Below are 65,690 nucleotides of genomic sequence, written 5' to 3' on the forward strand. Positions count from 1 at the left end.
CAGGCAGTGTAGGGGGTCGTGCTGTGGGTGGTGTTTCAGTGTTCAGGGCAGTGGAGTTCGGGCAGTGTAGGGGGTCTTGCTGGGGGTGGTGTTTCAGGGTTTAGGGCAGTGCAGTGGTGTTCAGGGCAGTGTAGGGGGTCATGCTGGGGTGGTGTTTTAGGGTTTAGGGCAGTGGTGTTCGGGCAGTGTAGGGGCTCTTGATGGGGGTGGTATTTCAGGGTTTAGGGCAGTGGTGCAGTGCTGTTCGGGCAGTGTAGGGGGTCTTGCAGCGGGTGGTGTTTCAGGGTTTAGGGCAGTGGTATTCGGGCAGTGTAGGGGGTGTGCTGGGGGTGGTGTTTTAGGGTTTAGGGTGGTGCAGTGGTGTTCGGGCAGTGTAGGGGTCGTGCTGGGGTGGTGTTTTAGGGTTTAGGGCAGTGCAGTGGTGTTAGGGCAGTGTAGGGGGTCGTGCTGGGATGGTGTTTTAGGGTTTAGGGTAATGCAGTGGTGTTTGGGCAGTGTAGGTGGTCGTGCTGGGGTGGTGGTTTAGGGCAATGCAGTGGTGTTCGGGCAGTGTAGGGGTTGTGCTGGGGGTGGTGTTTTAGGGTTTAGGGCAGTGGTGTTCGGGCAGTGTAGGAGGTCATGATGGGGTTGGTGTTTCAGGGTTTAGGGCAGTGCAGTGGTGATTAGGCAGTGTAGGGGGTCGAGCTGGGGGTGGTGTTATACGGTTTAGGGCAGTGTAGTGTTGTTCGGGCAATGTAGGGAGTCGTGCTGGGGGTGGTGTTTCAGGATTTAGGGCAGAGCAGTGGTGTTCGGGTAGTGTAGGGGTTGTGCTGGGGGTAGAGTTTCAGGGTTTAGGGCAGTGCAGTGGTGTTCGGGCAGTGTAGGGGGACATGCTGGGGGTGGTGTTTCAGGGTTTAGGGCAGTGCAGTGGTGTTCGGGCAGTGTAGGGGGACGTGCGGGGGGTGGTGTTTCAGAGTTTAGGGCAGTGCAGTGGTGTTCGGGAAGTGTAGGGGGTCATGCAGGGGGTGGTGTTTCAGGGTTTAGGGCAGTGCAGTGTTGTTCGGGCAGTGCAGGGGGTCTTGCTGGGGTGGTGTTTCAGGGTTTAGGGCAGTGTTGTTCAGGCATTGTAGGCGGTTTTGCTGGGGGTGGCGTTTCAGGGTTTAGGGCAGTGCAGTGGTGTTCGGGCAGTGTAGTAGGTTGTGCAGGGGGTGGTGTTTCTGGGTTTAGGGCAGTGTAGTGGGTTCGGGCAGTGTAGGGGGATGTTTTGGGGTGGTGTTTTATGGTTTAGGGTAGAGCAGTGGTGTTCAGGCAGTGTAGGGGGTCGTGCTGTGGGTGGTGTTTTAGTGTTCAGGGCAGTGGAGTTCGGGCAGTGTAGGGGGTCTTGCTGGGGGTGGTGTTTCAGGGTTTAGGGCAGTGCAGTGGTGTTCAGGGCAGTGTAGGGGGTCATGCTGGGGTGGTGTTTTAGGGTTTAGGGCAGTGGTGTTCGGGCAGTGTAGGGGCTCTTGATGGGGGTGGTGTTTCAGGGTTTAGGGCAGTGGTGCAGTGCTGTTCGGGCAGTGTAGGGGGTCTTGCAGCGGGTGGTGTTTCAGGGTTTAGGGCAGTGGTATTCTGGCAGTGTAGGGGGTGTGCTGGGGGTGGTGTTTTAGGGTTTAGGGCAGTGCAGTGGTGTTAGGGAAGTGTAGGAGGTCGTGCTGGGGTGGTGTTTTAGGGTTTAGGGCAATGCAGTGGTGTTTGGGCAGTGTAGGTGGTCGAGCTGGGGTGGTGGTTTAGGGCAATGCAGTGGTGTTCGGGCAGTATAGGGGTTGTGCTGGGGGTGGTGTTTTAGGGTTTAGGGCAGTGGTGTTCGGGCAGTGTAGGAGGTCATGATGGGGGTGGTGTTTCAGGGATTAGGGCAGTGCAGTGGTGATTAGGCAGTGTAGGGGGTCGTGCTGGGGGTGGTGTTATACGGTTTAGGGCAGGGTAGTGGTGTTCGGGCAGTGTAGGGAGTAGTGCTGGGGGTGGTGTTTCAGGGTTTAGGGCAGAAAAGTGGGGTTCGGGCAGTGTAGAGGTCGTGCTGGGGCTGGTGTTTCAGGATTTAGGGCAGAGCAGTGGTGTTAGGGTGGTGTAGAGGGTCGTGCTGGGGGTGGAGTTTCAGGGTTTAGGGCAGTGCAATGGTGTTCGGGCAGTGCAGGGGGACGTGCTGGTGGTGTTGTTTCAGGGTTTAGGGCAGTGCAGTGGTGTTCGTTCAGTGTAGGGGGACATGCTAGGGGTGGTGTTTTAGGGTTTAGGGCAGTGCAGTGGTGTTCGGCTAGTGTAGGGGTGTCATGCTGGGTGTGGTGTTTTAGGGTTTAGAGCAGTGCATTGGTGTTCGGGCAGTGTAGGGGTCGTGCTGGGAGTGGCGTTTCAGGGTTTAGGGCAGTGCAGTGGTGTTAGGGCAGTGTAGGGGGTTTTGCAGCGGGTGACATTTCAGGGTTTAGGGCAGTGCAGTGGTGGTTGGGCAGTGTAGGGGGTCTTTCAGGGGTGGTGTTTCAGGGTTTAGGGCAGTGCAGTGGTGTTAGGGCAGTGTAGGGGGTTTTGCAGGGGGTGACATTTCAGGGTTTAGGGCAGTGCAGTGGTGGTTGGGCAGTGTAGGGGGTCGTGCAGGGGTGGTGTTTCAGGGTTTAGGGCAGTGCAGTAGTTTTCGGGCAGGGTATGGGGTCGTGCAGAGGGTGGTGTTTCAGGGTTTAGGGCAGTGCAGTGGTGTTCGGGCAGTGTAGGGGGTCGTGCAGGGAGTGGTGTTCCAGGGTTTAGGGCAGAGCAGTAGTGTTCGGGCAGTGTAGAGGGTCGTGCAGGGGGTGGAGTTTCAGGGTTTAGGGCAGTGTAGGAGGGTGTGCTGGTGGTGGTGTTTTAGGGTTTAGGGCAGTGCAGTGGTGTTCAGGCAGTGTAGGGGGTCGTGCTGGGGTGGTGTTTTAGAGTTTAGGGCAGTGGTGTTCGGTTAGTGTAGGGGGTCATGCAGGGGGTGATGTTTCAGTGTTTAGGGTAGTGCAGTCATGTTTGGGCAGTGTAGGGGGTCATGCTGGGGTGGTGTTTTAGGGTTTAGGGCAGTGTTGTGGTGTTCGGGCAGTGTAGGGGGTCGTGCTGGGGGTGGTGTTTTAGGGTTTAGGGCAGTGCAGTGGTGGTTGGGCAGTATAGGGTGTCGTGCAGGGGGTGGTGTTTCAGGGTTTAGGGCAGTGCAGTAGTGTTTGGGCAGTGTAGAGGTCGTGCTGGGGCTGGTGTTTTAGGGTTTAGGGCAGTGCAGTGGTGTTCGGGCAGTGTAGGGGGACATGCTAATGGTGTGTTTTAGGGTTTAGGGGAAAGCAGTGGTGTTTGGGCAGTGTAGGGGATCATGCTGGGGGTGGTGTTTCAGGGTTTAGGACAGTGCAGTGGTGTTCGGGCGGTATAGATGGGTCATGCAGGAGGTGGTGTTTCAGGGTTTAGGGCAGTTTCAGTGGTGTTCAGACAGTGTAGGTGGTCGTGCAGGGGGTGGTGTTTCAGGTTTTAGGGTAATGTAGTGGTTTTCGGGAAGTGTAGGGGTTCTTGCTGGGGGTGGTATTTCAGAGTTTAGGGCAGTGGTGTTTGGGCAGTGTAGGGGGTCTTGCTGCGGGTGGTGTATTAGGGTTTAGGGCAGTGGTGTATGGGAAGTGTAGGGGATTCGTGCAGGGGGTGGTGTTTCAGTATTTAGGGTAGTGCAGTCGTGTTCGGGCAGTGTAGGGGGTCGTGCTGGGGTGGTGTTTTAGGGTTTAGGGCAATGCAGTGGTGTTTGGGCAGTGTAGGTGGTCGTGCTGGGGTGGTGGTTTAGTGTTTAGGGCAATGCAGTGGTGTTCGGGCAGTGTAGGGGGTTGTGCTGGGGGTGGTGTTTTAGGGTTTAGGGCAGTGGTGTTCGGGCAGTGTAGGAGGTCGTGATGGGGGTGGTGTTTCAGGGGTTAGGGCAGTGCAGTGGTGATTAGGCAGTATAGGGGGTCATGCTGGGGGTGGTGTTATACGGTTTAGGGCAGGGTAGTGGTGTTCGGGCAATGTAGGGAGTCGTGCTGGGGGTGGTGTTTCAGGATTTAGGGCAGAGCAGTGGTGTTCGGGTAGTGTAGGGGTTGTGCTGGGGGTAGAGTTTCAGGGTTTAGGGCAGTGCAGTGGTGTTAGGGCAGTGTAGGGGACATGCTGTGGGTGGTGTTTCAGGGTTTAGGGCAGTGCAGTGGTGTTCGGGCAGTGTAGGGGGACGTGCAGGGAGTGGTGTTTCAGAGTTATGGCAGTGCAGTGGTGTTCGGTAAGTGTAGGGGGTCGTGCAGGGGGTGGTGTTTCAGGGTTTAGGGCAGTGCAGTGGTGTTCGGGCAGTGCAGGGGGTCTTGCTGGGGTGGTGTTTCAGGGTTTAGGGCAGTGGTGTTTGGGCAGTGTAGGGGGTTTTGCTGGGGGTAGCGTTTCAAGGTTTAGGGCAGTGCAGTGGTATTCATGCAGTGTAGGGGTTCTTGCTGGGGTGGTGTTTCAGGGTTTAGGGCAGAGCAGTGGTTTTTGGGCAGTGTAGATGTTCTTGCTGGGGGTGGTGTTTCTGGGTTTAGGGCAGTCGTGTTCGGGCAGTGTAGGGGGTCTTGCTGGGGGTGGTGTTTCAGGGTTTAGGGCAGTGCAGTAGTGTTTGGGCAGTGTAGGGGGCAGTGCAGTGGATGGTGTTTCAGTGTTTTCGGCAGTGCAGTGGTGTTCGGGCAGTGTAGGGGGTTGTGCAATGGGTGATGTTTCAGGGTTTTAGGGCAGTGCAGTGGTGTTTGGGCAGTGTAGGGGGTCATGCTGGGGCTGGTAATTCAAGGTTTAGGGCAGTGCTGTGGTGTTCGGGCAGTGTAGGGAGTCGTGCTGGGGGTGGTGTTTCAGGGTTTAGGGCAGGGCAGTGGTGTTCGGGCAGTGTAGGGGGACGTTCTGCGGTGGAGTTTCAGGGTTTAGGGCAGTGCAGTGGTGTTCGGGCAGTGTAGGGAGTAGTGCTGGGGGTGGTGTTTCAGGGTTTAGGGCAGAAAAGTGGTGTTTGGGCAGTGTAGCGGTCGTGCTGGGGCTGGTGTTTCAGGATATAGGGCAGAGCAGTGGTGTTCGGGTAGTGTAGAGGGTCGTGCTTGGGGTGGAGTTTCAGAGTTTAGGGCAGTTCAGTGGTGTTCGGGCAGTGTAGGGGGATGTGCTGGTGGTGTTGTTTCAGGTTTTAGGGCAGTGCAGTCGTGTTCGTTCAGTGTAGGGGGACGTGCTGGGGGTGGTGTTTTAGGGTTTAGGGTAGTGGTGTTCGGGCAGTGTAGGGGGTCGTGCTGTGGGTGGTGTTTCAGGGTTTAGTGCAGTGCAGTGGTGTTCGGGCAGTATAGGGGTCGTGCTGGGTGTGGTGTTTCGGGTTTTAGAGCATTGCAGTGGTGTTAGAGCAGTGTAGGGGGTTGTGCAGGGGGTGACATTTCAGGGTTTAGGGCAGTGCAGTAGTGTTCGGGCAGTGTATGGGGTCGTGCAGAGGGTGGTGTTTCAGGGTTTAGGGCAGTGCAGTGGTGTTCGGGCAGTGCAGGGGTTCCTGCAGGGGGTTGTTCCAGGGCTTAGTGCAATGCAGTATTGTTCGGGCAGTGTAGGGAGTAGTGCTGGGGGTGGTGTTTCAGGGTTTAGGGCAGAGAAGTGGTGTTCGGGCAGTGTAGCGGTCGTCCTGGGGCTGGTGTTTCAGGATGTAGGGCTGAGCAGTGGTGTTCGGGTAGTGTAGAGGGTCATACTGGGGGTGGAGTTTCAGGGTTTAGGGCAGTGCAGTGGTGTTCGGGCAGTGTTGGGGGTCGTGTAGGGGGTGGTGTTCCAGGGTTTAGGGCAGAGCAGTAGTGTTCGGGCAGTGTAGAGGGTCGTGCAGGGGGTGGAGATTCAGGGTTTAGGGCAGTGTAGTGGTGTTCAGGCAGTGTAGGGGGCGTGCTGGGGGTGGTGTTTTAGGGTTTAGGGCAGTGCAGTGGTGTTCAGGCAGTGTAGGGGGTTGTACAGGGGGTGGTGTTTCAGGGTTTAGGGCAGTGCATTGTTGTTCGGGCAGTGTAGGGAGTAGTGCTGGGGGTGGTGTTTCAGGGTTTAGGGCAGAGAAGTGGTGTTCGGGCAGTGTAGCGGTCATGCTGGGGCTGGTGTTTCAGGATTTAGGGCCGAGCAGTGGTGTTCGGGTAGTGTAGAGGGTCGTGCTGGGGGTGGAGTTTCACGGTTTAGGGTAGTGCAGTGGTGTTCGGGCAGTGTAGAGGGTCGTGCAGGGGGTGGTGTTCCAGGGTTTAGGGCAGAGCAGTAGTGTTCAGGCAGTGTAGAGGGTCGTGCAGGGGGTGGAGTTTCAGGGTTTAGGGCAGTGTAGTTGTGTTCGGGCAGTGTAGGGGGGCATTCTGGGGGTGGTGGTTTAGGGTTTAGGGCAATGCAGTGGTGTTCGGGCAGTGTAGGGGGTTGTGCTGGGGGTGGTGTTTTAGGGTTTAGGGCAGTGGTGTTCGAGCAGTGTAGGAGGTCGTGCTGGGGGTGGTGTTTCAGGGTTTAGGGCAGTGCAGTGGTGATTAGGCAGTGTAGGGGGTCGTGCTGGGGGTGGTGTTATACGGTTTAGGGCAGGGCAGTGGTGTTCGGGCAATGTAGGGGGTCTTGCTGGGGGTGGTATTTTAGGGTTTATGGCAGTGCAGTGGTGTTTGGGCAGCGCAGGGGGTCTTGCTGGGGTGGTGTTTCAGAGTCTAGGGCAGTGGTGTTTGGGCAGTGTAGGGGGTTGTGCAGGGGGTGGTGTTTCAGGGTTTAGGGCAGTGCAGTAGTGTTCGGGCAGTGTAGGGGGCCTTGCAGGGGGTGGTGTTTCAGGGTTTAGGGCAGTGCAGTGGTGTTCGGGCAGTGTAGGGGCTCGTGCTGGGGCTGGTGTTTTAGGGTTTAGGGCAGTGCAGTGGTGTTCGGGCAGTGCAGTGTGTCGTGCTGGGGGTGGTGTTTTAGGGTTTAGAGCAGTGCATTGGTGTTCGGGCAGTGTAGGGGTCGTGCTGGGAGTGGCGTTTCAGGGTTTAGGGCAGTGCAGTGGTGTTAGGGCAGTGTAGGGGGTTTTGCAGCGGGTGACATTTCAGGGTTTAGGGCAGTGCAGTGGTGGTTGGGCAGTGTAGGGGGTCTTTCAGGGGTGGTGTTTCAGGGTTTAGGGCAGTGCAGTGGTGTTAGGGCAGTGTAGGGGGTTTTGCAGGGGGTGACATTTCAGGGTTTAGGGCAGTGCAGTGGTGGTTGGGCAGTGTAGGGGGTCGTGCAGGGGTGGTGTTTCAGGGTTTAGGGCAGTGCAGTAGTTTTCGGGCAGGGTATGGGGTCGTGCAGAGGGTGGTGTTTCAGGGTTTAGGGCAGTGCAGTGGTGTTCGGGCAGTGTAGGGGGTCGTGCAGGGAGTGGTGTTCCAGGGTTTAGGGCAGAGCAGTAGTGTTCGGGCAGTGTAGAGGGTCGTGCAGGGGGTGGAGTTTCAGGGTTTAGGGCAGTGTAGGAGGGTGTGCTGGTGGTGGTGTTTTAGGGTTTAGGGCAGTGCAGTGGTGTTCAGGCAGTGTAGGGGGTCGTGCTGGGGTGGTGTTTTAGAGTTTAGGGCAGTGGTGTTCGGTTAGTGTAGGGGGTCATGCAGGGGGTGATGTTTCAGTGTTTAGGGTAGTGCAGTCATGTTTGGGCAGTGTAGGGGGTCATGCTGGGGTGGTGTTTTAGGGTTTAGGGCAGTGTTGTGGTGTTCGGGCAGTGTAGGGGGTCGTGCTGGGGGTGGTGTTTTAGGGTTTAGGGCAGTGCAGTGGTGGTTGGGCAGTATAGGGTGTCGTGCAGGGGGTGGTGTTTCAGGGTTTAGGGCAGTGCAGTAGTGTTTGGGCAGTGTAGAGGTCGTGCTGGGGCTGGTGTTTTAGGGTTTAGGGCAGTGCAGTGGTGTTCGGGCAGTGTAGGGGGACATGCTAATGGTGTGTTTTAGGGTTTAGGGGAAAGCAGTGGTGTTTGGGCAGTGTAGGGGATCATGCTGGGGGTGGTGTTTCAGGGTTTAGGACAGTGCAGTGGTGTTCGGGCGGTATAGATGGGTCATGCAGGAGGTGGTGTTTCAGGGTTTAGGGCAGTTTCAGTGGTGTTCAGACAGTGTAGGTGGTCGTGCAGGGGGTGGTGTTTCAGGTTTTAGGGTAATGTAGTGGTTTTCGGGAAGTGTAGGGGTTCTTGCTGGGGGTGGTATTTCAGAGTTTAGGGCAGTGGTGTTTGGGCAGTGTAGGGGGTCTTGCTGCGGGTGGTGTATTAGGGTTTAGGGCAGTGGTGTATGGGAAGTGTAGGGGATTCGTGCAGGGGGTGGTGTTTCAGTATTTAGGGTAGTGCAGTCGTGTTCGGGCAGTGTAGGGGGTCGTGCTGGGGTGGTGTTTTAGGGTTTAGGGCAATGCAGTGGTGTTTGGGCAGTGTAGGTGGTCGTGCTGGGGTGGTGGTTTAGTGTTTAGGGCAATGCAGTGGTGTTCGGGCAGTGTAGGGGGTTGTGCTGGGGGTGGTGTTTTAGGGTTTAGGGCAGTGGTGTTCGGGCAGTGTAGGAGGTCGTGATGGGGGTGGTGTTTCAGGGGTTAGGGCAGTGCAGTGGTGATTAGGCAGTATAGGGGGTCATGCTGGGGGTGGTGTTATACGGTTTAGGGCAGGGTAGTGGTGTTCGGGCAATGTAGGGAGTCGTGCTGGGGGTGGTGTTTCAGGATTTAGGGCAGAGCAGTGGTGTTCGGGTAGTGTAGGGGTTGTGCTGGGGGTAGAGTTTCAGGGTTTAGGGCAGTGCAGTGGTGTTAGGGCAGTGTAGGGGACATGCTGTGGGTGGTGTTTCAGGGTTTAGGGCAGTGCAGTGGTGTTCGGGCAGTGTAGGGGGACGTGCAGGGAGTGGTGTTTCAGAGTTATGGCAGTGCAGTGGTGTTCGGTAAGTGTAGGGGGTCGTGCAGGGGGTGGTGTTTCAGGGTTTAGGGCAGTGCAGTGGTGTTCGGGCAGTGCAGGGGGTCTTGCTGGGGTGGTGTTTCAGGGTTTAGGGCAGTGGTGTTTGGGCAGTGTAGGGGGTTTTGCTGGGGGTAGCGTTTCAAGGTTTAGGGCAGTGCAGTGGTATTCATGCAGTGTAGGGGTTCTTGCTGGGGTGGTGTTTCAGGGTTTAGGGCAGAGCAGTGGTTTTTGGGCAGTGTAGATGTTCTTGCTGGGGGTGGTGTTTCTGGGTTTAGGGCAGTCGTGTTCGGGCAGTGTAGGGGGTCTTGCTGGGGGTGGTGTTTCAGGGTTTAGGGCAGTGCAGTAGTGTTTGGGCAGTGTAGGGGGCAGTGCAGTGGATGGTGTTTCAGTGTTTTCGGCAGTGCAGTGGTGTTCGGGCAGTGTAGGGGGTTGTGCAATGGGTGATGTTTCAGGGTTTTAGGGCAGTGCAGTGGTGTTTGGGCAGTGTAGGGGGTCATGCTGGGGCTGGTAATTCAAGGTTTAGGGCAGTGCTGTGGTGTTCGGGCAGTGTAGGGAGTCGTGCTGGGGGTGGTGTTTCAGGGTTTAGGGCAGGGCAGTGGTGTTCGGGCAGTGTAGGGGGACGTTCTGCGGTGGAGTTTCAGGGTTTAGGGCAGTGCAGTGGTGTTCGGGCAGTGTAGGGAGTAGTGCTGGGGGTGGTGTTTCAGGGTTTAGGGCAGAAAAGTGGTGTTTGGGCAGTGTAGCGGTCGTGCTGGGGCTGGTGTTTCAGGATATAGGGCAGAGCAGTGGTGTTCGGGTAGTGTAGAGGGTCGTGCTTGGGGTGGAGTTTCAGAGTTTAGGGCAGTTCAGTGGTGTTCGGGCAGTGTAGGGGGATGTGCTGGTGGTGTTGTTTCAGGTTTTAGGGCAGTGCAGTCGTGTTCGTTCAGTGTAGGGGGACGTGCTGGGGGTGGTGTTTTAGGGTTTAGGGTAGTGGTGTTCGGGCAGTGTAGGGGGTCGTGCTGTGGGTGGTGTTTCAGGGTTTAGTGCAGTGCAGTGGTGTTCGGGCAGTATAGGGGTCGTGCTGGGTGTGGTGTTTCGGGTTTTAGAGCATTGCAGTGGTGTTAGAGCAGTGTAGGGGGTTGTGCAGGGGGTGACATTTCAGGGTTTAGGGCAGTGCAGTAGTGTTCGGGCAGTGTATGGGGTCGTGCAGAGGGTGGTGTTTCAGGGTTTAGGGCAGTGCAGTGGTGTTCGGGCAGTGCAGGGGTTCCTGCAGGGGGTTGTTCCAGGGCTTAGTGCAATGCAGTATTGTTCGGGCAGTGTAGGGAGTAGTGCTGGGGGTGGTGTTTCAGGGTTTAGGGCAGAGAAGTGGTGTTCGGGCAGTGTAGCGGTCGTCCTGGGGCTGGTGTTTCAGGATGTAGGGCTGAGCAGTGGTGTTCGGGTAGTGTAGAGGGTCATACTGGGGGTGGAGTTTCAGGGTTTAGGGCAGTGCAGTGGTGTTCGGGCAGTGTTGGGGGTCGTGTAGGGGGTGGTGTTCCAGGGTTTAGGGCAGAGCAGTAGTGTTCGGGCAGTGTAGAGGGTCGTGCAGGGGGTGGAGATTCAGGGTTTAGGGCAGTGTAGTGGTGTTCAGGCAGTGTAGGGGGCGTGCTGGGGGTGGTGTTTTAGGGTTTAGGGCAGTGCAGTGGTGTTCAGGCAGTGTAGGGGGTTGTACAGGGGGTGGTGTTTCAGGGTTTAGGGCAGTGCATTGTTGTTCGGGCAGTGTAGGGAGTAGTGCTGGGGGTGGTGTTTCAGGGTTTAGGGCAGAGAAGTGGTGTTCGGGCAGTGTAGCGGTCATGCTGGGGCTGGTGTTTCAGGATTTAGGGCCGAGCAGTGGTGTTCGGGTAGTGTAGAGGGTCGTGCTGGGGGTGGAGTTTCACGGTTTAGGGTAGTGCAGTGGTGTTCGGGCAGTGTAGAGGGTCGTGCAGGGGGTGGTGTTCCAGGGTTTAGGGCAGAGCAGTAGTGTTCAGGCAGTGTAGAGGGTCGTGCAGGGGGTGGAGTTTCAGGGTTTAGGGCAGTGTAGTTGTGTTCGGGCAGTGTAGGGGGGCATTCTGGGGGTGGTGGTTTAGGGTTTAGGGCAATGCAGTGGTGTTCGGGCAGTGTAGGGGGTTGTGCTGGGGGTGGTGTTTTAGGGTTTAGGGCAGTGGTGTTCGAGCAGTGTAGGAGGTCGTGCTGGGGGTGGTGTTTCAGGGTTTAGGGCAGTGCAGTGGTGATTAGGCAGTGTAGGGGGTCGTGCTGGGGGTGGTGTTATACGGTTTAGGGCAGGGCAGTGGTGTTCGGGCAATGTAGGGGGTCTTGCTGGGGGTGGTATTTTAGGGTTTATGGCAGTGCAGTGGTGTTTGGGCAGCGCAGGGGGTCTTGCTGGGGTGGTGTTTCAGAGTCTAGGGCAGTGGTGTTTGGGCAGTGTAGGGGGTTGTGCAGGGGGTGGTGTTTCAGGGTTTAGGGCAGTGCAGTAGTGTTCGGGCAGTGTAGGGGGCCTTGCAGGGGGTGGTGTTTCAGGGTTTAGGGCAGTGCAGTGGTGTTCGGGCAGTGTAGGGGCTCGTGCTGGGGCTGGTGTTTTAGGGTTTAGGGCAGTGCAGTGGTGTTCGGGCAGTGCAGTGTGTCGTGCTGGGGGTGGTGTTTCAGGGTTTAGGGCAGAGCAGTGGTGTTCAGGCTATGTAGGGGTCGTGCTCGAGCTGGTGTTTCAGGATTTAGGGCAGAGCAGTGGTGTTAGGGCGGCAGTGTAGGGGGTCGTGCTGTCAGTGGAGTTTCAGGGTTTAGGGCAGTGCAGTGGTTTTCGGGCAATGTAGGGGGATGTGCTGGAAGCTGTGTTTCAGGGTTTAGGGCAGAGCAGTGGTGTTCAGGCAGTGTAGGGGGTCGTGCTGGGGTTGGTGCTTCAGGCATTAGGGAAGTGCATTGGTGTTCGGGCAGTGTAGGGGGACGTGCTGGGGTGGTGTTTTAGGGTTTAGGGTAGAGCAGTAGTGTTCGGGCAGTGTAGGGGACCTTGCAGGGGGTGGTGGTTCAGGGTTTAGTGCAGTGTAGTGGTGTTCGGGCAGTGTAGGGGGTTGTGCTGGGGCTGGTGTGTCAGGGTTTAGGGCAGTGCAGTGGTGTTCGGGCAGTGTAGCAGGTCGTGCTGGGGGTGGTGTTTCAGGGTGTAGGGCAGAGCAGTGGTGTTCGGGCAGTGTAGGGGGCCTTGCAGGGGGTGGTGTTTCAGGGTTTAGGGCAGTGCAGTGGTATTTGGGCAGTGTAGGGGGTTGTGCTGGGGGTGGTGTTTCAGGGTTTAGGTCAGTGCAGTAGTGTTGGGGCAGTATAGGGGGTTGTTCAGGGGGTGATGTTTCAGGGTTTAGGGCAGTGCAGTGGTGATCGGGCAGTGTAGGGGGCCTTGCAGGGGGTGGTGTTTCAGGGTTTAGGGCAGTGCAGTGGTATTTGGGCAGTGTAGGGGGTTGTGCTGGGGGTGGTGTTTCAGGGTTTAGGGCAGAGCAGTGGTGTTCGGGCAGCGTAGGGGTTGTGCTGGGGCTGGTGTTTTGGCGTTTAGGGCAGTGCAGTGGTGTTCGGGCAGTGTAGGGGGACGTGCTAAGGGTGTGCTTTAGGGTTTAGGGAAGAGCAGTGGTGTTTGGGCAGTGTAGGGGGTCATGCTGGGGGTGGTGTTTCAGGGTTTAGGACAGTGCAGTGGTGTTTGGGTGGTATAGATGGGTCGTGCAGGGGGTGGTATTTCAGGGTTTAGGGCAGTGCAGTGGTGTTCGGGCCGTGCAGGGGGTCTTGCTGGGGTGGTGTTTCAGGGTTTAGGGCAGTGGTGTTCGGGCAGTGTAGGGGGTCATGCAGGGGGTGGTGTTTCAGTGTTTAGGGTAGTGCAGTCATGTTCGGGCAGTGTAGGGGGTCATGCTGGGGTGGTGTTTTAGGGTTTAGGGGAGAGCAGTGGTGTTTGGGCAGTGTAGTGGGTCATGCTGGGGGTGGTGTTTCAGGGTTTAGGACAGTGCAGTGGTGTTCAGACAATGTAGGTGTCGTGCAGCCAGTGGTGTTTCAGGGTTTAGGGCAGTGCAGTGGTGTTAGGGCAGTGCAGGGGGTCTTGCTGGGGGTGGTGTATTAGGGTTTAGGGCAGTGGTGTACGGGAAGTGTAGGGGATTCGTGCAGGGGATGGTGTTTCAGTGTTTAGGGTAGTGCAGTCGTGTTCGGGCAGTGTAGGGGGTCATGCTGGGGTGGTGTTTTAGGGTTTAGGGCAGTGCAGTGGTGTTGGGGCAGTGTAGGGGGTCGTGCTGGGGGTGGTGTTTTAGGGTTTAGGGCAGCAGTGTTCGGGCAGTGTAGGGGTCGTGCTGGGGGTGGTGTTTTAGGGTTTAGGGCAGTGCAGTGGTGTTCGTATAGTGTAGGGGTGTCATGCTGGGCATGGTGTTTTAGGGTTTAGGGCAGTGCAGTGGTGATAAGGCAGTGTAGGGGGTCGTGCTGGGGGTGGTGTTTTAGGGTTAAGGGCAGTGCAGTGGTGTTCGGGTAGTGTAGGGGTTCATGCTGGGGGTGGTGTTTCTGGGTTTAGGGCAGTGCAGTGGTGTTCGGGCAGTGCAGGGGGTCGTGCAGGGGGGGTGCTCCAGGGCTTAGGGCAATGCAGTAGTGTTTGGGCAGTGTAGGGAGTAGTGCTGGGGGTGGTGTTTCAGGGTTTAGGGCAGAGAAGTGGTGTTCAGGCAGTGTAGCGATCGTCCTGGGGCTGGTGTTTCAGGATTTAGGGCTGAGCAGTGGGGTTCGGGTAGTGTAGAGGGTCATACTGGGGGTGGAGTTTCAGGGTTTAGGGCAGTGCTGTGGTGTTCGGGCAGTGTAGGGGGTCGTGTAGGGGGTGGTGTTCCAGGGTTTAGGGCACAGCAGAAGTGTTCGGGCAGTGTAGAGGGTCGTGCAGGGGGTGGAGATTCAGGGTTTAGGGCAGTGTAGTGGTGTTCAGGCAGTGTAGGGGGCATGCTGGGGGTGGTGTTTTAGGGTTTAAGGCAGTGCAGTGGTGTTCAGGCAGTGTAGGGGGTTGTTCAGGGGGTGGTGTTTCAGGGTTTAGGGCAGTGCAGTGGTGTTCGGGCAGTGTAGGGAGTAGTGCTGGGGGTGGTGTTTCAGGGTTTAGGGCATAGAAGTGGTGTTCGGGTAGTGTAGCGGTCGTGCTGGGGCTGGTGTTTCAGGATTTAGGGCTGAGCAGTGGTGTTAGGGTAGTGTAGAAGGTCGTGCTGGGGGTGGAGTTTCAGGGTTTAGGGCAGTGCAGTGGTGTTCGGGAAGTATAGGGGGTCGTGCAGGGGGTGGTGTTCCAGGGTTTAGGGCAGAGCAGTAGTGTTCGGGCAGTGTAGAGGGTCGTGCAGGGGGTGGAGTTTCAGGGTTTAGGGCAGTGTAGTGGTGTTCGGGCAGTGTAGGGGGGCATGCTGAGGGTGGTGTTTTAGGGTTTAGGGCAGTGCAGTGGTATTTGGGCAGTGTAGGTGGTCATGCTGGGGTGGTGGTTTAGGGTTAAGGGCAATGCAGTGGTGTTCGGGCAGTGTAGAGGGTTGTGCTGGGGGTGGTGTTTTAGGGTTTAGGGCAGTGGTGTTCGGGCAGTGTAGGAGGTCGTGCTGGGGGTGGTGTTTCAGGGTTTAGGGCAGTGCAGTGGTGATTAGGCAGTGTAGGGGGTCGGGTTGGGGGTGGTGTTTCAGGATTTAGGGCAGAGCAGTGGTGTTCGGGTAGTGTAGGGGTTGTACTGGGGGTAGAGTTTCAAGGTTTAGGGCAGTGCAGTGGTGTTCAGGCAGTGTAGGGGGACGTGTTGGGGGTGGTGTTTCATGGTTTAGGGCAGTGCAGTGGTGTTCGGGCAGTGTAGGGGGACGTGCGGGGGTGGTGTTTTAGGGTTTAAGACAGAGCAGTGGTGTTCGGGCAGTGTAGGGGGTCGTGCAGGGGGTGGTGTTTAAGGGTTTAGGGCAGTGCAGTGGTATTCGGGCAGTGTAGGGGGTCGTGCAGGGGGTGGTGTTTCAGGGTTTAGGGCAGTGCAGTAGTGTTGGGGCAGTGTAGGGGGTTGTTCAGGGGGTGATGTTTCAGGGATTAGGGCAGTGCAGCGGTGTTCGGGCAGTGTAGGGGGCCTTCCAGGGGGTGGTGTTTCAGAGTCTAGGGCAGTGGTGTTTGGGCAGTGTAGGGGGTTGTGCAGGGGGTGGTGTTTCAGGGTTTAGGGCAGTGCAGTAGTGTTCGGGCAGTGTAGGGGGCCTTGCAGGGGGTGGTGTTTCAGGGTTTAGGGCAGTGCAGTGGTGTTTGGGCAGTGTAGGGTGTTGTGCTGGGGGTGGTGTTTCAGGGTTTAGGGCAGTGCAGTGGTGTTCGGGCAGTGTAGGGGCTCGTGCTGGGGCTGGTGTTTTAGGGTTTAGTGCAGTGCAGTGGTGTTCGGGCAGTGCAGTGGGTCGTGCTGAGGGTGGTGTTTCAGGGTTTAGGACAGAGCAGTGGTGTTCAGGCTGTGTAGGGGTCGTGCTCGAGCTGGTGTTTCAGGATTTAGGGAAGAGCAGTGGTGTTAGGGCAGTGTAGGGGGTCGTGCTGTCAGTGGAGTTTCAGGGTTTATGGCAGTGCAGTGGTTTTCGGGCAATGTAGGGGGATGTGCTGGAAGTGGTGTTTCAGGGTTTAGGGCAGAGCAGTGGTGTTCGGGCAGTGTAGGGGGTCGTGCTGGGATTGGTGCTTCAGGGTTTAGGGAAGTGCATTGGTGTTCGGGCAGTGTAGGGGGACGTGCTGGGGTGGTGTTTTAGGGTTTAGGGTAGAGCAGTGGTGTTCGGGCAGTGTAGGGGGTCGAGCTGGGGGTGGTGTTTCAGGGTTTAATGCAGTGCAATGGTGTTCGGGCAGTGTAGGGGGTTTTCCTGGGGCTGGTGTGTCAGGGTTTAGGGCAGTGCAGTGGTGTTCAGGCCGTGTAGCAGGTCGTGCTGGGGGTGGTGTTTCAGGGTTTAGGGCAGAGCAGTGGTGTTCGGGCAGTATAGGGATCGTGCTGGGGCTAGTGTTTTAGGGTTTAGGGCAGTGCATTGGTGTTCGGGCAGTGTAGGGGGACGTGCGGGGGGTGGTGTGTTAGGGTTTAGAACAGAGCAGTGGTGTTCGGACAGTGTAGGGGGTCGTGCAGGGGGTGGTGTTTCAGGATTTAGGGCAATGCAGTGGTGTTTGGGCAGTGTAGGGGGTCGTGCAGGGGGTGGTGTTTCAGGGTCTAGGGCAGTGCAGTAGTGTTCGGGCAGTGTAGGGGGTTGTTCAGGGGGTGGTGTTTCAGGATTTAGGGCAGTGCAGTGGTGTTCGGGCAGTGTAGGGGGCCTTCCAGGGGGTGGTGTTTCAGAGTCTAGGGCAGTGGTGTTCGGTCAGTGTAGGGGGTTTTGCAGGGGGTGGTGTTTCAAGGTTTAGGGCAGTGCAGTAGTGTTCGGGCAGTGTAGGGGGCCTTGCAGGGGGTGGTGTTTCAGGGTTTAGGGCAGTGCAGTGGTGTTCGGGCAGTGTAGGGGGTTGTGCTGGGGCTGGTGTGTCAGGGTTTAGGGCAGTGCAGTGGTGTTCGGGCAGTGTAGCAGGTCGTGCTGGGGGTGGTGTTTCAGGGTGTAGGGCAGAGCAGTGGTGTTCGGGCAGTGTAGGGGTTGTGCTGGGGCTGGTGTTTTGGGGTTTAGGGCAGTGCAGTGGTGTTCGGGCAGTGTAGGGGGATGTGCTAAGGGTGTGCTTTAGGGTTTAGGGAAGAGCAGTGATGTTTGGGCAGTGTAGGGGGTCATGCTGGGGGTGGTTTTTCAGGGTTTAGGACAGTGCAGTGGTGTTTGCGTGGTATAGATGGGTGGTGCAGGGGGTGGTATTTCAGGGTTTAGGGCAGTGCAGTGGTGTTCGGGCCGTGCAGGGGGTCTTGCTGGGGTGGTGTTTCAGGGTTTAGGGCAGTGGTGTTCGGGCAGTGTAGGGGGTTGTGCAGGGGGTGGTGTTTCAGTGTTTAGGGTAGTGCAGTCATGTTCGGGCAGTGTAGGGGGTCATGCTGGGGTGGTGTTTTAGGGTTTAGGGGAGAGCAGTGGTGTTTGGGCAGTGTAGGGGGTAATGCTGGGGGTGGTGTTTCAGGGTTTAGGACAGTGCAGTGGCGATCGGGCAGTGTAGGGGGTCATGCTGGGGGTGGTGTTTTAGGGTTTAGGGCAGTGCAGTGGTGGTTGGGCAGTGTAGGGTGTCATGCAGGGGGTGGTGTTTCAGGGTTTAGGGCAGTGCAGTAGTGTTCGGGCAGTGTAGGGGTCGTGCTGGGGCTGGTGTTTTAGGGTTTAGGGCAGTGCAGTGGTGTTCGGGCAGTGTAGGGGGACATGCTAATGGTGTGTTTTAGGGTTTAGGGGAAAGCAGTGGTGTTTGGGCAGTGTAGGGGATCATTCTGGGGGTGGTGTTTCAGGGTTTAGGACAGTGCTGTGGTGTTCAGGCGGTATAGATGGGTCATGCAGGGGGTGGTGTTTCAGGGTTTAGGGCAGTGCAGTGGTTTTCAGACATTGTAGGGGTCATGCTGGGTGTGGTGTTTCAGGGTTTAGGGTAGTGGTGTTTGGTCAGTGTAGGGGGTCTTGCTGGAGGTGGTGTATCAGGGTTTAGGGCAGTTCCTTGGTGTTCGGGCAGTGCAGGTGGTCTTGCTGGGGTGGTGTTTCAGGGTTTAGGGCAGTGGTGTACGGGCAGTGTAGGGGGTCGTGCAGGGGGTGGTGTTTCAGTGTTTAGGGTAGTGCAGTCGTGTTCGGGCAGTGTAGGGGGTCATGCTGGGGTGGTGTTTTAGGGTTTAGGGCAGTGCAGTGGTGTTCGGGCAGTGTAGGGGGTTGTGCTGGGGGTGGTGTTTTAGGGTTTAGGGCAGTAGTGTTCGGGCAGTGTAGGGGTCGTGCTGGGGGTGGTGTTTTAGGGTTTAGGGCAGTGCAGTGGTGTTCGTATAGTGTAGGGGTGTCATGCTGGGCATGGTGTTTTAGGGTTTAGGGCAGTGCAGTGGTGATAAGGCAGTGTAGGGGGTCGTGCTGGGGGTGGTGTTTCAGGGTTTAGGGCAGTGCAGTGGTGTTTGGGCAGTGCAGGGGGTCGTGCAGAGGGAGGGTGTTCCAGGGCTTAGGGCAATGCAGTAGTGTTCGGGCAGTGTAGGGAGTAGTGCTGGGGGTGGTGTTTCAGGGTTTAGGGCAGAGAAGTGGTGTTCGGGCAGTTTAGCGATCGTCCTGGGGCTAGTGTTTCAGGATTTAGGGCTGAGCAGTGGTGTTCGGGTAGTGTAGAGGGTCGTACTGGGGGTGGAGTTTCAGTGTTTAGGGCAGTGCAGTCGTGTTTGGGCAGTGTAGCGGGTCGTGTAGGGGGTGGTGTTCCAGGGTTTAGGGCAGAGCAGAAGTGTTCGGGCAGGGCAGAGGGTCGTGCAGGGGGTGGAGATTCAGGGTTTAGGGCTGTGTAGTGGTGTTCAGGCAGTGTAGGGGGCATGCTGGGGGTGGTGTTTTAGGGTTTAGGGCAGTGCAGTGGTGTTCTGGCAGTGTAGGGGGGCATGCTGCGGGTGGTGTTTTAGGGTTTAGGGCAGTGCAGTGGTGTTAGGGCAGTGTAGAGGGTCGTGCTGGGGTGGTGTTTTAGGGTTTAGGGCAATGCAGTGGTATTTGGGCAGTGTAGGTGGTCATGCTGGGGTGGTGGTTTAGGGTTTAGGGCAATGCAGTGGTGTTCGGGCAGTGTAGGGGGTTGTGCTGGGGTGGTGTTTTAGGGTTTAGGGCAGTGGTGTTCGGGCAGTGTAGGAGGTCATGCTGGGGGTGGTGTTTCAGGGTTTAGGGCAGTGCAGTGGTGATTAGGCAGTGTAGGGGGTCGTGCTGGGGGTGGTGTTTTAGGGTTTAGGGCAGTGCAGTGGTGTTAGGGAAGTGTAGAGGGTCGTGCTGGGGTGGTGTTTTAGGGTTTAGGGCAATGCAGTGGTATTTGGGCAGTGTAGGTGGTCATGCTGGGGTGGTGGTTTAGGGTTTAGGGCAATGCAGTGGTGTTCGGGCAGTGTAGGGGGTTGTGCTGGAGGTGGTGTTTTAGGGTTTAGGGCAGTGGTGTTCGGGCAGTGTAGGGGGTTGTTCAGGGGCTGGTGTGTCAGGGTTTAGGGCAGTGCAGTGGTGTTCGGGCAGTGTAGCAGGTCGTGCTGGGGGTGGTGTTTCAGGGTGTAGGGCAGAGCAGTGGTGTTCGGGCAGTGTAGGGGTTGTGCTGGGGCTGGTGTTTTGGGGTTTAGGGCAGTGCAGTGGTGTTTGGGCAGTGTAGGGGGATGTGCTAATGGTGTGTTTTAGGGTTTAGGGGAAAGCAGTGGTGTTTGGGCAGTGTAGGGGATCATACTGGGGGTGGTGTTTCAGGGTTTAGGACAGTGCAGTGGTGTTTGGGTGGTATAGATGGGTCGTGCAGGTGTTGGTATTTCAGGGTTTAGGGCAGTGCAGTGGTGTTCGGGCCGTGCAGGGGGTCTTGCTGGGGTGGTGTTTCAGGGTTTAGGGCAGTGGTGTTCGGGCAGTGTAGGGGGTTGTGCAGGGGGTGGTGTTTCAGTGTTTAGGGTAGTGCGGGCATGTTTGGGCAGTGTAGGGGGTCATGCTGGGGTGGTGTTTTAGGGTTTAGGGCAGTGTTGTGGTGTTCGGGCAGTGTAGGGGGTCGTGCTGGGGGTATTGTTTTAGGGTTTAGGGCAGTGGTGTTTGGCCAGTGTAGGGGGTTGTGCTGGTGGTGGTGTTTTAGGGTTTAGGGCAGTGCACTGGTGTTCGGGCAGTGTAGGAGGTCGTGCTGGGGGTGGTTTTTTAAGGTTTAGGGTAGTGTAGTGGTGTTCGGGCAGTGTAGGGGTCGTGCAGCGAGTGGAGTTTCAGGGTTTAGGGCAGTGCAGTGGTGTTCGGGCAGTGCAGGGGGTCTTGCTGGGGTGGTGTTTCAGGGTATAGGGCAGTGGTGTTCGGTCAGTGTAGGGGGTCGTGCAGGGGGTGGTGTTTCAGTGTTTAGGGTAGTGCGGTCATGTTTGGGCAGTGTAGGGGGTCATGCTGGGGTGGTGTTTTAGGGTTTAGGGCAGTGTTGTGGTGTTCGGGCAGTGTAGGGGGTCGTGCTGGGGGTGGTGTTTTAGGGTTTAGGGTAGAGCAGTGGTGTTCGGGCAGTGTAGGGGGTCGAGCTGGGGGTGGTGTTTCAGGGTTTAATGCAGTGCAATGGTGTTCGGGCAGTGTAGGGGGTTTTCCTGGGGCTGGTGTGTCAGGGTTTAGGGCAGTGCAGTGGTGTTCAGGCCGTGTAGCAGGTCGTGCTGGGGGTGGTGTTTCAGGGTTTAGGGCAGAGCAGTGGTGTTCGGGAAGTATAGGGATCGTGCTGGGGCTAGTGTTTTAGGGTTTAGGGCAGTGCATTGGTGTTCGGGCAGTGTAGGGGGACGTGCGGGGGGTGGTGTGTTAGGGTTTAGAACAGAGCAGTGGTGTTCGGACAGTGTAGGGGGTCGTGCAGGGGGTGGTGTTTCAGGATTTAGGGCAGTGCAGTGGTGTTTGGGCAGTGTAGGGGGTCGTGCAGGGGGTGGTGTTTCAGGGTCTAGGGCAGTGCAGTAGTGTTCGGGCAGTGTAGGGGGTTGTTCAGGGGGTGGTGTTTCAGGATTTAGGGCAGTGCAGTGGTGTTCGGGCAGTGTAGGGGGCCTTCCAGGGGGTGGTGTTTCAGAGTCTAGGGCAGTGGTGTTCGGTCAGTGTAGGGGGTTTTGCAGGGGGTGGTGTTTCAAGGTTTAGGGCAGTGCAGTAGTGTTCGGGCAGTGTAGGGGGCCTTGCAGGGGTTGGTGTTTCAGGGTTTAGGGCAGTGCAGTGGTGTTCGGGCAGTGTAGGGGGTTGTGCTGGGGCTGGTGTGTCAGGGTTTAGGGCAGTGCAGTGGTGTTCGGGCAGTGTAGCAGGTCGTGCTGGGGGTGGTGTTTCAGGGTGTAGGGCAGAGCAGTGGTGTTCGGGCAGTGTAGGGGTTGTGCTGGGGCTGGTGTTTTGGGGTTTAGGGCAGTGCAGTGGTGTTCGGGCAGTGTAGGGGGATGTGCTAAGGGTGTGCTTTAGGGTTTAGGGAAGAGCAGTGATGTTTGGGCAGTGTAGGGGGTCATGCTGGGGGTGGTTTTTCAGGGTTTAGGACAGTGCAGTGGTGTTTGCGTGGTATAGATGGGTGGTGCAGGGGGTGGTATTTCAGGGTTTAGGGCAGTGCAGTGCAGTGGTGTTCGGGCCGTGCAGGGGGTCTTGCTGGGGTGGTGTTTCAGGGTTTAGGGCAGTGGTGTTCGGGCAGTGTAGGGGGTTGTGCAGGGGGTGGTGTTTCAGTGTTTAGGGTAGTGCAGTCATGTTCGGGCAGTGTAGGGGGTCATGCTAGGGTGGTGTTTTAGGGTTTAGGGGAGAGCAGTGGTGTTTGGGCAGTGTAGGGGGTAATGCTGGGGGTGGTGTTTCAGGGTTTAGGACAGTGCAGTGGTGGTTGGGCAGTGTAGGGTGTCATGCAGGGGGTGGTGTTTCAGGGTTTAGGGCAGTGCAGTAGTGTTCGGGCAGTGTAGGGGTCGTGCTGGGGCTGGTGTTTTAGGGTTTAGGGCAGTGCAGTGGTGTTCGGGCAGTGTAGGGGGACATGCTAATGGTGTGTTTTAGGGTTTAGGGGAAAGCAGTGGTGTTTGGGCAGTGTAGGGGATCATTCTGGGGGTGGTGGTTCAGGGTTTAGGACAGTGCTGTGGTGTTCAGGTGGTATAGATGGGTCATGCAGGGGGTGGTGTTTCAGGGTTTAGGGCAGTGCAGTGGTTTTCAGACATTGTAGGGGTCATGCTGGATGTGGTGTTTCAGGGTTTAGGGTAGTGGTGTTTGGTCAGTGTAGGGGGTCTTGCTGGAGGTGGTGTATCAGGGGTTAGGGCAGTTCCTTGGTGTTCGGGCAGTGCAGGTGGTCTTGCTGGGGTGGTGTTTCAGGGTTTAGGGCAGTGGTGTACGGGCAGTGTAGGGGGTCGTGCAGGGGGTGGTGTTTCAGTGTTTAGGGTAGTGCAGTCGTGTTCGGGCAGTGTAGGGGGTCATGCTGGGGTGGTGTTTTAGGGTTTAGGGCAGTGCAGTGGTGTTCGGGCAGTGTAGGGGGTTGTGCGGGGGGTGGTGTTTTAGGGTTTAGGGCAGTAGTGTTCGGGCAGTGTAGGGGTCGTGCTGGGGGTGGTGTTTTAGGGTTTAGGGCAGTGCAGTGGTGTTCGTATAGTGTAGGGGTGTCATGCTGGGCATGGTGTTTTAGGGTTTAGGGCAGTGCAGTGGTGATAAGGCAGTGTAGGGGGTCGTGCTGGGGGTGGTGTTTCAGGGTTTAGGGCAGTGCAGTGGTGTTTGGGCAGTGCAGGGGGTCGTGCAGAGGGGGGGTGTTCCAGGGCTTAGGGCAGTGCAGTAGTGTTCGGGCAGTGTAGGGAGTAGTGCTGGGGGTGGTGTTTCAGGGTTTAGGGCAGAGAAGTGGTGTTCGGGCAGTTTAGCGATCGTCCTGGGGCTGGTGTTTCAGGAATTAGGGCTGAGCAGTGGTGTTCGGGTAGTGTAGAGGGTCGTACTGGGGGTGGAGTTTCAGTGTTTAGGGCAGTGCAGTCGTGTTTGGGCAGTGTAGCGGGTCGTGTAGGGGGTGGTGTTCCAGGGTTTAGGGCAGAGCAGAAGTGTTCGGGCAGGGCAGAGGGTCGTGCAGGGGGTGGAGATTCAGGGTTTAGGGCTGTGTAGTGGTGTTCAGGCAGTGTAGGGGGCATGCTGGGGGTGGTGTTTTAGGGTTTAGGGCAGTGCAGTGGTGTTCTGGCAGTGTAGGGGGGCATGCTGCGGGTGGTGTTTTAGGGTTTAGGGCAGTGCAGTGGTGTTAGGGCAGTGTAGAGGGTCGTGCTGGGGTGGTGTTTTAGGGTTTAGGGCAATGCAGTGGTATTTGGGCAGTGTAGGTGGTCATGCTGGGGTGGTGGTTTAGGGTTTAGGGCAATGCAGTGGTGTTCGGGCAGTGTAGGGGGTTGTGCTGGGGTGGTGTTTTAGGGTTTAGGGCAGTGGTGTTCGGGCAGTGTAGGAGGTCATGCTGGGGGTGGTGTTTCAGGGTTTAGGGCAGTGCAGTGGTGATTAGGCAGTGTAGGGGGTCGTGCTGGGGGTGGTGTTTTAGGGTTTAGGGCAGTGCAGTGGTGTTAGGGAAGTGTAGAGGGTCGTGCTGGGGTGGTGTTTTAGGGTTTAGGGCAATGCAGTGGTATTTGGGCAGTGTAGGTGGTCATGCTGGGGTGGTGGTTTAGGGTTTAGGGCAATGCAGTGGTGTTCGGGCAGTGTAGGGGGTTGTGCTGGAGGTGGTGTTTTAGGGTTTAGGGCAGTGGTGTTCGGGCAGTGTAGGGGGTTGTTCAGGGGCTGGTGTGTCAGGGTTTAGGGCAGTGCAGTGGTGTTCGGGCAGTGTAGCAGGTCGTGCTGGGGGTGGTGTTTCAGGGTGTAGGGCAGAGCAGTGGTGTTCGGGCAGTGTAGGGGTTGTGCTGGGGCTGGTGTTTTGGGGTTTAGGGCAGTGCAGTGGTGTTCGGGCAGTGTAGGGGGATGTGCTAATGGTGTGTTTTAGGGTTTAGGGGAAAGCAGTGGTGTTTGGGCAGTGTAGGGGATCATATTGGGGGTGGTGTTTCAGGGTTTAGGACAGTGCAGTGGTGTTTGGGTGGTATAGATGGGTCGTGCAGGGGTTGGTATTTCAGGGTTTAGGGCAGTGCAGTGGTGTTCGGGCCGTGCAGGGGGTCTTGCTGGGGTGGTGTTTCAGGGTTTAGGGCAGTGGTGTTCGGGCAGTGTAGGGGGTTGTGCAGGGGGTGGTGTTTCAGTGTTTAGGGTAGTGCGGTCATGTTTGGGCAGTGTAGGGGGTCATGCTGGGGTGGTGTTTTAGGGTTTAGGGCAGTGTTGTGGTGTTCGGGCAGTGTAGGGGGTCGTGCTGGGGGTATTGTTTTAGGGTTTAGGGCAGTGGTGTTTGGCCAGTGTAGGGGGTTGTGCTGGTGGTGGTGTTTTAGGGTTTAGGGCAGTGCACTGGTGTTCGGGCAGTGTAGGAGGTCGTGCTGGGGGTGGTTTTTTAAGGTTTAGGGTAGTGTAGTGGTGTTCGGGCAGTGTAGGGGTCGTGCAGCGAGTGGAGTTTCAGGGTTTAGGGCAGTGCAGTGGTGTTCGGGCAGTGCAGGGGGTCTTGCTGGGGTGGTGTTTCAGGGTTTAGGGCAGTGGTGTTCGGTCAGTGTAGGGGGTCGTGCAGGGGGTGGTGTTTCAGTGTTTAGGGTAGTGCGGTCATGTTTGGGCAGTGTAGGGGGTCATGCTGGGGTGGTGTTTTAGGGTTTAGGGCAGTGTTGTGGTGTTCGGGCAGTGTAGGGGGTCGTGCTGGGGGTATTGTTTTAGGGTTTAGGGCAGTGGTGTTTGGGCAGTGTAGGGGGTTGTGCTGGTGGTGGTGTTTTAGGGTTTAGGGCAGTGCACTGGTGTTCGGGCAGTGTAGGAGGTCGTGCTGGGGGTGGTTTTTTAAGGTTTAGGGTAGTGTAGTGGTGTTCGGGCAGTGTAGGGGGTCGTGCTGGGGGTGGTGTTTTAGGGTTTAGGGTAGTGCAGTGGTGTTTGGGCAGTGTAGGGTGACGTCCTGTGGGTGGTGTTTTAGGGTTTAGGGCAGAACAGTGGTGTTTAGGAAGTGTAGGGGGTCATGCTGGGGCTGGTGTTTCAGGGTTTAGGGCAGTGCAGTGGTGTTCGGGAAGTGTAGGGGGACATGCTGGGGGTGTGTTTTAGGGTTTAGGGCAGAGCAGTGGTGTTTGGGCAGTGTATTGGGTCATACTGGGGGTGGTTTTTCAGGGTTTAGGGCAGTGCAGTGGTGTTCGGGCAGTGTAGGGGGTCGTTCAGGGGGTGGTGTTTCAGGGTTTAGGGCAGAGCAGTGGTGTTCGGGCAGTGTAGGGGGTCTTGCTGGGAGTGGTGTTTCAGGGTTTAGGGCAGTGCAGTGGCGTTCGGGCAGTGCAGGGGTTCTTGCTGGGGGTGGTGTTTCAGGGTTTAGGGCAGTGGTGTTAGGGCAGTGTAGGGGGTCGTGCTGGGGGTGGTGTTTCAGGGTTTAGGGCAGTGCAATAGTGTTTGGGCAGTGTAGGGGGCTGTGCAGTGGGTGGTGTTTCAGGGTTTAGGGTAGTGCAGTGGTGTTCGGGTATTGTAGGGTGTTGTGATGGGGGTGGTGTTTTAGGGTTTAGTGCAGTGCAGTGGTGTTCGAGCAGTGTAGGGGGTCGTGCTGGGGTGGTGTTTTAGGGTGTAGGGCAGAGCAGTGGTGTTTGGGCAGTGTAGGGGGTCGTGCTGGGATGGTGTTTGAAGGTTTAGGGCAGTGGTGTTCGGGCAGTGTAGGGGGTCCTGCTGTGGTGGTGTTTTAGGGTTTGGGACAGTGCTGTGGTGTTCGGGCAGTGTAGGGGGTCATGCAGGGGGTGGTGTTTCAGGGTTTAGGGTTGTGCAGTAGTTTTCGGGCAGTGTAGTAGTGCAGTAGTGTTCGGGCAGTGTGGAGGGTCATGCAGGGGGTGGAGTTTCAGGGTTTAGGGCAGTGTAGTGGTGTTCGGGCAGTGTAGGGGGCGTGCTGGGGGAGGTGTTTTAGGGTTTAGGGAAGTGCAGTGGTGTTCGGGCAGTGTAGGGGGGCATGCTGGGGGTAGTGTTTTAGGGTTTTGGGTAGTGCAGTGGTGTTCGGGCAGTATAGGGGGTCGTGCTGGGGTGGTCTTTTAGGGTTTAGGGCAGTGTAGTGGTGTTCAGGCAGAGTAGGGGGTCATGCTGGGGCTGGTGTTTTAGGGTTTAGGGCAGTGCAGTGGTGTTCGGGCAGTGTAGGGGGACATGCTAATGGTGTGTTTTAGGGTTTAGGGGAAAGCAGTTGTGTTTGGGCAGTGTAGGGGATCATGCTGGGGGTGGTGTGTCAGGGTTTAGGACAGTGCAGTGGTGTTCGGGCGGTATAGATGGGTCATGCAGGGGGTGGTGTTTCAGGGTTTAGGGCAGTGCAGGGGTGTTCAGACAGTGTAGGTGGTCGTGCAGGGGGTGGTGTTTCAGGGTTTAGTGTAATGTAGTGGTTTTCGGGCAGTGTAGGGGTTCTTGCTGGGGGTGGTATTTCAGGGTTTAGGGCAGTTGTGTTTGGGCAGTGTAGGGGGTCTTGCTGGGGGTGGTGTATCAGGGTTTAGGGCAGTGCAGTGGTGTTCGGGCAGTGCAGGTGGTCTTGCTGGGGTGGTGTTTCAGGGTTTAGGGCAGTGGTGTTCGGGCAGTGTAGCGGGTCGTGCAGGGGGTGGTGTTTCAGTCTTTAGAGTAGTGCAGTCGTGTTCGGGCAGTGTAGGGGGTCATGCTGGGGCGGTGTTTTAGGGTTTAGGGCAGTGCAGTGGTGTTCGGGCAGTGTAGGGGGTTGTGCTGGGGGTGGTGTTTTAGGGTTTAGGGCAGTAGTGTTCGGGCAGTGTAGGGGGTCGTGCTGGGGGTGGTGTTTTAGGGTTTAGGGCAGTAGTGTTCGGGCAGTGTAGGGGGTCGTGCTGGGGGTGGTGTTTTAGGGTTTAGGGCAGTGCAGTGGTGTGCGTATAGTGTAGGGGTGTCATGCTGGGCATGGTGTTTTAGGGTTTAGGGCAGTGCAGTGGTGATAAGGCAGTGTAGGGGGTCGTGCTGGGGGTGGTGTTTTAGGGTTAAGGGCAGTGCAGGGGTGTTAGTGCAGTGTAGGGGGTCATGCAAGGGGTGATGTTTCAGGGTTTAGGGCAGTGCAGTGGTGGTTGGGCAGTGTAGGGTGTCGTGCAGGGGGTGGTGTTTCAGGGTTTAGGGCAGTGCTGTAGTGTTCGGGCAGTGTAGAGGGTCATGCAGGGGGTGGAGCTTCAGGGTTTAGGGCAGCGCAGTGGTGTTCGGGCAGTGTAGGGGGACGTACTCGGGTGGTGTTTTGGGGTTCAGGGTAGTGCACTGGTGTTAGGGCAGTGTAGGGGGTCATGCTGGGGGTGGTGTTTCAGGGTTTAGGGCAGTGCAGTGGTGTTTAGGCAGTGTAGGGGGTCGTGCTGGTTGTGGCGTTATAGGGTTTAGGGCAGTGGTGTTTGGGCAGTGTAGGGGGTTGTGCTGGTGGTGGTGTTTTAGGGTTTAGGGCAGTGCACTGGTGTTCGGGCAGTGTAGGAGGTCGTGCTGGGGGTGGTGTTTTAGGGTTTAGGGCAGTGCAGTGGTGTTCGGGAAGTGTAGGGGGTCGTGCTGGTGGTGGTGTTTTAAGGTTTAGGGTAGTGGTGTTCGGGCAGTGTAGGGGGTCATGCTGGGAGTGGTGTTTTAGGGTTTAGTGCAGTGGTGTTCGGGCAGTGTAGGGGGTCGTGCTGGGAGTGGTGCTTCAGGGTTTAGGGCAGTGCAGTGGTGTTCGGGCAGTGTAGGGGGCCGTGAAGGGGTGGTGTTTTAGGGTTTAGGGCAGTGCAGTGGTGTTTGGGCTGTGTAGGGGGTCGTGCTGGGGCTGTTGTTTTAAGGTTTAGGGTAGTGTAGTGGTGTTCGGGTAGTGTAGGGGGTCGTGCTGGGGGTGGTGTTTTAGGGTTTATTGCAGTGCAGTGGTGTTTGGGCAGTGTAGGGTGACGTCCTGTGGGTGGTGTTTCAGGGTTTAGGGCAGAGCAGTGGTGTTTAGGAAATGTAGGGGGTCATGCTGGGGCTGGTGTTTAAGGGTTTAGGGCAGTGCAGTGGTGTTCGGGAAGTGTAGGGGGACATGCTGGGGGTGTGTTTTAGGGTTTAGGGCAGAGCAGTGGTGTTTGGGCAGTGTAGGGGGTCATGCTGGGGCTGGTGTTTCAGGGTTTAGGGCAGTGCAGTGGTGTTCGAGCAGTGTAGGGTGACGTCCTGTGGGTGGTGTTTCAGGGTTTAGGGCAGAGCAGTGGTGTTTAGGAAGTGTAGGGGGTCATGCTGGGGCTGGTGTTTCAGGGTTTAGGGCAGTGCAGTGGTGTTCGGGAAGTGTAGGGGGACATGCTGGGGGTGTGTTTTAGGGTTTAGGGCAGAGCAGTGGTGTTTGGGCAGTGTATTGGGTCATACTGGGGGTGGTTTTTCAGGGTTTAGGGCAGTGCAGTGGTGTTCGGGCAGTGTAGGGGGTCGTTCAGGGGGTGGTGTTTCAGGGTTTAGGGCAGAGCAGTGGTGTTCGGGCAGTGTAGGGGGTCATACTGGGGGTGGTTTTTCAGGGTTTAGGGCAGTGCAGTGGTGTTCGGGCAGTGTAGGGGGTCGTGCAGGGGGTGGTGTTTCAGGGTTTAGGGCAGAGCAGTGGTGTTCGGGCAGTGCAGGGGTTCTTGCTGGGGGTGGTGTTTCAGGGTTTAGGGCAGTGGTGTTAGGGCAGTGTAGGGGGTCTTGCTGGGGGTGGTGTTTTAGGGTTTAGGGCAGTGCAGTGGTGTTCGAGCAGTGTAGGGGGTCGTGCTGGGGTGGTGTTTTAGGGTGTAGGGCAGAGCAGTGGTGTTTGGGCAGTGTAGGGGGTCATGCTGGGGCTGGTGTTTCAGGGTTTAGGGCAGTGCAGTGGTGTTCGAGCAGTGTAGGGTGACGTCCTGTGGGTGGTGTTTCAGGGTTTAGGGCAGAGCAGTGGTGTTTAGGAAGTGTAGGGGGTCATGCTGGGGCTGGTGTTTCAGGGTTTAGGGCAGTGCAGTGGTGTTCGGGAAGTGTAGGGGGACATGCTGGGGGTGTGTTTTAGGGTTTAGGGCAGAGCAGTGGTATTTGGGCAGTGTAGGGGGTCATACTGGGGGTGGTTTTTCAGGGTTTAAGGCAGTGCAGTGGTGTTCGGGACTTGTAGGGGGTCATGCTGGGGGTGGTGTTTCAGGGTTTAGGGCAGTGCAATAGTGTTTGGGCAGTGTAGGGGGCTGTGCTGTGGGTGGTGTTTCAGGGTTTAGGGTAATGCAGTGGTGTTCGGGTATTGTAGGGTGTCGTGATGGGGGTGGTGTTTTAGGGTGTAGGGCAGAGCAGTGGTGTTTGGGCAGTGTACGGGGTCGTGCTGGGATGGTGTTTGAAGGTTTAGGGCAGTGGTGTTCGGGCAGTGTAGGGGGTCCTGCTGGGGTGGTGTTTTAGGGTTTGGGACAGTGCTGTGGTGTTCGGGCAATGTAGGGGGTCATGCAGGGGGTGGTGTTTCAGGGTTTAGGGTTGTGCAGAAGTTTTCGGGCAGTGTAGTAGTGCAGTAGTGTTCGGGCAGTGTGGAGGGTCGTGCAGGGGGTGGTGTTTCAGGGTTTAGGGCAGTGGTGATCTGGTAATGTAGGGGGTCTTGCTGGGGGTTGTGTTTCAGAGTTTCGGGCAGTGGTGTAGTGCTGTTCGGGCAATGTAGGGGGTCTTGCAGGGGGTGGTGTTTCAGGGTTTAGGGCAGTGCAGTGGTGTTCGGGCAGTGTAGGGGGTTGTGCTGGGGCTGATGTTTCAGGGTTTTGGGCAGAGCAGTGGGTTCAGGCAGTGTAGGGTGTTGTGCTGGGGCTGGTGTTTCAGGGTTTAGGGCAGTGGTGTTCGGGTTGTGTAGGGGGTCTTGCTGGGGGTTGTGTTTCAGTGTTTAGGGCAGTGGTGCATTGCTGTTCGGGCAGTGTAGGGGGTCTTGCAGGGGGTGGTGTTTCAGGGTTTAGGGCAGTGGTGTTCGTGCAGTGTAGGGGGTCGTGCTGGGGCTGGTTTTTCAGGGTTTAGGGCAGTGCAGTGGTGTTCGGGCAGTGTAGGGGTTGTGCTGGGGATGGTGTTTCAGGGTTTTGGGCAAAGCAGTGGTGTTCGGGCAGTGTAGGGGCTCGTGCTGGGGCTGGTGTTTCAGCGTTTAGGGCAGTGCAGTGGTGTTTGGGCAGTGTAGGGGCTCGTGCTGGGGCTGGTGTTTCAGCGTTTAGGGCAGTGCAGTGGTGTTTGGGCAGTGTAGGGGGTTGTGCTGGGGCTGGTGTTTCAGGGTTTTGGGCAATGCAGTGGTGTTCGGGCAGTGTAGGGTGTCGTGCTGGGGCTGGTGTTTCAGTGTTTAGGGCAGTGGTGTTTGGCAGTGTAGGGGTCCTGCTGGGGGTGGTGTTTCAGGGTTTAGGGCAGTGCAGTGGTATTCGGGCAGTGTAGGGGATTGTGCTGGGGCTGGTGTTTCAGGGTTTTGGGCAAAGCAGTGGTGTTCGGGCAGAGTAGCGTGTCGTGCTGGGGATGGTATTTCAGGGTTTAGGGCAGTGGTGTTTGGCAGTGTAGGGGTCTTGCTGGGGGTGGTGTTTCAGGGTTTAGGGCAGTGCAGTGGTGTTCGGGCAGTGTAGGGGGTCTTCCTGGGGGTGGTGTTTCAGCGTTTAGGGCAGTGCAGTGGTGTTTGGGCAGTGTAGGGGGTTGTGCTGGGGCTGGTGTTTCAGGGTTTTGGGCAATGCAGTGGTGTTCGGGCAGTGTAGGGTGTCATGCTGGGGCTGGTGTTTCAGGGTTTAGGGCAGTGCAGTGGTGTTCGGGCAGTGTAGGGGTTGTGCTGGGGCTGGTGTTTTAGGGTTTTGGGCAAAGCAGTGGCGTTCGGGCAGTGTAGGGTGTGGTGCTGGGGCTGGTGTTTCAAGGTTTAGGGCAGTGGTGTTTGGCAGTGTAGGGGTCTTGCTGGGGGTGGTGTTTCAGGGTTTAGGGCAGTGCAGTGGTGTTTGGGCAGTGTAGGGGATTGTGTTGGGGCTGGTGTTTCAGGGTTTTGGGCAAAGCAGTGGTGTTCGGGCAGTGTAGCGTGTCGTGCTGGGGATGGTATTTCAGGGTTTAGGGCAGTGGTGTTTGGCAGTGTAGGGGTCCTGCTGGGGGTGGTGTTTCAGGGTTTAGGGCAGTGCAGTGGTGTTCGGGCAGTGTAGGGGGTCTTCCTGGGGGTGGTGTTTCAGGCTTTAGGGCAGTGCAGTGGTGTTCGGGCAGTGTATGGGGTCCTGCTGAGGGTGGTGTTTCAGTGTTTAGGGCAGTGCAGTGGGATTCAGGCAGTGTAGGGGGTCGTGCAGGGGGGTGGTGTTTCAGGGTTTAGGGCAGTTCAGTGGTGTTCGGTGTGAGAAGTTGGCAGTCCCTGACGTGGTCAGGTTGTCTGTAAAGTTTGTTCTTTACAGGCAGACTGTCACCAGTGTCCACAACATGGGTACACCAGTCAGTTTGACTAGGTATCAAGGAAAACATATGTGAAAATGATTGTAGAACCTGTCTACATTCAGTCTGCTGATGGGCAGTGAGGTTGCCTCCAAGGGTCACTCCTTCAACTGAGCCATCTTCAGGGTTCTGAGACAACAGGTCTGGGAGAGGGTCACTCTCTTCCTCCTGTCCCTCATCTGTAGCCATGAGCAAGCCCATGTCTGCCCTGTCAACATATGCTTTAAGCCTGTTAACATGGAGTACCCTGTGGGGACTCCTGGGAGTTCCTAGGTCGACCAAGTAGGTGACCTCTCCCTTCTTTTCCAGGATTGTATGGGGTCCAGACCATTTGTCTTGGAGTGCTGCTGGGGCCACTGGCTCCAACACCCATACCTTCTGTCCTGGCTGATACTCAACCAAGACAGCCTTTTGGTCATGCCAAGCTTTCTGTAAGGCCTGGCTTGCCTCAAGGTTTTTAGATGCCTTCTCCATATACTCAGCCATCCTGGAGCGGAGACCAAGTACATAGTCCACTATGTCTAGCTTAGGCTTTTTGAGAGGTAACTCCCATCCTTCCTTCACCAAACACAGTGGGCCTCTCACAGGGTGCCCAAACAACAATTCAAAGGGGCTGTAGCCAACTCCTTTTTGTGGGACCTCTCTGTAAGCAAACAGAAGGCAGGGTAGAAGGATATCCCATCTTCGCCTGAGCTTTTCAGGTAATCCTTTGATCATACCCTTTAGGGTCTTGTTGAATCTCTCAACAAGCCCATTGCATTGTGGGTGATAAGGGGTGGTGAACTTGTAGTTGACACCACATTCCTTCCACATAGCTGTCAAGTATCCTGACATAAAGTTGGTACCTCTGTCAGATACTACCTCCTTAGGAAACCCCACTCTGGAGAATACTCCCAGCAGGGCCCTGGCCACAACAGGAGCTGTAGTGGTCCTAAGGGGAATTGCCTCTGGATACCTGGTGGCATGATCCACTACCACCAGTATAAATCTGTGCCCAGATGCAGTGGGAGGATCCATGGGACCCACTATGTCTATTCCCACTCTTTCAAAGGGGACCCCCACCACAGGTAGTGGTATTAGGGGGGCCTTTGTTGTGCCACCTGATTTGCCACTGGCTTGGCAGGTAACACAGGAGCGACAAAACTCCTTTGTATCTTCATTCATATGAGGCCAGTGAAAGTGAGGGACAAGTCTGTCCCAGGTCTTGTTCTGGCCTAGGTGTCCTGCTAAAGGAATATCATGGGCCAAGGTAAGAAGGAAGCCCCTAAATTGCAGAGGTATGACCAACCTCCTGGTTGCACCAGGCTTGGGGTCTCTAGCCTCTGAATAAAGGAGCCCTTCATCCCAATACACTTTATGGGTACCTTGAGCATTCCCAGCAGCCTCAGCAGCAGCCAGCTGTCTGAGGGGTTCAAGAGAGGGACAGGATAACTGAGCCTGCCTCAAGTCAGCCCTTGAAGGTCCCCCTGTCCCCAGAAACTCAACCTGATCAGGTTCAAGCTCTTCAGGGACAGTTCCTTCAGGGTCCTCTAGATCAGCTTCCTGGGAAGGCTGATCATCACTCTGAGGCAGGGGGGAAGGCACAGCCTTGACCCTCCTGTTCTTCTTCTTGGTAGGTGCTTGGTCCATTGTTCCAGGATCCAAGACCTGAGGTTCAGTGAGGCACTTTTTGGCCTGTGACCTGGTCACAGCAAGGACATGTGATGATATACCTAACATCTCTGCATGAGTCCTGTACTCCACTTCTGACCATAGAGAACTCTCTAGGTCATTGCCCAACAAACATTCTACTGGGAGGTCTGCACTAACCACAACCCTTTTGAGGCCAGTTACCCCTCCCCATGAGAAGTTAACAACTGCCACACTATGTGAAGTAGTGGCATTGCTGGCATTGGTCACCAGGTAGTTCTCACCTGGTATGTACTGTCCAGGATCCACAAAGCCTGGTGTCACCATAGTGACACTGGCACATGTGTCCCTGTAGGCTTGAGCCACTTTGTCATTAATTAAAGGAGTCTGTCTGTACTTGCCCAGGTTACTGGGGCTCACAGTCAGGGACAAATCAATGTCCCCATCACAGATCAAGACTGCCTGTGTAAGGGTTCTGTCTAAGTCAGAATCTCCTTCAGTTCCCATAGTGATTCCCACTACACCCTTTGTCTGGGGACCAACACTGCTAACAGTAGTACTGGGAGCAGGTGCCTTAGGGGCAACCGTGTTGGGGGCTCCACCCTTTTTGCAATCACTAGTCCAGTGAGTTGTATTTTTGCAATGATTGCACCAGGGTTTCTTTTGACCTTCTTTCTTCTTTTTGGACTGTTGTTGGGACCCACCCTCCTTAGCAGTAGTTTGGGGCCCTGTTGAAGACTTCTGGTCTTTAGATTTCTGATCTCCACCCTTTTGGTCTGTTTTCTTCTGATCACCCCCTTGGCCCTGGTTCTGGTTCTTTTGCTTAACCCTGGTTCTGACCCATTTGTCTGCCTTCTTTCCCAATTCTTGGGGAGAGGTCAGATCAGAGTCAACCAAGTGTTGATGCAGTTGCTGGTTTTGACAGTTATTTAAAATCTGCTCTCTCATCATCAAATTATACAATCCTGTAAAATCAGATACCTTACTTCCCAGCAACCAACCCTCCAAAGCCTTAGTGGCACATTCAATGTATTCAGACCAGTCCTGAGTCTGTGTCTTTTGGGTGTCTCTGAACATTAACCTGTACTGTTCAGTGGTTAAGCCTAACCCATCTACCAGAACACTCTTCAGGACTCTGTAGTTTCTGACATCCTCTTCTCTAACAGTGAGGAGTCTGTCTCTGCCTCTTCCTTCAAAGGAGAGCCAGAGGATTGCTGCCCACTGATCTTCAGGAACCTGCTGTACTTTGCAGGCTCTCTCAAGAGCAGTTATCCACTTGTGGATGTCATCCCCACTTTTGTAGGGGGGCACAACCTTAGACAGGTTTCTATTGTCGAAAACCCTATCTTTGTCCTTAGGGACAATGCTGCCACCAGTGGGTATAGACCCACTCTCTTTATGCTGTCTAGCCTTGCTAAGTTTCTCTTCCATCAGGGCTACTTCTAGCTCCTGCTTCCTGATCCTCAGCTGGGCCTCTTGCATCTTGGCCTCATGTTCCCTCCTCTGAGGGGTGGTCATCCTTCTCCTGGAGTGACCTTGAGAGCCTCTAGAGCCATGGGAAGCATTGGAGTCACCTGAGCGATTCCTTTGCCTTCCAAGCCCTGTGTTAAGTCCACTGGGGAGATCCAGTGGGTTGAACCCACTGTCAGTCCCCAATAGCCTTGGTTTAGCTGGGCCAAGTATAATACTTGGCACTGGGCTAGTTCTCCCTTCATCCTCACTACTGTCAGTATCCTTTTCACTCTCATCCTCTGTGGTAGGCATCCCATCTAAGGGGTGACTATTGGGACTGGGTACCTCTGTAGTATCTTCAGAAGGGGGGCCTCCTGTTCCTGACCCTAAGGGGGCTAACTGGGAAGCTTTCTTGAGTGCTCTCTGATTCTCATCATTCTGTAAGAGCTCTCTGAGCTCAGCAGAGTTTGGGTTCTTGGGCTGTTTAAGGCCTCTAAGAGTTGCCAAATGCCTGAGCTCATTCTGATTAAGGGTAGCAAAGATGGATGGTGCCCTCGGGGGGTCACTCTCAACAGAGATGGGTACAGTGGACCCCTCTGCCCCAGCCATTGCTCTTAAGTGTGGGTGGATGTGTTGCAATCTACCTACACTTGGGTTTACCTACTAAACCTATCTAGTAGTTGTAGTCAGGGTGTGCTACTCCCTTTGCTCTACAACAACTAAGTTCAGTAGAACTTAAGTATATCTAATCTTGTTTTATATGTACCTACAGGTACCTATGTGATCTTTCAATTGGTAACCAAGAGATTACAATGGTAAAACACAGCAAGCTCAAATCCAACCGCTGCTCACCAATGTGGGAAGTTGGCCTGGTATATGCTGTTCACTAGTTCTAGTGACCACCTTGTACCATGCCAAGCAACCCTTATGGTGTGGTTGTAAGTCAACCTTTTTGGACTAGCTGCCCTAGTGGTAGCGTAGGCTAAGCAGTCTTTGAGGCTAAACTCGTGATGCGTGTTAAGCAAGCTGTTTTACCAATAGTAACCCCCTTTTATACCAATGAAAGGACACCACACAGATATATATTCAAAATATATATGTATTTATTTCTCAAAGTAACCCCTAGTCTCTTTATGAGCACAGGAGCACAAATCGTCAAACAAGATTATCACAGAATACACAGAAGTTGCACTTTATATGGGTAGGCCCTGGTGGCCACTCAAACCATATACTAAAATAGTGGTATAAGTACCACGAACAGAAAAGGGAAAAGGCCTAGGGCCTCTAGAATCGCTGGGCCTACAAGGAGCTAACGTCAGTTAGTGACCAGGAGGTCCACGGGTGGCGTGTGCAGAGCAAATAGTCACACGCGTGCTCCCATAGGTTTCAATGGGTGCGTAAAAAGTACAAAGTTACTGCAAAAGGAATCTTCCGGATGACCTAGGAACTTAAGATTTGGAACACAGGCACTAGAGATGTAATACTACACATGGGCACCGGAGTACCAGCTTTACCTCACCCACAGGAAGCGGGTGCATAGGCCTCAAAGTGCGTCGGGTTTCTTCTATCTGTTCCGTTGAGCCTGGGACAAAGATGCTGCAGGCGGTCGGTCGGGAAGAGATGCAGTGGATCCAAGAGTGGATCGGAGATGTTGAAGACCTGTAAGCAGAGGGGACAGTGTTCACAGTCACTAGCCAGTGACCAGCGTGGCACCAGGTGGGTACCAGGCGATGTCGGGTGCAAACAGGTGATGAGGGGTAGCTTGTCTCCGCAGCCACGTGGTCCCTGAAGGTCGACGACGTCCAGGAGTCGGCTCACGAGCTGTCCCACGCAGGCTCTCGCTGTCGGCGGTGTCGGCGACTTGATCGAAGCAAACAAGCCTTGGCAAAAGCAATTGCAGGAGGATTCGGAAATCAGCTGTTGGTTCTGACCAGCAAGGTCAGAGGGATTGCTCCTTTGGAGGGGAGCAAGGGCCAGTCTGGAGCAACCAGACCAGCGGTGTTTGTCGTAGATTTCGTCGCCAAGATGGCCACTAGCCAGCGGGCCAGCAACCGGTTAGGCGCGTCGAGTGGCAAAATGCAGAAGGGCCCCACGCAGATCGTGGAGATGCTGGAGGGCTCACCTTTGGTGCAGATGCTGCTCGAGGGTTGGGCTTCTCAGGACCCAAAGCACAACTTGGAGGGAGCCTCGGTTGTTGCACTGGTCAGCTTGTCGTAGTCGTTCCAAGATGGCTGGCTCCACGTGTCTCGGTGCCTCCACGGGTCTCCTCTTTTCAGGGACTGTGGATCGGGCGGTGAGAGGTCTGGAGGTCCAGGTCTTGTCAGTCTCTGGGCTCGGGCTCCGGCGGGAGGCGGCGGCAAAGCAGACGGTGATTCGCTGGATGGTGCTTGCGTTAGCAAGGTGGTCACTCCCTGACCACAGGGGAGATTTTCTTCAGTCTTCTGTGCAGCAGAATGTCGAAGTTCCCGTCTTCTTCTTAGTTTCAAGTTGATTCCAGGATGTCTGAAGTCTTAGGACACAGCTCCTACCTTTAAGCGGATTCTAGGGGCCGGACTACCTGCTAGGTCCCTCCCTATGGGTGGGACCAGGAAGGGGGGTGGTTACACCCCCAATCCTTTGTCCAGCTCGCCCCAGGCCCGGGACTGGTGTGCCCCAGGACCGGTTTGAACTGGCATATGCACCGAGGCTCCTTGTGAGCCACAGGCATGTCTGGTTTCTTTCAAGCCCTACCTGACCAATACACAAAATCCTGTCTGGGGTGGTGCATGCACCTCCCCTGGCAGGAAACCCTTTGTCCACACCTCCCAAGCTGGAAGGACTCCCAGCAGCAGGAGGGCAGACTTGTGTCTGTGGTGGCAGCATCCATTTGGTGGAGCTGAGGCTATGTCTGATTTTACCCGGGTTTCAGGTACTGTACATGTCGTGTCCCTCTAGAAGGGTGGAATGCTAACCCCGTCGCCAGAATTGGCGAGGGGTTAGTATTCCAATTCGTATGACACCTTACTCGACATGTTTTGATAAAGCCAAACCAAAGATAGCATTTAACCGCGAGGTTCATAATGCACTTAAGAGTATATGGTATGACGATATCTGGAAACAGTAGAAGGAAGTTGTTCCGACCACTGCAGACAGGCTCAGCTCATGCCAGAGCACCATCTCACATGGAACCAAGCACTCTGCCTTCAGGATTGTTAAGGCCTGCCATAGGAGTGACTTATAGGTTACCAGGTGTCCCATTTAAGGTTAGGTATAGGTATACTACACCTAAGTAAGAGGTGATTACACCAACTTACCCCAGCTGAGTGATCAGCCAGTTGTGTCAGATTGTTAGGCCAAGCCTGGGGTGGCATAATACATGCTGCAGCCCCTGGCAGGCCTTGGGTACACCAATGCCCTGGGTACCTAGTGTACACTGGTACAGGGGCTGACAGGGTGATCCACTTCCAATTGGTTATGCACCTAGGGTGCATAGTTTTAATTTAGTAGAGAGAACAGCAGGCTGGGGGTCTGATTGGCAGGCCCACAGCCTCAATATGTCAAAAACCAGTGAAGCAAAAAGCAAAAATTTGGGGTGACCATAGGATAGCAGACCCTACTCTCCTACATTCGGGTAGTGCTAAGGTTGGTGTTTCAGGGTTTAGGGCAGTGCAGTGGTGTTCGGGCAGTGTAGGGGTCATGCTGGGTGTGGTGTTTCAGGGTTTAGGGCAGTACAGTGACGTTCGGGCAGTGTAGTGGGTCGTGCCGGGGCTGGTGTTTTATGGTTTAGGGTAGTGCAGTTGTGTTCTGGTAGTGTAGGGGGCGTGCTTGGGGTGGTGTTTTAGTGCTTAGGGTAGTGCAGTCGTGTTCGGGTAGTGTAGGGGGTTGTGCTGGGGTGGTGTTTTAGGGTTTAGGGCAGTGCAGTGGTGTTCGGGCAGTGCACGGGGTCGTGCTGGGGTGATGTTTTTAGGGTTTAGTGCAGTGCAGTGGTGTTCGGGCAGTGTAGGGGGTCATGCTGGGGGTGGTGTTTTAGGGTTTAGGACAGTGGTGTTCAGGCAGTGTTGGGGGTTGTGCTGGGGGTGGTGTTTTAGGGTTTAGGGCAGTGCAGTGGTGTTCTGGCAGTGCAGGGGGTTGTGCTGGGGGTGGTGTTTCAGGGTATAGGGCAGTGCAGTAGTGTTCGGGCAGTGTAGAAGGTCGTGCAGGGGGTGGTGTTTCAGGGTTTAGGGCAGTGAAGTGGTGTTCGGGCAGTGTAGGGCGACTTGCAGGGGGTGGTGTTTCAGGGTTTAGGGCAGTGGTGTTTGGGCAGTGTAGGTTGTCTTGCTGGGGGTTGTGTTTCAGTGTTTCAGGCAGTGGGCAGTGTAGGGGTCTTACTGGGGGTGGTGCTTCAGGGTTCAGGGCAGTGCAGTGGTGTTCGTGCATTATAGGCGGTCTTGCTGGGGGTGGCGTTTAAGGGTTTAGGGCAGTGCAGTGGTATTCAGGCAGTGTAGGGGGTCATGCAGGGGGTGGTGTTTCAGGGATTAGGAAAGTGCAGTGGTGTTCTGGCAGTGCTGGGGGTGGTTTTTCAGGGTTTAGGGCAGTGCAGTTGTTTTTGGGCAGTGTAGTGGTTGTGCTGGGTGTGGTGTTTCAGGGTTTAGGGCAGTGCAGTGATGTTCGGGCAGTGTAGTGGGTGTGCTGGGGGTGGTGTTTTAGGGTTTAGGGTAGTGCAGTGGTGTTTGGGCAGTGTAGGGGTCCTGATGGGGTGGTGTTTTAGGGGTTAGGGCAGTGCAGTGGTGTTCAGGCAGTGTAGGGGGTCGTGCTGGTGGTAGTGTTTTTGTGTTTAGGGCAGTGGTGTTCAGGCAGTGTAGGGGGTCATGCTAGGGTGGTGTTTTAGGGTTTAGGGCAGTGCAGTGGTATTCTGGCAGTGTAGGGGGTCGTGCTGGGGGTGGTGATTCAGGGTTTAGGGCAATGCAGCACTGTTCGGGCAGTGTAGGGGGTCATGCAGAGGGTGGTGTTTCAGGGTTTAGGGCAGTGCAGTGGTGTTCGGGCAGTGTAGGGGGTCTTGTAGGGGTGGTGTTTCTGGGATTAGGGCAGTGGTGTTTGGGCAGTGTAGGGGGTCTTGCTGGGGGTGGTATTTCAGGGTTTAGGGCAGTGCAGTGGTGTTCGGGCAGTGTAAGGGGTCATGCTGGGGGTGGTGTTTCAGTGTTTAAGGCAGTGCAGTGGTGTTTGGGCAGTGTTGGTGTTGTGCTGGGGCTGGTGTTTCAGGGTTTAGGGCAGTGCAGTGGTGTTCGGGCAGTGTAGGGGGTCGTGCGGGCCTGGTGTTTCAGGGTTTAGGGCAGTGCAGTGGTGTTCGGGCAGTGTAGGGGGTCATGCGGGGCTGGAGTTTCAGGGTTTAGGGCAGTGCAGTGTCGTATGGGCAGTGTAGGGGTCGTGCTGGGGCTGGTGTTTCAGGGTTTAGGGCAGTGCAGTGGCTTTCGGGCAGTGTAGGGGGTCGTGCGGGGGCTGGTGTTTCAGGGTTTAGGGCAGTGCAGGGGATTTCGGGCAGTGCAGGGGTCGTGCGCGGGCTGGTGTTTCAGGGTTTAGGGCAGTGCAGTGGTGTTCAGGCATTGTAGGGGGTCGTGAGGGGGCTGGTGTTTCAGGGTTTAGGGCAGTGCAGTGGTGTTCGGGCAGTGTAGGGGGTCGTGCGGGGGCTGGTGTTTCAGGGTTTAGGGCAGTGCAGTGGTGTTCGGGCAGTGTAGGGGGTCGTGCGGGGGCTGGTGATTCAGGGTTTAGGGCAGTGCAGTGGTGTTCGGGCAGTGTAGGGGGTCATGCATGGGGTGGTGTTTCAGGGTTTAGGGCAGTGCAGTGGTGTTCGGGCAGTGTAGGGGGTCGTGCTTGGGCTGGTGTATCAGGGTTTGGGCAGTGCAGTGGTGTTCGAGCAGTGTAGGGGGTCGTACTGGGGGTGTTTTTCAGGGTTTAGGGCAGTGGTGTTCGGGCAGTGTAGGGAGTCTTGCTGGGGGTGGTGTTTCAGGGTTTAGGGCAATGGTTTGCGGGCAGTGTAGGGGGTCTTGCTGGGGCTGGTGATTCAGGGTTTAGGGCAGTGCAGTGGTGTTCGGGCAGTGTAGGGGGTCGTGCAGGGGGTGGTGTTTCAGGGTTTAGGGCAGTGCAGTGGTTTTCGGGCAGTATAGGGGTCGTGCAGGGGGGTGGTGTTTCTGGGTTTAGGGCAGTACAGTAGTGTTCAGGCAGTGCTGAGGGTGGTTGTTCAGGGTTTAGGGCAGTGCAGTGGTATTCAGGCAGTGTAGGGTGTCATGAAGGGGGTGGTGTTTCAGGGTTTAGGACAGTGCAGTGGTATTCGGGCAGTGCTGGGGGTGGTGTTTCAGGGTTTTGGGCAAAGCAGTGGTGTTCGGGCAGTATAGGGTGTCGTGCTGGGGCTGGTGTTTCAGGGTTTAGGGCAGTGGTGTTTGGCAGTGTAGGGGTCTTGCTGGCGTTGGTGTTTCAGGGTTTAGGGCAGTGCAGTGGTGTTCGGGCAGTGTAGTGGGTCTTACTGGGGGTGGCGTTTCAGGGTTTAGGGCAGTGCAGTGGTATTCAGGCAGTGTAGGGTGTCATGAAGGGGGTGGTGTTTCAGTGTTTAGGACAGTGCAGTGGTGTTTGGGCAGTGCTGGGGGTGGTGTTTCAGGGTTTAGGGCAGTGCAATGGTGTTCGGGCAGTGTAGGGGTCGTGCTGGGTGTGGTGTTTCAGGGTTTAGGGCAGTGCAGTGGTGTTCGGGCAGTGTAGGGGGCGTGCTGGGTGTGGTGTTTTAGGGTTTAGGGTAGTGCAGTGTTCTTCTGGCAATATAGGGGGTCGTGCTGGGGCTGGTGTTTCAGGGTTTAGGGCAGTGCAGTGGTCTTCAGGCAGTGTAGGGGGTCATGCTGGGGCTGGTGTTTCAGGGTTTAGGACATTGCAGTGGTGTTCGGGCAGTGTGGGGGTCATAATAGGGATGGTGTTTCAGGGTTTAGGGCAGTGCAGTGGTGTTCGGGCAGTGTAGGGGGTTGTGCTGGGGCTCGTGTTTCAGGGTTTAGGACATTGCAGTGGTGTTCAGGCAGTGTAGGGGGTCGTGCAGGGGGTGGTGTTTCAGGGTTTAGGGCAGTGAAGTGGTGTTCGGGCAGTGTAGGGCGACTTGCAAGGGGTGGTGTTTCAGGGTTTAGGGCAGTGGTGTTTGGTAGTGTAGGGGTCTTGCTGGGGGTGGTGTTTCAGGGTTTAGGGCAGTGCAGTGGTGTTCGGGCAGTGTAGGGAGTTGTGCTGGGGCTGGTGTTTCAGGGTTTTGGGCAAAGCAGTGGTGTTCGGGCAGTGTAGAGTGTCGTGCTGGGGATGGTATTTCAGGGTTTAGGGCAGTGGTGTTTGGCAGTGTATGGGTCTTGCTAGGGGTGGTGTTTCAGGGTTTAGGGCAGTGCAGTGGTGTTCGGGCAGTGTAGGGGGTCTTCCTGGGGGTGGTGTTTCAGGCTTTAGGGCAGTGCAGTGGTGTTCGGGCAGTGTATGGGGTCCTGCTGGGGGTGGTGTTTCAGTGTTTAGGGCAGTGCAGTGGGATTCAGGCAGTGTAGGTGGTCGTGCAGGGGGGTGGTGTTTCAGGGTTTAGGGCAGTGCAGTGGTGTTCGGGCAGTGCTGAGGTTGGTGTTTCAGGGTTTAGGGCAGTGCAGTGGTGTTCGGGCAGTGTAGGGGTCATGCTGGGTGTGGTGTTTCAGGGTTTAGGGCAGTACAGTGGCGTTCGGGCAGTGTAGTGGGTCATGCCGGGGCTGGTGTTTTATGGTTTAGGGTAGTGCAGTTGTGTTCTGGCAGTGTAGGGGGCGTGCTTGGGGTGGTGTTTTAGTGCTTAGGGTAGTGCAGTGGTGTTCGGGTAGTGTAGGGGGTTGTGCTGGGGTGGTGTTTTAGGGTTTAGGGCAGTGCAGTGGTGTTCGGGCAGTGCACGGGGTCATGCTGGGGTGATGTTTTTAGGGTTTAGTGCAGTGCAGTGGTGTTAGGGCAGTGTAGGGGGTCATGCTGGGGGTGGTGTTTTAGGGTTTAGGACAGTGGTGTTCAGGCAGTGTTGGGGGTTGTGCTGGGGGTGGTGTTTTAGGGTTTAGGGCAGTGCAGTGGTGTTCTGGCAGTGCAGGGGGTCGTGCTGGGGGTGGTGTTTCAGGGTATAGGGCAGTGCAGTAGTGTTCGGGCAGTGTAGGGGGTCGTGCAGGGGGTGGTGTTTCAGGGTTTAGGGCAGTGAAGTGGTGTTTGGGCAGTGTAGGGCGACTTGCAGGGGGTGGTGTTTCAGGGTTTAGGGCAGTGGTGTTTGGGCAGTGTAGGGTGTCTTGCTGGGGGTTGTGTTTCAGTGTTTCGAGCAGTGGTGCAGTGCTGTTCGGGCAGTGTAGTGGGTCTTGCAGGGGGTGGTGTTTCCGGGTTTAGGGCAGTACAGTGGTGTTCGGGCAGTGTAGGGGGTTGTGCTGGGGCTGGTGTTTCAGGGTTTAGGGCAGTGGTGTTTGGCAGTGTAGGGGTCTTGCTGGGGGTGGTGCTTCAGGGTTCAGGGCAGTGCAGTGGTGTTCGGGCATTATAGGCGGTCTTGCTGGGGGTGGCGTTTCAGGGTTTAGGCCAGTGCAGTGGTATTCAGGCAGTGTAGGGGGTCGTGCAGGGGGTGGTGTTTCAGGGATTAGGACAGTGCAGTGGTGTTCGGGCAGTGTAGTGGGTCTCGCTGGTGTTTTAGGGTTTAGGGTAGTGCAGTGGTGTTCGGGCAGTGTAGGGGGTGTGCTGGGGGTGGTGTTTTAGGGTTTAGGGTAGTGCAGTGGTGTTCGGGCAGTGTAGGGGGTGTGCTGGGGGTGGTGTTTTAGGGGTTAGGGCAGTGCAGTGGTGTTCAGGCAATGTAGGGGGTCGTGCTGGGGGTGGTGATTCAGGGTTTAGGGCAACACAGCACTGTTCGGGCAGTGTAGGGGGTCATGCAGAGGGTGGTGTTTCAGGGTTTAGGGCAGTGCAGTGGTGTGCGGGCAGTGTAGGGGGTCTTGTAGGGGGTGGTGTTTCTGGGATTAGGGCAGTGGTGTTCGGGCAGTGTAGGGGGTCTTGCTGGGGGTGGTATTTCAGGATTTAGGGCAGTGCAGTGGTGTTCGGGCAGTGTAAGGGGTCATGATGGGGGTGGTGTTTCAGTGTTTAAGGCAGTGCAGTGTTGTTTGGGCAGTGTAGGGTGTTGTGCTGGGGCTGGTGTTTCAGGGTTTAGGGCAGTGCAGTGGTGTTCGGGCAGTGTAGGGGGTCGTGCAAGGCCTGGTGTTTCAGGGTTTAGGGCAGTGCAGTGGTGTTCGGGCAGTGTAGGGGGTCATGCGGGGCTGGAGTTTCAGGGTTTAGGGCAGTGCAGTGGTGTATGGGCAGTGTAGGGGTCGTGTTGGGGCTGGTGTTTCAGGGTTTAGGGCAGTGCAGTGGCTTTCAGGCAGTGTAGGGGGTCATGCGGGGGCTGGTGTTTCAGGGTTTAGGGTAGTGCAGTGGTGTTCGGGCAGTGTAGGGGGTCGTGAGGGGGCTGGTGTTTCAGGGTTTAGGGCAGTGCAGTGGTGTTCGGGCAGTGTAGGGGGTCGTGCGGGGGCTGGTGTTTCAGGGTTTAGGACAGTGCAGTGTTGTTCGGGCAGTGTAGGGGGTTGTGCTGGGGCTTGTGTTTCAGGGTTTAGGGCAGTGGTGTTTGGCAGTGTAGGGGTCTTGCTGGGGGTGGTGCTTCAGGGTTCAGGGCAGTGCAGTGTTGTTCGGGCATTATAGGTGGTCTTGCTGGGGGTGGCGTTTCAGGGTTTAGGCCAGTGCAGTGGTATTCAGGCAGTGTAGGGGGTCGTGCAGGGGGTGGTGTTTCAGGGATTAGGACAGTGCAGTGGTGTTCGGGCAGTGCTGAGGGTGGTGTTTCAGGGTTTAGGGCAGTGCAGTTGTTTTTGGGCAGTGTAGGGGTCGTGCTGGGTGTGGTGTTTCAGGGTTTAGGGCAGTGCAGTGGTGTTCGGGCAGTGTAGTGGGTCTCGCTGGTGTTTTATGGTTTAGGGTAGTGCAGTGGTGTTCGGGCAGTGTAGGGGGTGTGCTGGGGGTGGTGTTTTAGGGTTTAGGGTAGTGCAGTTGTGTTCGGGCAGTGTAGGGGTCCTGATGGGGTGGTGTTTTAGGGGTTAGGGCAGTGCAGTGGTGTTCAGGCAATGTAGGGGGTCGTGCTGGTGGTAGTGTTTTAGTGTTTAGGGCAGTGGTGTTCCGGCAGTGTAGGGGGCCTTACAGGAGGTGGTGCTTCAGGGATTTGTGCAGTGGTGTTCGGGCAGTGTAGGGGCTCTTGCTGGGGGTGGTGTTTCAGGGTTTAGCGCAGTGGTGCAGTGGTGTTCGGGCAGTGTAGGGGGTCTTGCAGGGGGTGGTGTTTCAGGGTTTAGGGCAGTGGTATTCGGGCAGTGTAGAGAGCGTGCAGCGGTTGGTGTTTTAGGGTTTAGGGCAGTGCAGTGGTTTTCGGGTAGTGTAGGGGTCGTGATGGGGTGGTGTTTTAGGGTTTAGGGCAGTGCAGTGGTGTTCAGGCAATGTAGGGGGTCGTGCTGGTGGTAGTGTTTTAGTGTTTAGGGCAGTGGTGTTCGGGCAGTGTAGGGGGTCATACTAGGGTGGTGTTTTAGGGTTTAGGGCAGTGCAGTGGTGTTCTGGCAGTGTAGGGGGTCATGCTGGGGGTGGTGATTCAGGGTTTAGGGCAACGCAGCACTGTTCGGGCAGTGTAGGGGGTCATGCAGAGGGTGGTGTTTCAGGGTTTAGGGCAGTGCAGTGGTGTGCGGGCAGTGTAGGGGGTCTTGTAGGGGGTGGTGTTTCTGGGATTAGGGCAGTGGTGTTCGGGCAGTGTAGGGGGTCTTGCTCGGGGTGGTATTTCAGGATTTAGGGCAGTGCAGTGGTGTTCGGGCAGTGTAAGGGGTCATGATGGGGGTGGTGTTTCAGTGTTTAAGGCAGTGCAGTGTTGTTTGGGCAGTGTAGGGTGTTGTGCTGGGGCTGGAGTTTCAGGGTTTAGGGCAGTGCAGTGGTGTTCGGGCAGTGTAGGGGGTCGTGCAAGGCCTGGTGTTTCAGGGTTTAGGGCAGTGCAGTGGTGTTCGGGCAGTGTAGGGGGTCATGCGGGGCTGGAGTTTCAGGGTTTAGGGCAGTGCAGTGGTGTATGGGCAGTGTAGGGGTCGTGCTGGGGCTGGTGTTTCAGGGTTTAGGGCAGTGCAGTGGTGTTCGGGCAGTGTAGGGGGTCATGCGGGGCTGGTGTTTCAGGGTTTAGGGTAGTGCAGTGGTGTTCGGGTAGTGTAGGGGGTTGTGAGGGGGCTGGTGTTTCAGGGTTTAGGGCAGTGCAGTGGTGTTCGGGCAGTGTAGGGGGTCATGCGGGGGCTGGTGTTTCAGGGTTTAGGACAGTGCAGTGGTGTTCGGGCAGTGTAGAGGGTCGTGCGGGGGCTGGTGATTCAGGGTTTAGGGCAGTGCAGTGGTGTTCGGGCAGTGTAGGGGGTCATGCATGGGGTGGTGTTTCAGGGTTTAGGGCAGTGCAGTGGTGTTCGGGCAGTGTAGGGGGTCGTGCTGGGGCTGGTGTATCAGGGTTTAGGGCAGTGCAGCGGTGTTCGAGCAGTGTAGGGGGTCGTACTGGGGGTGGTTTTTCAGGGTTTAGGGCAGTGGTGTTCGGGCAGTGTAGGGGGTCTTGCTGGGGGTGGTGTTTCAGGGTTTAGGGCAATGGTTTGCGGGCAGTGTAGGGGGTCTTGCTGGGGCTGGTGTTTCAGGGTTTAGGGCAGTGCAGTGGTGTTCGGGCAGTGAAGTGGGTCGTGCAGGGGGTGGTGTTTCAGGGTTTAGGGCAGTGCAGTGGCTTTTGGGCAGTATAGGGGGTCGTGCAGGGGGGTGGTGTTTTAGGGTTTAGGGCAGTACAGTAGTGTTCAGGCAGTGCTGAGGGTGGTGTTTCAGAGTTTAGGGCAGTGCAGTGGTGTTTGGGCAGTGTAGGGGTCATGCTGGGTGTGGTGTTTTAGGGTTTAGGGCAGTACAGTGGTGTTCGGACAGTGTAGTGGGTCGTGCTGGGGCTGGTGTTTTAAGGTTTACGGTAGTGCAGTGGTGTTCTGGCAGTGTAGGGGGCGTGCTTGGGGTGGTGTTTTAGGGTTTAGGGCAGTGCAGTGGTGTTCGGGTAGTGTAGGGTGTCTTGCTGGGGGTGGTGTTTTAGGGTTTAGGGCAGTGCAGTGGTATTCGGGCAGTGTAGGGGGTCGTGCTGGGGTGGCGCTTTAGGATTTAGGGCAGTGCAGTGGTGTTCGGGCAGTGTAGGGGGTTGTTCTGGGACTGGTGTTTCAGGGTTTAGGGCAGTGCAGTGGTGTTCGGGCAGTGTAGGGAGTCATGCTGGGGGTGGTGTTTTAGGGTTTAGGGCAGTGCAGTGGTGTTCTGGTAGTGTAGGGGGTCGTGCTGGGGGTGGTGTTTCAGGGTTTAGGGCAGTGCAGTGGTGTTCAGGCAGTGTAGGGGGTCGTACTGGTGGTGGTGTTTCAGGGTTTAGGGCAGTGGTGTTCGGGCAGTGTAGGGGGCCTTGCTGGGGGTGGTGTTTCAGGGTTCAGGGTAATGGTTTTTGGGCAGTGTAGGGGGTCTTGCTAGGGCTGGTGTTTCAGTGTTTAGGGCAGTGCTGTGTTGTTCGTACAGTGTAGGGGGTCGTGCATGGGGGTGGTGTTTCAGGGTTTAGGGCAGTGCAGGGGTGTTCGGGGAGTGCTGAGGGTGGTTTTGCAGGGTTTAGGGCAGTGCAGTGGTGTTCGGGCAGTGTAGGGATCATGCTGGGTGTGGTGTTTCAGGGTTTAGGGCAGTACAGTGGCGTTCGGGCAGTGTAGTGGGTCGTGCTGGGGCTGGTGTTTCAGGGTTTAGGACAGTGCAGTGGTGTTCGGGCAGTGTAGAGGGTCGTGCGGGGGCTGGTGATTCAGGGTTTAGGGCAGTGCAGTGGTGTTCGGGCAGTGTAGGGGGTCATGCATGGGGTGGTGTTTCAGGGTTTAGGGCAGTGCAGTGGTGTTCGGGCAGTGTAGGGGGTCGTGCTGGGGCTGGTGTATCAGGGTTTAGGGCAGTGCAGCGGTGTTCGAGCAGTGTAGGGGGTCGTACTGGGGGTGGTTTTTCAGGGTTTAGGGCAGTGGTGTTCGGGCAGTGTAGGGGGTCTTGCTGGGGGTGGTGTTTCAGGGTTTAGGGCAATGGTTTGCGGGCAGTGTAGGGGGTCTTGCTGGGGCTGGTGTTTCAGGGTTTAGGGCAGTGCAGTGGTGTTCGGGCAGTGTAGTGGGTCGTGCAGGGGGTGGTGTTTCAGGGTTTAGGGCAGTGCAGTGGCTTTCGGGCAGTATAGGGGGTCGTGCAGGGGGGTGGTGTTTTAGGGTTTAGGGCAGTACAGTAGTGTTCAGGCAGTGCTGAGGGTGGTGTTTCAGGGTTTAGGGCAGTGCAGTGGTGTTTGGGCAGTGTAGGGGTCATGCTGGGTGTGGTGTTTCAGGGTTTAGGGCAGTACAGTGGTGTTCGGACAGTGTAGTGGGTCGTGCTGGGGCTGGTGTTTTAAGGTTTACGGTAGTGCAGTGGTGTTCTGGCAGTGTAGGGGGCGTGCTTGGGGTGGTGTTTTAGGGTTTAGGGTAGTGCAGTGGTGTTCGGGTAGTGTAGGGTGTCTTGCTGGGGGTGGTGTTTTAGGGTTTAGGGCAGTGCAGTGGTATTCGGGCAGTGTAGGGGGTCGTGCTGGGGTGGCGCTTTAGGATTTAGGGCAGTGCAGTGGTGTTCGGGCAGTGTAGGGGGTCGTTCTGGGACTGGTGTTTCAGGGTTTAGGGCAGTGCAGTGGTGTTCGGGCAGTGTAGGGAGTCGTGCTGGGGGTGGTGTTTTAGGGTTTAGGGCAGTGCAGTGGTGTTCTGGTAGTGTAGGGGGTCGTGCTGGGGGTGGTGTTTCAGGGTTTAGGGCAGTGCAGTGGTGTTCAGGCAGTGTAGGGGGTCGTACTGGTGGTGGTGTTTCAGGGTTTAGGGCAGTGGTGTTCGGGCAGTGTAGGGGGTCTTGCTGGGGGTGGTGTTTCAGGGTTCAGGGTAATGGTTTTTGGGCAGTGTATGGGGTCTTGCTGGGGCTGGTGTTTCAGGGTTTAGGGCAGTGCTGTGTTGTTCGTACAGTGTAGGGGGTCGTGCAGGGGGATGGTGTTTCAGGGTTTAGGGCAGTGCAGGGGTGTTCAGGGAGTGCTGAGGGTGGTTTTGCAGGGTTTAGGGCAGTGCAGTGGTGTTCGGGCAGTGTAGGGATCATGCTGGGTGTGGTGTTTCAGGGTTTAGGGCAGTACAGTGGCGTTCGGGCAGTGTAGTGGGTCGTGCTGGGGATGGTGTTTTGTGGTTTAGGGTAGTGCAGTGGTGTTCTGGCAGTGTAGGGGTTGTGCTTGGGGTGGTGTTTTAGTGTTTAGGGTAGTGCAGTGGTGTTCGGGTAGTGTAGGGGGTCGTGCTGGGGTGGTGTTTTAGGGTTTAAGTCAGTGCAGTCTTGTTTGGGCAGTGTAGGGGGTCTTGCTGGGGGTGGTGTTTTAGGGTTTAGGGCAGTGCAGTGGTGTTCTGGTAGTGTAGGGGGTGGGGCGGGGGTGGTGTTTCAGGGTTTAGGGCAGTGCAGTGGTGTTCGGGCAGTGTAGGGGGTCATGCTGGGGCTGGTGTTTCAGGGTTTAGGGCAGTGCAGTGGTGTTCAGGCAGTATAGGGGGTCATGCAGGGGCTGGTGTATCAGGGTTTAGGGCAGTGCAGTGGTGTTTGGGCAGTGTAGGGGGTCGTACTGGTGGTGGTGTTTCAGGGTTTAGGGCAGTGGTGTTCGGGCAGTGTAGGGGGTCTTGCTGGGGGTGGTGTTTCAGGGTTTAGGGTAATGGTTTTTGGGCAGTGTAGGGGGTCTTGCTGGGGCTGGTGTTTCAGGGTTTAGGGCAGTGCTGTGGTGTTCGTACACTGTAGGGGGTCGTGCAGGGGGGTGGTGTTTCAGGGTTTAGGGCAGTGCAGTGGTGTTCGGGCAGTGTAGGGGTCATGCTGGGTGTGGTGTTTCAGGGTTTAGGGCAGTACAGTGGCATTCGGGCAGTGTAGTGGGTCATGCTGGGGCTGGTGTTTTGTGGTTTAGGGTAGTGCAGTGGTTTTCTGGCAGTGTAGGGGGTGTGCTTGGGGTGGTGTTTTAGGGTTTAGGGCAGTGCAGTCGTGTTCGGGCAGTGCAGGGGGTCGTGCTGGGGTGGTGTTTTAGGGTTTAGTGCAGTGCAGTGGTATTCGGGCAGTGTAGGGTGTCATGCTGGGGCTGGTGTTTCAGGGTTTAGGGCAGTGCAGTGGTGTTCGGGCAGTGTAGGGGTTGTGCTGGGGCTGGTGTTTTAGGGTTTTGGGCAAAGCAGTGGCGTTCGGGCAGTGTAGGGTGTCGTGCTGGGGCTGGTGTTTCAGGGTTTAGGGCAGTGGTGTTTGGCAGTGTAGGGGTCTTGCTGGGGGTGGTGTTTCAGGGTTTAGGGCAGTGCAGTGGTGTTCGGGCAGTGTAGGGGATTGTGTTGGGGCTGGTGTTTCAGGGTTTTGGGCAAAGCAGTGGTGTTCGGGCAGTGTAGCGTGTCGTGCTGGGGATGGTATTTCAGGGTTTAGGGCAGTGGTGTTTGGCAGTGTAGGGGTCCTGCTGGGGGTGGTGTTTAAGGGTTTAGGGCAGTGCAGTGGTGTTCGGGCAGTGTAGGGGGTCTTCCTGGGGGTGGTGTTTCAGGCTTTAGGGCAGTGCAGTGGTGTTCGGGCAGTGTATGGGGTCCTGCTGGGGGTGGTGTTTCAGTGTTTAGGGCAGTGCAGTGGGATTCAGGCAGTGTAGGAGGTCGTGCAGGGGGGTGGTGTTTCAGGGTTTAGGGCAGTTCAGTGGTGTTCGGGCAGTGCTAAGGTTGGTGTTTCAGGGTTTAGGGCAGTGCAGTGGTGTTCGGGCAGTGTAGGGGTCATGCTGGGTGTGGTGTTTCAGGGTTTAGGGCAGTAGAGTGACGTTCGGGCAGTGTAGTGGGTCGTGCCGGGGCTGGTGTTTTATGGTTTAGGGTAGTGCAGTTGTGTTCTGGCAGTGTAGGGGGCGTGCTTGGGGTGGTGTTTTAGTGCTTAGGGTAGTGCAGTCGTGTTCGGGTAGTGTAGGGGGTTGTGCTGGGGTGGTGTTTTAGGGTTTAGGGCAGTGCAGTGGTGTTCGGGCAGTGCACAGGGTCGTGCTGGGGTGATGTTTTTAGGGTTTAGTGCAGTGCAGTGGTGTTCGGGCAGTGTAGGGGGTCATGCTGGGGGTGGTGTTTTAGGGTTTAGGACAGTGGTGTTCAGGCAGTGCAGGGGGTTGTGCTGGGGGTGGTGTTTCAGGGTATAGGGCAGTGCAGTAGTGTTCGGGCAGTGTAGGGGGTCATGCAGGGGGTGGTGTTTCAGGGTTTAGGGCAGTGAAGTGGTGTTCGGGCAGTGTAGGGCGACTTGCAGGGGGTGGTGTTTCAGGGTTTAGGGCAGTGGTGTTTGGGCAGTGTAGGGTGTCTTGCTGGGGGTTGTGTTTCAGTGTTTTGGGCAGTGGTGCAGTGCTGTTCGGGCAGTGTAGGGGTCTTACTGGGGGTGGTGCTTCAGGGTTCAGGGCAGTGCAGTGGTGTTCGGGCATTATAGGCGGTCTTGCTGGGGGTGGCGTTTAAGGGTTTAGGGCAGTGCAGTGGTATTCAGGCAGTGTAGGGGGTCATGCAGGGGGTGGTGTTTCAGGGATTAGGACAGTGCAGTTGTTTTTGGGCAGTGTAGGGGTTGTGCTGGGTGTGGTGTTTCAGGGTTTAGGGCAGTGCAGTGGTGTTCGGGCAGTGTAGTGGGTGTGCTGGGGTGGTGTTTTAGGGTTTAGGGTAGTGCAGTGGTGTTCTGGCAGTGCTGGGGGTGGTGTTTCAGGGTTTAGGGCAGTGCAGTTGTTTTTGGGCAGTGTAGGGGTTGTGCTGGGTGTGGTGTTTCAGGGTTTAGGGCAGTGCAGTGGTGTTCGGGCAGTGTAGTGGGTGTGCTGGGGTGGTGTTTTAGGGTTTAGGGTAGTGCAGTGGTGTTCGGGCAGTGTAGGGGTCCTGATGGGGTGGTGTTTTAGGGGTTAGGGCAGTGCAGTGGTGTTCAGGCAGTGTAGGGGGTCGTGCTGGTGGTAGTGTTTTAGTGTTTAGGGCAGTGGTGTTCGGGCAGTGTAGGGGATCATGCTAGGGTGGTGTTTTAGGGTTTACGGCAGTGCAGTGGTGTTCTGGCAGTGTAGGGGGTTGTGCTGGGGGTGGTGATTCAGGGTTTAGGGCAATGCAGCACTGTTCGGGCAGTGTAGGGGGTCATGCAGAGGGTGGTGTTTCAGGGTTTAGGGCAGTGCAGTGGTGTTCGGGCAGTGTAGGGGGACTTGTAGGGGGTGGTGTTTCTGGGATTAGGGCAGTGGTTTTCGGGCAGTGTAGGGGGTCTTGCTGGGGGTGGTATTTCAGGGTTTAGGGCAGTGCAGTGGTGTTTGGGCAGTGTTGGTGTTGTGCTGGGGCTGGTGTTTCAGGGTTTAGGGCAGTGCAGTGGTGTTTGGGCAGTGTAGGGGGTCGTGCGAGGCCTGGTGTTTCAGGGTTTAGGGCAGTGCAGTGGTGTTCGGGCAGTGTAGGGGGTCATGCGGGGCTGGAGTTTCAGGGTTTAGGGCAGTGCAGTGTCGTATGGGCAGTGTAGGGGTCGTGCTGGGGCTGGTGTTTCAGGGTTAGGGCAGTGCAGTGGCTTTCGGGCAGTGTAGGGGGTCATGCGGGGGCTGGTGTTTCAGGGTTTAGGGCAGTGCAGTGGTGTTCAGGCAGTGTAGGGGGTCGTGAGGGGGCTGGTGTTTCAGGGTTTAGGGCAGTGCAGTGGTGTTCGGGCAGTGTAGGGGGTCGTGCGGCGGCTGGTGTTTCAGGGTTTAGGGCAGTGCAGTGGTGTTCGGGCAGTGTAGGGGATCGTGCGGGGGCTGGTGATTCAGGGTTTAGGGCAGTGCAGTGGTGTTCGGGCAGTGTAGGGGGTCATGCATGGGGTGGTGTTTCAGGGTTTAGGGCAGTGCAGTGGTGTTCGGGCAGTGTAGGGGGTCGTGCTGGGGCTGGTGTATCAGGGTTTAGGGCAGTGCAGTGGTGTTCGAGCAGTGTAGGGGGTCGTACTGGGGTGGTTTTTCAGGGTTTAGGGCAGTGGTGTTCGGGCAGTGTAGGGAGTCTTGCTGGGGGTGGTGTTTCAAGGTTTAGGGCAATGGTTTGCGGGCAGTGTAGGGGGTCTTGCTGGGGCTGGTGTTTCAGGGTTTAGGGCAGTGCAGTGGTGTTCGGGCAGTGTAGGGGGTCGTGCAGGGGGTGGTGTTTCAGGGTTTAGGGCAGTGCAGTGGTTTTCGGGCAGTATAGGGGGTCGTGCAGGGGGGTGGTGTTTCAGGGTTTAGGGCAGTACAGTAGTGTTCAGGCAGTGCTGAGGGTGGTGTTTCAGGGTTTAGGGCAGTGCAGTGGTGTTCGGGCAATGTAGGGGTCGTGCTGGGTGTGGTGTTTCAGGGTTTAGGGCAGTACAGTGGCTTTCGGACAGTGTAGTGGGTCGTGCTGGGGCTGGTGTTTTAAGGTTTAGGGTAGTGCAGTGGTGTTCTGGCAGTGTAGGGGGCGTGCTTGGGGTGGTGTTTTAGGGTTTAGGGTAGTGCAGTGGTGTTCGGGTAGTGTAGGGTGTCGTGCTGGGGGTGGTGTTTTAGGGTTTAGGGCAGTGCAGTGGTATTCGGGCAGTGTAGGGGGTCGTGCTGGGGTGGTGTTTTAGGATTTAGGGCAGTGCAGTGGTGTTCGGGCAGTGTAGGGGGTCGTTCTGGGGGTGGTGTTTCAGGGTTTAGGGCAGTGCAGTGGTGTTCGGGCAGTGTAGGGGGTCGTGCTGGGGGTGGTGTTTTAGGGTTTAGGGCAGTGCAGTGGTGTTCTGGTAGTGTAGGGGGTCGTGCTGGGGGTGGTGTTTCAGGATTTAGGGCAGTGCAGTGGTGTTCGGGCAGTGTAGGGGTCATGCTGGGGCTGGTGTTTCAGGGTTTAGGGCAGTGCAGTGGTGTTCGGGTAGTATAGGGGGTCATGCAGGGGCTGGTGTATCAGGGTTTAGGGCAGTGCAGTGGTGTTCGGGCAGTGTAGGGGGTCGTACTGGTGGTGGTGTTTCAGGGTTTAGGGCAGTGGTGTTCGGGCAGTGTAGGGGGTCTTGCTGGGGGTGGTGTTTCAGGGTTTAGGGTAATTGTTTTTGGGCAGTGTAGGGGGTCTTGCTGGGGCTGGTGTTTCAGGGTTTAGGGCAGTGCTGCGGTGTTTGTACAGTGTAGGGGTCGTGCAGGGGGGTGGTGTTTCAGGGTTTAGGGCAGTGCAGTGGTGTTCGGGCAGTGCTGAGGGTGGTGTTTCAGGGTTTAGGGCAGTGCAGTGGTGTTCGGGCAGTGTAGGGGTCATGCTGGGTGTGGTGTTTCAGGGTTTAGGGCAGTACAGTGGCGTTCGGGCAGTGTAGTGGGTCGTGCTCGGGCTGGTGTTTTGTGGTTTAGGGTAGTGCAGTGGTGTTCGGGTAGTGTAGGGGGTCGTGCTGGGGTGGTGTTTTAGGGATTAGGGCAGTGCAGTCGTGTTCGGGCAGTGCAGGGGGTCGTGCTGGGGTGGTGTTTTAGGGTTTAGTGCAGTGCAGTGGTGTTCGGGCAGTGTAGGGGGTCATACTGGGGGTGGTGTTTTAGGGTTTAGGGCAGTGGTGTTCGGGCAGTGTAGGGGTCGTGCTGGGGGTGGTGTTTTAGGGTTTAGGGCAGTGCAGTGGTGTTCTGGAACTGTAGGGGGTCGTGCTGGGGGTGGTGTTTCAGGGTATAGGGCAGTGCAGTAGTGTTTGGGCAGTGTAGTGGGTCATGCAGGGGTGGTGTTTCAGGGTTTAGGGCAGTGCAATGGTGTTCGGGCAGTGTAGGGGGACTTGCAGGGGGTGGTGTTTCTGGGTTTAGGGCAGTGGTTTTCGGGCAGTGTAGGGGGTCTTGCTGGGGGTTGTGGTTCAGTGTTTTGGTTAGTGGTGCAGTGCTGTTCGGGCAGTGTAGTAGGTGTTGCAGGGGGTGGTGTTTCCGGGTTTAGGGCAGTGCTGTGATGTTTGGGCAGTGTAGAGGGTTGTGCTGGGGCTGGTGTTTCAGGGTTTAGGACAGTGCAGTGGTGTTTGGGCAGTGTAGGGGGTTGTGCAGGGGGTGGTGTTTCAGGGTTTAGGGCAGTGGTGATCGGGTAATGTAGGGGGTCTTGCTGGGGGTTGTGTTTCAGAGTTTCGGGCAGTGGTGTAGTGCTGTTCGGGCAATGTAGGGGGTCTTGCAGGGGGTGGTGTTTCAGGGTTTAGGGCAGTGCAGTGGTGTTCGGGCAGTGTAGGGGGTTGTGCTGGGGCTGGTGTTTCAGGGTTTTGGGCAGAGCAGTGGGTTCGGGCAGTGTAGGGTGTCGTGCTGGGGCTGGTGGTTCAGGGTTTAGGGCAGTGGTGTTTGGCAGTGTAGGGGTCTTGCTGGCGTTGGTGTTTCAGGGTTTAGGGCAGTGCAGTGGTGTTCGGGCAGTGTAGTGGGTCTTACTGGGGGTGGCGTTTCAGGGTTTAGGGCAGTGCAGTGGTATTCAGGCAGTGTAGGGGGTCGTGCTGCGGGTGGTGTTTTAGGGTTTAGGGCAGTGCAGTGGTGTTTGGGCAGTGCTGGGGGTGGTGTTTCAGGGTTTAGGGCAGTGCAATGGTGTTCGGGCAGTGTAGGGGTCGTGCTGGGTGTGGTGTTTCAGGGTTTAGGGCAGTGCAGTGGTGTTCGGGCAGTGTAGGGGGCGTGCTGGGTGTGGTGTTTTAGGGTTTAGGGTAGTGCGGTGTTCTTCTGGCAATATAGGGGGTCGTGCTGGGGCTGGTGTTTCAGGGTTTAGGGCAGTGCAGTGGTCTTCAGGCAGTGTAGGGGGTCATGCTGGGGCTGGTGTTTCAGGGTTTAGGACATTGCAGTGGTGTTCGGGCAGTGTGGGGGTCATACTAGGGATGGTGTTTCAGGGTTTAGGGCAGTGCAGTGGTGTTCGGGCAGTGTAGGGGGTTGTGCTGGGGCTCGTGTTTCAGGGTTTAGGACATTGCAGTGGTGTTCAGGCAGTGTAGGGGGTCGTGCAGGGGGTGGTGTTTCAGGGTTTAGGGCAGTGAAGTGGTGTTCGGGCAGTGTAGGGCGACTTGCAAGGGGTGGTGTTTCAGGGTTTAGGGCAGTGGTGTTTGGCAGTGTAGGGGTCTTGCTGGGGGTGGTGTTTCAGGGTTTAGGGCAGTGGTGTTCGGGCAGTGTATGGGGTCCTGCTGGGGGTGGTGTTTCAGTGTTTAGGGCAGTGCAGTGGGATTCAGGCAGTGTAGGGGGTCGTGCAGGGGGGTGGTGTTTCAGGGTTTAGGGCAGTGCAGTGGTGTTCGGGCAGTGCTGAGGTTGGTGTTTCAGGGTTTAGGGCAGTGCAGTGGTGTTCGGGCAGTGTAGGGGTCATGCTGGGTGTGGTGTTTCAGGGTTTAGGGCAGTACAGTGGCGTTCGGGCAGTGTAGTGGGTCATGCCGGGGCTGGTGTTTTATGGTTTAGGGTAGTGCAGTTGTGTTCTGGCAGTGTAGGGGGCGTGCTTGGGGTGGTGTTTTAGTGCTTAGGGTAGTGCAGTGGTGTTCAGGTAGTGTAGGGGGTTGTGCTGGGGTGGTGTTTTAGGGTTTAGGGCAGTGCAGTGCAGTGGTGTTCGGGCAGTGCACGGGGTCGTGCTGGGGTTATGTTTTTAGGGTTTAGTGCAGTGCAGTGGTGTTCGGGCAGTGTAGGGGGTCACGCTGGGGGTGGTGTTTTAGGGTTTAGGACAGTGGTGTTCAGGCAGTGTTGGGGGTTGTGCTGGGGGTGGTGTTTTAGGGTTTAGGTCAGTGCAGTGGTGTTCTGGCAGTGCAGGGGGTCGTGCTGGGGGTGGTGTTTCAGGGTATAGGGCAGTGCAGTAGTGTTCGGGCAGTGTAGGGGGTCGTGCAGGGGGTCGTGTTTAAGGGTTTAGGGCAGTGAAGTGGTGTTCGGGCAGTGTAGGGCGACTTGCAGGGGGTGGTGTTTCAGGGTTTAGGGCAGTGGTGTTTGGGCAGTGTAGGGTGTCTTGCTGGGGGTTGTGTTTCAGTGTTTCGAGCAGTGGTGCAGTGCTGTTCGGGCAGTGTAGTGGGTCTTGCAGGGGGTGGTGTTTCCGGGTTTAGGGCAGTACAGTGGTGTTCGGGCAGTGTAGGGGGTTGTGCTGGGGCTTGTGTTTCAGGGTTTAGGGCAGTGGTGTTTGGCAGTGTAGGGGTCTTGCTGGGGGTGGTGCTTCAGGGTTCAGGGCAGTGCAGTGGTGTTCGGGCATTATAGGCGGTCTTGCTGGGGGTGGCGTTTCAGGGTTTAGGGCAGTGCAGTGGTATTCAGGCAGTGTAGGGGGTCGTGCAGGGGGTGGTGTTTCAGGGATTAGGACAGTGCAGTGGTGTTCGGGCAGTGCTGAGGGTGGTGTTTCAGGGTTTAGGGCAGTGCAGTTGTTTTTGGGCAGTGTAGGGGTCGTGCTGGGTGTGGTGTTTCAGGGTTTAGGGCAGTGCAGTGGTGTTCGGGCAGTGTAGTGGGTCTCGCTGGTGTTTTATGGTTTAGGGTAGTGCAGTGGTGTTCGGGCAGTGTAGGGGGTGATCTGGGGGTGGTTTTTTAGGGTTTAGGGTAGTGCAGTGGTGTTCGGGCAGTGTAGGGGTCCTGATGGGGTGGTGTTTTAGAGGTTAGGGCAGTGCAGTGGTGTTCAGGCAGTGTAGGGGGTCGTGCTGGTGGTAGTGTTTTAGTGTTTAGGGCAGTGGTGTTCGGGCAGTGTAGGGGGTCATACTAGGGTGGTGTTTTAGGGTTTAGGGCAGTGCAGTGGTGTTCTGGCAGTGTAGGGGGTCGTGCTGGGGGTGGTGATTCAGGGTTTAGGGCAACGCAGCACTGTTCGGGCAGTGTAGGGGGTCATGCAGAGGGTGGTGTTTCAGGGTTTAGGGCAGTGCAGTGGTGTTCGGGCAGTGTAGGGGGTCTTGTAGGGGGTGGTGTTTCTGGGATTAGGGCAGTGGTGTTCGGGCAGTGTAGGGGGTCTTGCTGGGTGTGGTATTTCAGGATTTAGGGCAGTGCAGTGGTGTTCGGGCAGTGTAAGGGGTCATGATGGGGGTGGTGTTTCAGTGTTTAAGGCAGTGCAGTGTTGTTTGGGCAGTGTAGGGTGTTGTGCTGGGGCTGGTGTTTCAGGGTTTAGGGCAGTGCAGTGGTGTTCGGGCAGTGTAGGGGGTCGTGCAAGGCCTGGTGTTTCAGGGTTTAGGGCAGTGCAGTGGTGTTCGGGCAGTGCTGAGGTTGGTGTTTCAGGGTTTAGGGCAGTGCAGTGGTGTTCGGGCAGTGTAGGGGTCATGCTGGGTGTGGTGTTTCAGGGTTTAGGGCAGTACAGTGGCGTTCGGGCAGTGTAGTGGGTCATGCCGGGGCTGGTGTTTTATGGTTTAGGGTAGTGCAGTTGTGTTCTGGCAGTGTAGGGGGCGTGCTTGGGGTGGTGTTTTAGTGCTTAGGGTAGTGCAGTGGTGTTAAGGTAGTGTAGGGGGTTGTGCTGGGGTGGTGTTTTAGGGTTTAGGGCAGTGCAGTGCAGTGGTGTTCGGGCAGTGCACGGGGTCGTGCTGGGGTTATGTTTTTAGGGTTTAGTGCAGTGCAGTGGTGTTCGGGCAGTGTAGGGGGTCACGCTGGGGGTGGTGTTTTAGGGTTTAGGACAGTGGTGTTCAGGCAGTGTTGGGGGTTGTGCTGGGGGTGGTGTTTTAGGGTTTAGGTCAGTGCAGTGGTGTTCTGGCAGTGCAGGGGGTCGTGCTGGGGGTGGTGTTTCAGGGTATAGGGCAGTGCAGTAGTGTTCGGGCAGTGTAGGGGGTCGTGCAGGGGGTCGTGTTTAAGGGTTTAGGGCAGTGAAGTGGTGTTCGGGCAGTGTAGGGCGACTTGCAGGGGGTGGTGTTTCAGGGTTTAGGGCAGTGGTGTTTGGGCAGTGTAGGGTGTCTTGCTGGGGGTTGTGTTTCAGTGTTTCGAGCAGTGGTGCAGTGCTGTTCGGGCAGTGTAGTGGGTCTTGCAGGGGGTGGTGTTTCCGGGTTTAGGGCAGTACAGTGGTGTTCGGGCAGTGTAGGGGGTTGTGCTGGGGCTTGTGTTTCAGGGTTTAGGGCAGTGGTGTTTGGCAGTGTAGGGGTCTTGCTGGGGGTGGTGCTTCAGGGTTCAGGGCAGTGCAGTGGTGTTCGGGCATTATAGGCGGTCTTGCTGGGGGTGGCGTTTCAGGGTTTAGGGCAGTGCAGTGGTATTCAGGCAGTGTAGGGGGTCGTGCAGGGGGTGGTGTTTCAGGGATTAGGACAGTGCAGTGGTGTTCGGGCAGTGCTGAGGGTGGTGTTTCAGGGTTTAGGGCAGTGCAGTTGTTTTTGGGCAGTGTAGGGGTCGTGCTGGGTGTGGTGTTTCAGGGTTTAGGGCAGTGCAGTGGTGTTCGGGCAGTGTAGTGGGTCTCGCTGGTGTTTTATGGTTTAGGGTAGTGCAGTGGTGTTCGGGCAGTGTAGGGGGTGATCTGGGGGTGGTTTTTTAGGGTTTAGGGTAGTGCAGTGGTGTTCGGGCAGTGTAGGGGTCCTGATGGGGTGGTGTTTTAGAGGTTAGGGCAGTGCAGTGGTGTTCAGGCAGTGTAGGGGGTCGTGCTGGTGGTAGTGTTTTAGTGTTTAGGGCAGTGGTGTTCGGGCAGTGTAGGGGGTCATACTAGGGTGGTGTTTTAGGGTTTAGGGCAGTGCAGTGGTGTTCTGGCAGTGTAGGGGGTCGTGCTGGGGGTGGTGATTCAGGGTTTAGGGCAACGCAGCACTGTTCGGGCAGTGTAGGGGGTCATGCAGAGGGTGGTGTTTCAGGGTTTAGGGCAGTGCAGTGGTGTTCGGGCAGTGTAGGGGGTCTTGTAGGGGGTGGTGTTTCTGGGATTAGGGCAGTGGTGTTCGGGCAGTGTAGGGGGTCTTGCTGGGTGTGGTATTTCAGGATTTAGGGCAGTGCAGTGGTGTTCGGGCAGTGTAAGGGGTCATGATGGGGGTGGTGTTTCAGTGTTTAAGGCAGTGCAGTGTTGTTTGGGCAGTGTAGGGTGTTGTGCTGGGGCTGGTGTTTCAGGGTTTAGGGCAGTGCAGTGGTGTTCGGGCAGTGTAGGGGGTCGTGCAAGGCCTGGTGTTTCAGGGTTTAGGGCAGTGCAGTGGTGTTCGGGCAGTGTAGGGGGTCATGCGGGGCTGGAGTTTCAGGGTTTAGGGCAGTGCAGTGGTGTATGGGCAGTGTAGGGGTCGTGCTGGGGCTGGTGTTTCAGGGTTTAGGGCAGTGCAGTGGCTTTCGGGCAGTGTAGGGGGTCATGCGGGGGCTGGTGTTTCAGGGTTTAGGACAGTGCAGTGGTGTTCGGGCAGTGTAGGGGGTCGTGCGGGGGCTGGTGATTCAGGGTTTAGGGCAGTGCAGTGGTGTTCGGGCAGTGTAGGGGGTCATGCATGGGGTGGTGTTTCAGGGTTTAGGGCAGTGCAGTGGTGTTCGGGCAGTGTAGGGGGTCGTGCTGGGGCTGGTGTATCAGGGTTTAGGGCAGTGCAGCGGTGTTCGGGCAGTGTAGTGGGTCGTGCAGGGGGTGGTGTTTCAGGGTTTAGGGCAGTGCAGTGGTTTTCGGGCAGTATAGGGGGTCGTGCAGGGGGGTGGTGTTTCAGGGTTTAGGGCAGTGGTGTTCGGGCAGTGTAGGGGGTTTTGCTGGGGGTGGTGTTTCAGGGTTTAGGGCAATGGTTTGCGGGCAGTGTAGGGGGTCTTGCTGGGGCTGTTTCAGGGTTTAGGGCAGTGCAGTGGTGTTCGGGCAGTGTAGTGGGTCGTGCAGGGGGTGGTGTTTCAGGGTTTAGGGCAGTGCAGTGGTTTTCGGGCAGTATAGGGGGTCGTGCAGGGGGGTGGTGTTTCAGGGTTTAGGGCAGTACAGTAGTGTTCAGGCAGTGCTGAGGGTGGTGTTTCAGGGTTTAGGGCAGTGCAGTGGTGTTCGGGCAGTGTAGGGGTCGTGCTGGGTGTGGTGTTTCAGGGTTTAGGGCAGTACAGTGGTGTTCGGACAGTGTAGTGGGTCGTGCTGGGGCTGGTGTTTTAAGGTTTAGGGTAGTGCAGTGGTGTTCTGGCAGTGTAGGGGGCGTGCTTGGGGTGGTGTTTTAGGATTTAGGGTAGTGCAGTGGTGTTCGGGTAGTGTAGGGTGTCTTGCTGGGGGTGGTGTTTTAGGGTTTAGGGCAGTGAAGTGGTATTCGGGCAGTGTAGGGGGTCGTGCTGGGGTGGCGTTTTAGGATTTAGGGCAGTGCAGTGGTGTTCGGGCAGTGTAGGGGGTCGTTCTGGGAGTGGTGTTTCAGGGTTTAGGGCAGTGCAGTGGTGTTCGGGCAGTGTAGGGAGTCGTGCTGGGGGTGGTGTTTTAGGGTTTAGGGCAGTGCAGTGGTGTTCTGGTAGTGTAGGGGGTCGTGCTGGGGGTGGTGTTTCAGGGTTTAGGGCAGTGCAGTGGTGTTCGGGCAGTGTAGGGGGTTGTACTGGTGGTGGTGTTTCAGGGTTTAGGACAGTGGTGTTCGGGCAGTGTAGGGGGTCTTGCTGGGGGTGGTGTTTCAGGGTTTAGGGTAATGGTTTTTGGGCAGTGTAGGGGGTCTTGCTGGGGCTGGTGTTTCAGGGTTTAGGGCAGTGCTGTGTTGTTCGTACAGTGTAGGGGGTCGTGCAGGGGGGTGGTGTTTCAGGGTTTAGGGCAGTGCAGTGGTGTTCGGGGAGTGCTGAGGGTGGTTTTTCAGGGTTTAGGGCAGTGCAGTGGTGTTCGGGCAGTGTAGGGATCATGCTGGGTGTGGTGTTTCAGGGTTTAGGGCAGTACAGTGGCGTTCGTGCAGTGTAGTGGGTCGTGCTGGGGCTGGTGTTTTGTGGTTTAGGGTAGTGCAGTGGTGTTCTGGCAGTGTAGGGGGTGTGCTTGGGGTGGTGTTTTAGTGTTTAGGGTAGTGCAGTGGTGTTCGGGTAGTGTAGGGGGTCGTGCTGGGGTGGTGTTTTAGGGTTTAAGTCAGTGCAGTCTTGTTCGGGCAGTGTAGGGGTCGTGCTGGGGGTGGTGTTTTAGGGTTTAGGGCAGTGCAGTGGTGTTTGGGCAGTGTAGGGGGTCGTGCTGGGGGTGGTGTTTTAGGGTTTAGGGCAGTGCAGTGGTGTTCGGGCAGTGTAGGGGGTTGTACTGGTGGTGGTGTTTCAGGGTTTAGGACAGTGGTGTTCGGGCAGTGTAGGGGGTCTTGCTGGGGCTGGTGTTTCAGGGTTTAGGGCAGTGCTGTGTTGTTCGTACAGTGTAGGGGGTCGTGCAGGGGGGTGGTGTTTCAGGGTTTAGGGCAGTGCAGTGGTGTTCGGGGAGTGCTGAGGGTGGTTTTTCAGGGTTTAGGGCAGTGCAGTGGTGTTCGGGCAGTGTAGGGATCATGCTGGGTGTGGTGTTTCAGGGTTTAGGGCAGTACAGTGGCGTTCGTGCAGTGTAGTGGGTCGTGCTGGGGCTGGTGTTTTGTGGTTTAGGGTAGTGCAGTGGTGTTCTGGCAGTGTAGGGGGTGTGCTTGGGGTGGTGTTTTAGTGTTTAGGGTAGTGCAGTGGTGTTCGGGTAGTGTAGGGGGTCGTGCTGGGGTGGTGTTTTAGGGTTTAAGTCAGTGCAGTCTTGTTCGGGCAGTGTAGGGGTCGTGCTGGGGGTGGTGTTTTAGGGTTTAGGGCAGTGCAGTGGTGTTTGGGCAGTGTAGGGGGTCGTGCTGGGGGTGGTGTTTTAGGGTTTAGGGCAGTGCAGTGGTGTTCTGGTAGTGTAGGGGGTGGGGCGGGGGTGGGGTTTCAGGGTTTAGGGCAGTGCAGTGGTGTTCGGGCAGTGTAGGGGGTCATGCTGGGGCTGGTGTTTCAGGGTTTAGGGCAGTGCAGTGGTTTTCGGGCAGTATAGGGGGTCATGCAGGGGCTGGTGTATCAGGGTTTAGGGCAGTGCAGTGGTGTTCTGGCAGTGTAGGGGGTCGTACTGGTGGTGGTGTTTCAGGGTTTAGGGCAGTGGTGTTCGGGCAGTGTAGGGGGTCTTGCTGGGGGTGGTGTTTCAGGGTTTAGGGTAATGGTTTTTGGGCAGTGTAGGGGGTCTTGCTGGGGCTGGTGTTTCAGGGTTTAGGGCAGTGCTGTGGTGTTCGTACACTGTAGGGGGTCGTGCAGGGGGGTGGTGTTTCAGGGTTTCGGGCAGTGCAGTGGTGTTCGGGCAGTGTAGGGGTCATGCTAGGTGTGGTGTTTCAGGGTTTAGGGCAGTACAGTGGCTTTCGGGCAGTGTAGTGGGTCGTGCTGGGGCTGGTGTTTTGTGGTTTAGGGTAGTGCAGTGGTTTTCTGGCAGTGTAGGGGGTGTGCTTGGGGTGGTGTTTTAGTGTTTAGGGTAGTGCAGTGGTGTTCGGGTAGTGTAGGGGGTCGTGCTGGGGTAGTGTTTTAGGGTTTAGGGCAGTGCAGTCGTGTTCGGGCAGTGCAGGGGGTCGTGCTGGGGTGGTGTTTTAGGGTTTAGTGCAGTGCAGTGGTGTTTGGGCAGTGTAGGGGGTCATGCTCGGGGTGGTGTTTTATGGTTTAGGGCAGTGGTGTTCGTGCAGTGTAGGGGTCGTGCTGGGGGTGGTGTTTTAGGGTTTAGGGCAGCGCAGTGGTGTTCGGGCAGTGTAGGGGTTCATGCGGGGGTGGTGTTTCAGGGTTTAGGGCAGTGCAATGGTGTTCGGGCAGTGTAGGGGGACTTGCAGGGGGTGGTGTTTCAGTGTTTTGGGTAGTGGTGCAGTGCTGTTCGGGCAGTGTAGTAGGTGTTGCAGGGGGTGGTGTTTCCGGGTTTAGGGCAGTGCTGTGATGTTTGAGGCAGTGTAGAGGGTTGTGCTGGGGCTGGTGTTTCAGGGTTTAGGACAGTGCAGTGGTGTTCGGGCAGTGTAGGGGGTTGTGCAGGGGGTGGTGTTTCAGGGTTTAGGGCAGTGGTGATCGGGTAATGTAGGGGGTCTTGCTGGGGATTGTGTTTCAGAGTTTCGGGCAGTGGTGTAGTGCTGTTCGGGCAATGTAGGGGGTCTTGCAGGGGGTGGTGTTTCAGGGTTTAGGGCAGTGCAGTGGTGTTCGGGCAGTGTAGGGGGTTGTGCTGGAACTGGTGTTTCAGGGTTTAGGACAGTGCAGTGGTGTTTGGGCAGTGTAGGGGGTTGTGCAGGGGGTGGTGTTTCAGGGTTTAGGGCAGTGGTGATCGGGTAATGTAGGGGGTCTTGCTGGGGGTTGTGTTTCAGAGTTTCGGGCAGTGGTGTAGTGCTGTTCGGGAAATGTAGGGGGTCTTGCAGGGGGTGGTGTTTCAGGGTTTAGGGCAGTGCAGTGGTGTTCGGGCAGTGTAGGGGGTTGTGCTGGGGCTGGTGTTTCAGGGTTTTGGGCAGAGCAGTGGGTTCGGGCAGTGTAGGGTGTCGTGCTGGGGCTGGTGGTTCAGGGTTTAGGGCAGTGGTGTTTGGCAGTGTAGGGGTCTTGCTGGCGTTGGTGTTTCAGGGTTTAGGGCAGTGCAGTGGTGTTCGGGCAGTGTAGTGGGTCTTACTGGGGGTGGCGTTTCAGGGTTTAGGGCAGTGCAGTGGTATTCAGGCAGTGTAGGGGGTCGTGCTGCGGGTGGTGTTTTAGGGTTTAGGGCAGTGCAGTGGTGTTTGGGCAGTGCTGGGGGTGGTGTTTCAGGGTTTAGGGCAGTGCAATGGTGTTCGGGCAGTGTAGGGGTCGTGCTGGGTGTGGTGTTTCAGGGTTTAGGGCAGTGCAGTGGTGTTCGGGCAGTGTAGGGGGCATGCTGGGTGTGGTGTTTTAGGGTTTAGGGTAGTGCAGTGTTCTTCTGGCAATATAGGGGGTCGTGCTGGGGCTGGTGTTTCAGGGTTTAGGGCAGTGCAGTGGTCTTCAGGCAGTGTAGGGGGTCATGCTGGGGCTGGTGTTTCAGGGTTTAGGACATTGCAGTGGTGTTCGGGCAGTGTGGGGGTCATACTAGGGATGGTGTTTCAGGGTTTAGGGCAGTGCAGTGGTGTTCGGGCAGTGTAGGGGGTTGTGCTGGGGCTCGTGTTTCAGGGTTTAGGACATTGCAGTGGTGTTCAGGCAGTGTAGGGGGTCGTGCAGGGGGTGGTGTTTCAGGGTTTAGGGCAGTGAAGTGGTGTTCGGGCAGTGTAGGGCGACTTGCAAGGGGTGGTGTTTCAGGGTTTAGGGCAGTGGTGTTTGGCAGTGTAGGGGTCTTGCTGGGGGTGGTGTTTCAGGGTTTAGGGCAGTGCAGTGGTGTTCGGGCAGTGTAGGGGGTTGTGCTGGGTCTGGTGTTTCAGGGTTTTGGGCAAAGCAGTGGTGTTTGGGCAGTGTAGAGTGTCGTGCTGGGGATGGTATTTCAGGGTTTAGGGCAGTGGTGTTTGGCAGTGTAGGGGTCTTGCTGGGGGTGGTGTTTCAGGGTTTAGGGCAGTGCAGTGGTGTTCGGGCAGTGTAGGAGGTCTTCCTGGGGGTGGTGTTTCAGGCTTTAGGGCAGTGCAGTGGTGTTCGGGCAGTGTATGGGGTCCTGCTGGGGGTGGTGTTTCAGTGTTTAGGGCAGTGCAGTGGGATTCAGGCAGTGTAGGGGGTCGTGCAGGGGGGTGGTGTTTCAGGGTTTAGGGCAGTGCAGTGGTGTTCGGGCAGTGCTGAGGTTGGTGTTTCAGGGTTTAGGGCAGTGCAGTGGTGTTCGGGCAGTGTAGGGGTCATGCTGGGTGTGGTGTTTCAGGGTTTAGGGCAGTACAGTGGCGTTCGGGCAGTGTAGTGGGTCATGCCGGGGCTGGTGTTTTATGGTTTAGGGTAATGCAGTTGTGTTCTGGCAGTGTAGGGGGCGTGCTTGGGGTGGTGTTTTAGTGCTTAGGGTAGTGCAGTGGTGTTCGGGTAGTGTAGGGGGTTGTGCTGGGGTGGTGTTTTAGGGTTTAGTGCAGTGGTGTTCGGGCAGTGCACGGGGTCGTGCTGGGGTTATGTTTTTAGGGTTTAGTGCAGTGCAGTGGTGTTCGGGCAGTGTAGGGGGTCATGCTGGGGGTGGTGTTTTAGGGTTTAGGACAGTGGTGTTCAGGCAGTGTTGGGGGTTGTGCTGGGGGTGGTGTTTTAGGGTTTAGGTCAGTGCAGTGGTGTTCTGGCAGTGCAGGGGGTCATGCTGGGGGTGGTGTTTCAGGGTATAGGGCAGTGCAGTAGTGTTAGGGCAGTGTAGGGGGTCGTGCAGGGGGTGGTGTTTCAGGGTTTAGGGCAGTGAAGTGGTGTTCGGGCAGTGTAGGGGGTTGTGCTGGGTCTGGTGTTTCAGGGTTTTGGGCAAAGCAGTGGTGTTTGGGCAGTGTAGAGTGTCGTGCTGGGGATGGTATTTCAGGGTTTAGGGCAGTGGTGTTTGGCAGTGTAGGGGTCTTGCTGGGGGTGGTGTTTCAGGGTTTAGGGCAGTGCAGTGGTGTTCGGGCAGTGTAGGAGGTCTTCCTGGGGGTGGTGTTTCAGGCTTTAGGGCAGTGCCGTGGTGTTCGGGCAGTGTATGGGGTCCTGCTGGGGGTGGTGTTTCAGTGTTTAGGGCAGTGCAGTGGGATTCAGGCAGTGTAGGGGGTCGTGCAGGGGGGTGGTGTTTCAGGGTTTAGGGCAGTGCAGTGGTGTTCGGGCAGTGCTGAGGTTGGTGTTTCAGGGTTTAGGGCAGTGCAGTGGTGTTCGGGCAGTGTAGGGGTCATGCTGGGTGTGGTGTTTCAGGGTTTAGGGCAGTACAGTGGCGTTCGGGCAGTGTAGTGGGTCATGCCGGGGCTGGTGTTTTATGGTTTAGGGTAATGCAGTTGTGTTCTGGCAGTGTAGGGGGCGTGCTTGGGGTGGTGTTTTAGTGCTTAGGGTAGTGCAGTGGTGTTCGGGTAGTGTAGGGGGTTGTGCTGGGGTGGTGTTTTAGGGTTTAGTGCAGTGGTGTTCGGGCAGTGCACGGGGTCGTGCTGGGGTTATGTTTTTAGGGTTTAGTGCAGTGCAGTGGTGTTCGGGCAGTGTAGGGGGTCATGCTGGGGGTGGTGTTTTAGGGTTTAGGACAGTGGTGTTCAGGCAGTGTTGGGGGTTGTGCTGGGGGTGGTGTTTTAGGGTTTAGGTCAGTGCAGTGGTGTTCTGGCAGTGCAGGGGGTCATGCTGGGGGTGGTGTTTCAGGGTATAGGGCAGTGCAGTAGTGTTAGGGCAGTGTAGGGGGTCGTGCAGGGGGTGGTGTTTCAGGGTTTAGGGCAGTGAAGTGGTGTTCGGGCAGTGTAGGGCGACTTGC

The sequence above is a fragment of the Triturus cristatus genome, chromosome 1_1, assembly GCF_964204655.1.
Source record: "Triturus cristatus chromosome 1_1, aTriCri1.1, whole genome shotgun sequence".
In the NCBI taxonomy this organism is placed as follows: domain Eukaryota; kingdom Metazoa; phylum Chordata; class Amphibia; order Caudata; family Salamandridae; genus Triturus; species Triturus cristatus.